Source organism: Molothrus ater, chromosome 3 (genome assembly GCF_012460135.2).
Source record: "Molothrus ater isolate BHLD 08-10-18 breed brown headed cowbird chromosome 3, BPBGC_Mater_1.1, whole genome shotgun sequence".
Classification (NCBI taxonomy): Eukaryota; Metazoa; Chordata; class Aves; order Passeriformes; family Icteridae; genus Molothrus; species Molothrus ater.
In genome coordinates this window covers 7,317,992-7,389,177 of record NC_050480.2, presented here as the reverse complement: position 1 = coordinate 7,389,177, position 71,186 = coordinate 7,317,992, and the positions used below count along the sequence as shown (strand labels likewise).

Here is a 71,186-nt window from a genome sequence, read left to right as displayed (position 1 = left end):
ACATTCTCTGAAAAATCCCTTCTCCCAGGATTTTTATCCTGAGAAGCCTCAGAGAAAAGGAAAACAATTCTTATCTCATTTGCTTCTCCTGTGTTGTGCTCATGTAGAATGTGTTTGGAGATTGTTTACCCACAGGTGATTGTTCATTAATTTCTGCTGTGGGTTGTTTTCACTCATTGGCCAATTAATGCCAAGCTGTGCTGGGGCTCTGGAGAGAGTCACAAGTTTTCATTATTATCTCTTTAGCCTTCTATAAGTATCCTTTCTCTATCCTTTAGTATAGTTTAGAACAGTATTCTTTAATATAATATGGTATCATAAAATAGTAAATTAGCCTTCTGAGAACATGGAGTCAGATGCATCATTCCTGCCTTCATCAGGCCACCCAGCAAATACAATATGTAGTTTCTTCCTTTAGTGCTCAGTGTTAAGCAAAGATCCAAAATTAGATAACTTTAGTTTACATTCAATGTTTTTTCTTTCAAACAGTTGTGGAGCAGTTTGGTAGTGGTCTCACTGAGGTCTGGAGTGAGACAAGTACTTGTAAAGAAAAAAAAAGGAGGATTTGTGGCTTAGTGCCCTGGAGTGTGTGCTGATTACTGACAGTTGTCCCTTTGACTTGTCATTTTTGTGTGAAAAACCACACTACAAAGGGCAGCTGAGGTCATGATGTAATAGCAGGCTGGAATTCAAGTATGTCCATTCCTGTTAGTAACATTTTAAATGTTACAGGTCACAGCACCAAGCCTGGCAGAGTTCAAGAAGTGTTTGGGCAACACTCTTAGGCACATGCGTGATTTTTGGGGCTGCCCTGTGATGGGCCAGGAGCTGGACTTGGACGATCCTTGTGGGTCCTTCCCAACTCAGGATATTCTATGATTCTAAATACAACAACTCTGAACTTTTGATAACTTTTTGTTAACTTGTGGGGTGTTTGTTTTTTTGTCTTTAGCCATGTGAAAGGTCTCCATTTAAACATGGTCTTGGTTTCGAAGCTGGGGCTCTCTCACCTGCTCTCTGTCCTGCTGGGCCGGTACTTCCCAGGGCTCTTTGGATTCCAGGATGAAGATGTCAGGAGGATGTTCCCCTTCTTGAAGAAATGGCTCTACAAGATCTTGTCTGAGTTTGGCTATGCTCACATACAGGCTACAAAACCAGATACTGTTGGTAAAACAAACAAAAATAACCCCATAACCTTTTTTGAGCTCGGGATACCTAAATCTCTTCACTTTAGTTGTACTTTCATAGAAACAAAATGTACTGCTTAAAATATGCAGAAAATAGGGGGGTTTTGCAGTGTATCTGCACATCCAAACTGAGCATGCTCCAAGTGCCACTGACCTCATTTTCCAGTTTTCATAAATAAAATAGATTGTTTCATATTTTTCCACTTCTGCTATCACTGGGGACTGTAATTCCATTTCGAATGCAGCTCTGCTGAGAGCAAAAGATAATTTCTTCTCAGAGAATGGATCACATTCAAGTAATGTAAACTACAAGAAGCTTTTAGCTGTCTCAGCACACAATGTAGCTTATTTATTATAGTGATAAGTAATACCTGAGAAGTAAAATCAAATTTCACTCATTGTTCTGAATTACCTGCAGACTTTAAAGGAAAAAAAAATTGTAGCTGTGAATGTTCTTTCTACATGAGCTAGTCACTCAGATGGTTTAACTGCTTTAAGTATCTGAGTATTAAGTGTTTCTATTTTAAAAACATCTTTTGTGACTGAATTGGACAACTGAGTCAAAAGTACTGGCTACCTTTTAGTTTGGTGCAGCAGCAATTCACTGATGGATTTTATTTAAAATATAGCTAAGGGAAATACTTCTTAATGGTTTTCCAAAAGCTTACCTACAGAGGCAGGTATGTTCTTAAAATGTGTAGGCAAAAGGATAATTGTATGGATTAAAAAAAAATTTTGCTTCTGTTGAGTTTTGGTTCCTAAAAATTGCCAGTCTTTTGTGCTTTAGGAAAGAGAGGGAAGCTGATATCTGAAAGATGCTTAAGCCATGCTCCTTCTCATTCAGAATTTTGGCTGATTCCTGTCCTTACCAGTCATGTGTGGTCTGTCAGAGCAGACTGGGAACCAGCAGCCAGTTCATGCTTTGGGAGCTGGAGCATTTCTGCAGTTCTCCTAAGGACAAAGAAGAGAGGATCGGGGCAGTGGCAGGTTCCTAAAAGGGGAAAAACACTCTGAATAAATTTCTGGCAGGAATGCCTACATTCCAAGTGCTCTGAGGATCAATGTCAGTTTTTCTCTATTTAAACAGATGCACTCTACTCACAGTGAGTAGCTGAGAACAGGCTTGTCATGTCCAGCACATCTGGAAAGTGCTCAACAGAACTTTTTCAAACACTTGCTATTTCACTTATCAATAGTAGTTGCTTAATAATTGAAATCCCACTGTCATGTTTAAATAGCAATTACTGGTGAAATTGTGCCAGCTGCAGTGTTAGGCACCTTCCTGGAAGGCTGGGTTGCAAGAGTGGAACTTCAAATTCCACCAAATTCCCAAATTCAACCTCAAAGCTGCTCCCAAGGAACTTGCTGTTTCTTAGGAACAGCTTTTTCTCATGTTTTACTGAGAAGCTGGGAGAGTTTACAGTCCCTGAATTTCACAGCACTAGGATGTATGATCAAAGTTCCAGGTGCAGGTGTGTTCTTTCTGTCCAAGAAAAGCAAACTATAAAATCTGTATGAAGGCTTGTTCTACATGAAGGCAGTTTGCTGTTGCTAATTCAGAAGATGGACCATTTAGCAGAGCCTTGCTGTTGCTTAATGACTTTCTAATAATCCTTAAAATGTTTTTGCTGTTAGATAATGCTGCAAATCCTCCTGGTCATGTGTAGGCATGTGGGGTTTGGCTCTGTAATGCTGTTTAATACATGACAACTTCCAGATTAATGGAAGCAAACCCTCCTTGGCACATAGAGCTTAATCTTATTAGCTTACCAGAAAAAAAGAAAAGCCAGCAGAAATCCAATACTGTTACATCAGTTCAAAAAATGTTCAGTGTGAGCTAATGTGGAGCCTGCTCATTTGCAGACACTTCCAGTTTATGATTTGGCATTAAATGGCTCCAGCTCATTGTACTATTTTATTTATTCAAGAAAGCAGCTGATGGAACAGCTTTGTAAAGTTACATCCCCTGTATTATAACAGGCAGCTTCTCTAATACTCTGAGTTCTGTAGTTGGATATCAGTTATAGGTAAATTTCCCTCCTCCTTTACAGGCTGTGGTTTGAATGACTCTCCTGTGGGACTGGCTGCATACATCTTGGAGAAGTTTTCTTCGTGGACTGATATGGAATTCCAGAATCTAGAGGATGGAGGACTAGAGAGGTGAGCCCATTCTCCCCTGCCATTTTGCATGGGGTGACTAAGCCCAGAGAGTCACAGCTGGAGAGGTTTGTCTGAAGTGGTCACCTCACACCTCAGGGAGCCTGGAGTGACCACAGCTGGTGCTGCACTCCAGCACACAGAGAGGCAAACAGGGGAGGTTGATGGATTCCCTTCCCACTTCCATCTCCTAGGAAAGAAATACACCCTGCCACTCCTGGATACTAAAAACTGATTTATGGGGATGAATCTCATTAGGACACAAAATCCAAAAGTTTAACCCACATTAGGATGCTGGCAGCTCATGATTCATTGTAATAACAATTAACTCCCTGTGGATTGGCTTTGGATTGATTGTTACAGCTTCATCTACCTACCATTTGCTAATAAAGGATTATGTTTAGTGGGCAGCAGAAACCAGAGCTGAAATCCCCTTTGAGAACTACCTGGCTGGAATGGAGAAGAGGGGGGCATGCTATGGGAAGCAAATTTGCATGGAATGTTTTCCCTGCATACAGCTAATAATTTTATATGAAACATGCACTGTTTACAGCACATGTTGGTGTGTCAGGGCTCTGTTGAGTGCTCACAGTAGCATTTCAGATTATCATTAATAAATGGCACAAGCTGCTGCATGTGCTGTTCTGCTCCCACCCTCCCAGTCTGTGGACAGGAGAGACAGCCATGCTGGAGCATAAGGTGCTTGTTGGAACCTCTTGTATTTGCTTTATATCTTGTATTTGCTTTATATCTCTTGTATCTGGGGTTCCCAGACAAAGGGAGGACATTACGAATCTGACTCCATGTTCTTAGAATGCTAATTTATTATTTTATGATACTAGAATATATTAAAGAATACTAAACTAAACTGTACTAAAGAATACTAACAGGACACAGACAGAAGGCTAGTAGAAAGATACTAAAGAAAAACTCGTGGTTCTTTCCAGAGCCTCTACACAGTTTGACCCTGATTGGTCATTAAGTCAAAACATTTCACCTGAAACCAATGAAACAATCCCCTGTTGGATAAACAATCTCCAAACACATTTCAAAGCAGCAAAACACAGGAGAAGCAAATGAGGTGATATTGTTTTCCTTTTTCTCTGAGGCTTCTCTGTTTCCCAGGAGAAGAATCCTGGGCAAAGGGATTTTCCCAGAAAATATGACTGCCACAGAATCTGCCTTCCATGCAGGAGTTAAAATGTAACTTCCCAGTTTGTGTCTGACAGCCTTTAGCATCCTTAATTGGTCACTGGCAGACAGAGAGGGAGTAATAACTTCACCTCTCCACTCTTAACCACTATTTATTTCCTGTATTTTTTTCCCCTTACAACCAAACCAAAGTCAAGTCCCTGCAAATTAGTTTTCAGTTGTAATTAAGCAATCTCTTGGGCTTGCCTTTTCAGGAAGTTCAGCCTGGATGACCTGCTCACCAATATCATGATCTACTGGGTGTCAGGCTGCATTGTCTCCTCCATGCGTTTCTACAAGGAAAACCTGCAGAAGGGGATAGGCACACAGAAACATGAAAAGTAAGTGTGCCTTCTTCCCTTTAAATATTTTGCCTTGATTTTAATTTTGTAGTTGTATGCTTTATAGATTCCTGAATGCTAAAGGAAAACACTGCTCTCTCACAGCATTCCTCTGCAAGACATGCCAGGCACTTGAGGTACTGTGCTGTGCTTACAAAACACAGTGCTTAGGCAGGAATCCTGAGCCCTCAGTGAGGAGATCTGACTGGAGACTCTGCTTGAGGGCCTCCCATTCATGGTGTAGCCATCTACTTCCTGATTTTATTTCAGTTACTAAATCAGTCTGTGACTGAGTCACACAGTCAGTTTTGTTTAGTTTAGTTGGTTGTAGTTTTAGTACTTTTTCGGACACAGTTTTCTTGTTTCTGCAAAAGGCTTAAGTCCTTCTTTTGGAAGCAACTTCAGCCTGCTGACAAACTGCATCCTTGAGAAGTCAGTGAGACTGATGTGCCTGCTGCTGCTCAGACTCTTCAGGCAGCAGCTTGGTTGCATGTACTTGTGTCAGCCTGAGTATGAGTGAAGGCTTAAACCTGTCCTGAGGTATTTGCACCCACAGCTTAGTGCCATGCTATTTATTTAGCTGTGAAATGATGCTCCCGGGAAGCTGACTCAGTTCTTGAAGCTGTTGTGGCTATGCTGTGGGCAGTATCTTGCTCTAGTTCTGCCTGCATTAGATGAGCTGTGTGAGCTCCTAAGTGCCTAGAGGACAGAGTCTCAAAGTCTTGTGTAAAGCTCTGACCTCAGCCTTCCAGTGCCTATATACCCAACACTAATTGTACCTACATTTTAAAGTCTGTCACTTCTGACCATGCAGCTTATGTGTATGGGATATTCAAACCTAGAAAATGTGGCTCTTAGAACAAGCACAGATCATTCACACCCCTCAAATGCAGTTGCTGTCCTCACACTTCCTAATGTGAAGAATGTTTTGTAGTGTGCATTTGTGCCAGTTAAAAGCAAGAGCCACTTTACAAGGTATAGTCCCACATATAGAAATGCTGCTTCTGAACTAGTCTAGATTATCAGCATTCCTCTCTTCTCCCCCCATTAAGTAACTATTCTCCTGCCTACCCTCCAGTTGTCCTGCCAGGCTTGGTATATTTGAGTGGTTATCTTCTCTGTAAATCTCTCTCCAGCTCTTATCAAATTGTGTGCTTGCTTATCAACTTGAACCCTGTGTACAGCAAGAGAAAATCTGCTGCCCACCACCTCCTAGGGCTCTCCTCTCCCTTTCCGTGCTTCTGAGCCTCATGCCTTGGATCACCTCCAAAATTGCCTTAATATCACTGTATGCAAAAATAAAAGAGAGGTTTTTCCCTCAGGAATTATAGTGTTGTCTTCAGTTTTAGGATCTGGAAGTCCAATTTTTAATACCTAACAAAAGTGTGCCCAACTGTTCAGGAACATTTCCTTGGGACTTTTGATTTGTTGCAGATTTAAGTGTTTGGAAGATGACAATGATTCTCTCTCCTCTCTCAGGCTCACAGTACAGGTACCCACTGGCATTGCTGCCTTCCCTAATGAAATCCTGCACATACCCCAGGCTTGGGCTAAGAAGAAATACACCAACATTGTCTCCTTCCACTTCATGCCTCGGGGTGGCCACTTCGCAGCTTTGGAGGAGCCTGAACTTCTTGCTAAAGATATTCTGCAGTTTGTTGACAAAGTAGAGAAAGAGCAACTCTGGAAAAAGAAAGGGGAATAACTTCCCTAAGAAACAGCAGGGTAATTACTTTTAGCTTAGCACATGTACAGGGCTTACTAAGTCTGCTGTAATCCATGTAATTAGATTTTATTGTTGACCAGATGTGAGCAAGGACAGAAAGAAAAATACAGTGTATACTGCCATGGGGACCAACAGATTTTGGGCTGGTTTTTTTTTGTTCAGCTAGGCTAAGAAAGAAGAGTGCTTGAGTATCTTCTGAAACATGTTCTGTAGTATTTTTGACTCTTGCTTTGAGGTTGAAAAATAGACCTCACAACTATCAAAGTACCTAGTATCAGTAAAATTGTTATGAAAGGCTTTTTTTTTCATGGCAGCAGTACAATTTGAGTTGCTGTGAGTATAAAGTTCCTCACATAAAGAGTAGGGAGCAGCGTGGCAGGACCTAACTTGCATGAGTGCATCAATCAATCAATCAGCATCGATGAGCTTACAGTATCTTTAAACTGCCTTCTGCTGGCTGCCTTTCTCTTCCAGCCTGGGCTGTGAAGCAGTTTCCTGGCTGTGAAGAAGCTGGACTGCCTGTGCCAGGCTCCTGGGAGATGTGAGGAGCAGCTGAAAGACACAGGTGCCTGTAGCTCAGCCCAGGAGGTGGGGCTGGGTAGGAGTAATTGCAGCCCCAGCTACCTCTGCACTGAACTTGTACTCTTGAATCATAGCCCTAGGTAGGCCCAACACACTGTGGCTTTGCACTGCTTTGGCAGGGTGTTATAAATACCTCTTGCTAAGAGATAAAAATATTATTAATTCAAAATTAAAAGAAAAGTGAATTAAATTTTTGAATAATTCCTGTGTGATTCTTTTAATTCTTTTAACATCTGAGATTTTGCTTGGTACCAGCTAGGAGAATCATCAGCTCAGAACTATCAATGCTGTACTCCATCTGTCACAGAGGTCAGATTGAAGGCAAACTGCTCAAAGAAAATTGAAGGGCTGTATGGCTTTACCAGCTCCTGTCCCCAGTGTGTGCAGCTGAGCTTCAAACAGGTCTTAAACTATGTCCAGATGACTGATTTCAGTGTGGTTTTGTTCTCCAGTCACTTCTGATGTCCTTCTCTACTTCTGAAAGCACAGGGAAATACAATCTACCAATAACACTTGCATGGATTAGTATTATTTCACAATATTAATTGAAATGGAAGCTAAGATCAGGAGCTCAGCAGATCCAGGCTCCATCCCAAAAGGCTTTAGACTCAAGCATACCACACAGTTTGTTTTTCACAGGAGGCAATGGACTCTCCTGCTGGGCACATTCAAATCCTAGTGCTGAGAGCCACCACTACCAACCCTGACAGAAATCATCAGGACAGAGGGACCAGCCTGGATCAGTTTTCTGAGCAGAGGTGAGACCTTTTCCTCTGCCTGCTGCACCTGGGTGCCAGTAGAGTAAGGCAGAGGAGCTCTCAGCTCTCCCTGCTGGATTTGATCCTCCAGCTGCTCTTCAGTTAAGACAAAATAGTAGTGAGCACCAATTCCATGCTTAATTGGAAATGCTTTTATCCTGTCAAAATTTGTCTTCACATTTGCAAAATGGTGTGTGATGCAGGCCAGTCTGTTTTGAGCACTCTGGAAGAAAGCACAGAAATAGACTCTCTGTGGAGAGGACCCTTCCCAAACTTGTTTCAGGAGCAGTATGGTGAAAGAGAGATCCTTATTCAGGAGGACTTGGCTCACCTCTGAAAAGAACAGCCTCTACAGGGACCACTGCACACCCTCCTGCACAAGGCTGTCCTGACCTGCTCTGCACACCAGGTAATTTTCTTCAGGGTTTGATAAGTTACTGTCTGAAAGAGAGACAGATCTGGACTTAAAAGGTCTAGATTTTAGGAGTTTAAAAATGATAATTAAATACCTGGTATATAGCAGAGTTTGTTCTGAATTTTGATGTCACACTTCTCAGACCTTAAGCCCACAGCTGTTACTCATCACCTGGTTACCTACAGTTAGATAAAAATGCAGTGAAATGCTATGACAAAGTGAAAAAGTAAGAAATTAGCTATACAGTAGCTGTATAGCTAATTGTGTCCTGCCCTCAGTTCCTCTTCCCTTTTCAAAATAACCTCTGGTTTTAGCAAAACACAGCCAATTCCACCACCTCTAGTGCAAGGTTTAACACTAAAGAACTGTCTGTGAGCCAGTGGTAGCATCTGCATCTCATCCTGTAGAGAGAACTCCCCCAGGAACCTGAAATCTGGATTTGACAAGTACCTTGAGTGAATCCAGATTCACTTCTGATACTCTCTGGTACTGGCAATTATTTGGTACAGATCACCAGAAATAGTTTAACAGTTTTAACATTTAATAGTTTTAACATTTCTGTTAGCAGGTAGCTGCATATCAGACTATTACAATAATAATAATAATAATAATAATAATAATAAAATAGAAGAAGAAGAAGAAGAAGAAGCAGTACAAAATGAGTCCCTGCACTGTTACAATTGTTCTTGTTTGTGTCAGCCAGCTGAGGACCTGCCATTCAGGCAGGGAATTTTCTCTAAAAAGGCTAAGTGTGATGCTCTTGGGCTGGCTGAGCTGTTTCTTGGAGATAAGGCTCTGAAAGAGTAGCTACAGCCTTCAGCATAACACAGAATATGGTGACACTTTGATGCTCAAAACATTTTGTTTTGCTCCAGGGCCACTTCTTAATGAAGCTCCAATTTCTGGTCCAAAGTTGTCCCAAAGTCTCTGCTCAAAGAAACTGCTGTCCTAAAAGCCCTGCCACATTAAATTGCTCCAAAACATGCATTTATCCCACGCTGAAAGCAGAAGCAGCTGACCTAAACCCTACTTTTTAATTATCCAGTCATAGCTCATTAAGAGTCTTGATAAGGGGTTTGGAACCATGGAGATGCCACTGAAAATAAACAACTTGTACTCTTCCTCCCCAGCTGAAGTGCTTTGAAAAGTTTCTGCTTCTGGTATGGAAAAATACAAGTAAGGTCATAATCTTCTCATACAGCTCCAGATAAACAAACTCCCACTACAACCAAATTTGACTTCTGATTTTTAAATTGCAAACCATAATGTCCTGAAAAATCCAAGTCACCATATGCAGCCTTTGGACATCTTACACAACAAGACAGGACTTCATACACATTAAACAAAAGTGTCAGGCATTACTCAGATCGTGAATGGAAAAAAAATATGAATAGAAATCACACTTTCATAAGAAAAAGGAAGTGAAACCATCATTTGATGGAAAATAGGATGTGTTAAGCCTAGCATCAGAGTTAGCTCTAGATCCATGAAGGGTACCAGTCATGACCACTGAGTCAGCTGCAATTGCTCGGGGCAGGACTGAGGTTCAAGGCAGTCAATCCAATGCACAATTCTGTTTTACAGCAAGTGCAATACATAATATGCACTAAATGAAGACACATTTTTGTCTGCAAGAGCAGTGGAAAGCTCCTCCTGGTGCTGTGGAAAGAGACAAGGAATAAATCCATATTGATTTCAGTGTAGCTTATTTTAAACCACTGAGAAATGATGCTGCTTGTTTTACTTGCTGTAATAGCACTTCAAGGAACATAAGTCACACTAAAACTGTCTTGCTCAGGATTAGTTTTCTTTCATGGAAGAAATACCCTGTGCAGTGCCAGACAGCCCTGATGGTGTTATGCCAGTGCTGCTGGAAGAATTAGCCCCATTACAATTGTCAGCTGTCTTCTGGAGAGCAGATATTTATAAACAGGTCTCTGCTGAGTGGTGACAGCTCCTTCCCCTGGCCAGGTGTGCTCCAAAGCTCAGGCTTCCAAGTCCCTTCCTGACTGGGTTGAAAGATGCTGAGGGTGATGGTGCCCTCCCTGTGTCTAATAACTGAATGTCTGAGGTTTTGAGGATATGATGAGCAATAAAAGAGATGGAAATGATGAGTTTCATCACCTTTTAAATGAAAGATAATCTTTTGCAGCAGTAGTTCAAACCACAAACTGATCAGAGGGAGTGCAGCACAGGGCAGAGGTGAGCAGAAACACCAGGGATAAACTCCCAAGCACCCAAAGAACCAAGAGCTTTTTAGCTCTTTTTCAGCCAAGCCTGCATTGTTGGGTGGTTTTGTGTACAAACACATTTGTACCCCATGAGTTCTAGGAATTCTTGTATAGGTTTCAAGGAGCTAAGGTCTAGCCCTGCATTTTTGTCTCAGTGGATGTTTGTTTATCACCCCAAGTCTTTTGTGGCTCATAAAGCTTTTTGCAGTGATCAGAAGGGAATTATTAATACTTCAGAGAAACCAGAGGCAAAGAGGGTTTAAGCAATATCTCACACAAACTGAGCAGAAGAACCCAGTGCAGAACACAGATGATGTCATTCTCCTAATTTCTCCACTCTTTAAAGATAAATAACTTCAATGATTCCTCTCAAAGGTGCTCAATTGATTTATTTCTCAATTTTTGCCCTTTTCTTCCCAGCAGATTCTGATTCCCCATCTCAAAAGGGAATTAATTTTTCCTATTTCAGGAACATTTTTGAAGTTACAGATTTAAAATATAGAAGAACAAGAAAACCCTACTTCATTCTCTAAATCTAGAATCCTATCATAAAGAATTTCAATGCCTGCAACCAAATTATGGTACTTAGCAATTCTTTAAATCACTTGGTTTTTTCCAGTTTCATCTGTGGGGAGAGCTGCTGGTTTTATTTCTCTGTCTCTGTAGATGGAGGGGAAAAATACTGATAATTTGCCTTAGGGAAAAAAAAAAAACCTATTTAGAATTCCAAATAAGTTTTGACATGGAACATCTTCACTTGAAAGAAGCAACTTAGTGCTTTACATTTCAGGAGAGCAGGCTATAAAAAAGCCAATCAGTCTGAAAATCCAAGCATAAACCAGCACCAAATGCATGAAAGATTCTCCATACAGAAGGAAGGCCAGCTGTGTACAAAAATACATATCTCTTACATTTCCTCAGCTCTCAGTCTTCCTCCTGTACTGCAACATTTTTTTTTCACTTTTAATTTCAATGAACATCTAAGAAGCACAACAGATAGGTGCCTTTCAAAACCAGCCCCTAACTTCTCTCACAAACTTTCACCCTTTTGGGAGGTTCACAACCACACAGCAGCAATGATGAGACAGCAACAAAATCTGGCTCCTGTTTTATTTAGGAGCATCTTATGGCATACCATACACTGGACTTCTAGAATTCTATCTTCAACATCACTTTTGAGAAAAGTGCTTTCATTCATTATTAACCAGCACTTAGTTAACCACTGAGTCTGGGAGCAGATACAAAAATTTCCCTCTCTCCTTCTTGGCTATTTACAGCCCTGCCTATTTCCACTTGAAGTTGTATTGGCTGCAGCTGAGATGCTCCATTCTAACCCAAAGGATGTGGGACACAGAGCAAATGCCAAGAACCAAAAAATTATAGGGAAGAACGTTCCATTATAATGGCTCAATCTTCAGTCTCTCCACTTTTAGTTGTTTCCTTTCTGTTTTTATCCTTCAGACAGCTGTCCTCAGAAAGAAAAAAAACCAACTTCTGTACTTCTGAAATATCTGGAGCAGGCACTTGCAGCTGTTACAGACAGGTGACAAGCAGAATCCTTCAAGAAGTCTTGTCTAGATGTGACAGACAAGGAATTTGTGAGACCACTTTCAGATAAGACATGTGACCCTGGCCATCATTTGGAATTAAATGTGTGCATTCCCTTACATTGTTGCAGTTTTGAGACAATAAAGGGTGTCTTTTCTTTGTAGTCAATAGACTTGGGATAAAGCTCCCTTCTCCCCAAATCTTCTGCTTCTCACCTCACTTTTGCTAAAAGCCAGGTGAAAACTCTGTGATCTGCTGCTTCTGGGATGAAGAAGCAGCAGATTTGAAGCCTTCTCTTCTTGAAGAGAAGGCTTCCAAAAGCAAAAGGCTTCCAAAACACTCATAACCAGATTATCTGTAGAACAGACACAAGAAAGCTTCAGTTGTGCTGCCAGCATGTGTGGGCAAGCAGAGCTGGGAACTGGACCTCTGTAAAAAGACAGAAAGAACATGGCCTACTGCTACACTGGAGCACTTGGAAACTTAGCCAGCACAAAGATCTGCTTTTGGCTCAGGATATGGGAAAAGCCCAGAGGAAAACAAAGCACAAACGTGTGCACCTCATGCAAATGAGAAATTGCAATGATTTGGGTGTTGAGGATGTGTTGTAAGAGGGCTGGAGGTGAGCCAGATGGGCCTGGCACACAGAATCCTGGCACAGAGCTCTGTGTATCCAAGCAAGCCAAGGCTTCTGAGCCTCAGCAAACCACGGAGCATTTTCCTCACTCTGGAAGAAATTCATCTGCCCTGAAGCCTTTGCAGAAGTGTACCCTGTGGTACAGTATCAAATGAGCTCCATCCTTCAAAGTGTCAGAGGCTGCCCTGTCAGCTGTGTCACAGAGAATCCCACCACAGCCCAAGCTCTGGGGCTTCCTCCTGTGGAGGGAGAGTGTCTGTTTGTCTGGCATTCCTCCTGTGCAGGGAGAGTGTCTGTCCAGGATTCCATCCTGTGGAGGGAGAGTGTCAGTTTGTCCAGGATTCCATCCTGTGCAGGGAGAGTGTCAGCCTGTCCAGGATTCCATCCTGTGGAGGGAGTGTCAGCCTGTCCAGGATTCCATCCTGTGCAGGGAGAGTGTCAGCCTGTCCAGGATTCCATCCTGTGCAGGGAGAGTGTCAGCCTGTCCAGGATTCCATCCTGTGCAGGGAGAGTGTCAGCCTGTCCAGGATTCCTCCTGTGGAGGGAGAGTGCCAGCCTGTCCAGGATTCCTCCTGTGGAGGGAGTGTCAGCTTGCCCGGGATTCCTGCCCCGGGAGCGCTGCTGGAATGTCGGGAAGGACTCAGCCTCAGCCTCAGCGTGGGGGAGGCGCTGCTCCAACTGAGCAATGCGAGGCGAGCAGCAGGAGCTGGATCCCAACAAATATGGGAGCTTCTGGGAGCCACAGTCAGCAACTCCAGCTGGGCCATTTGCTTAGGCTGCCTGCCAAAAGGTTTATAAAAAGAACAGTAAAGAATGTGCCATGGCTTTAAATACGAATTTCAAATACAGTGCAGCCAATATCCACATTTGTTGAGGCTTCCATCCCTCAGCTTTTCTCTAAGGCTCAGTCAGGAATGCAAGGAGTTTCTCCTGCTGATCTAATTTTATTCCCTTGCAGATATCCACCAGCAAGAAGGAATGAAACAGAGCAGGGCAGTTTCCTTATTACTTCCAGCTCTCAGAGAGGGACCCAAAAGATAATAGTGAAGCAAGCACAGCACAGCAAAGATGCTAAACCAGCCTAAAATTTGTGTGTTGCTGTACACAGCTCTTGTGATAATTTACTAATAGGTGACCCCAGCTTTTTCTCCAACTGGTGCCTGTCCTAATACCATAGACAGTTCTATGAGTTTAACTGCAACAGAACACAGTGGCAAACAGGAATGGCAGCTACACAATAAGTGAAATATGCAGGTGATTTCCCTATCAGAAAATACTACTGCAGTTTTCAAATATTTTCCAAATACTACTGCAGTTTTCACTATGAAAAATGCTGTGTTGTAAAACCTGTAGAAGAAGCTAGGAATCTCTTAGGAACCACTTTTTCCCTGTTCTGTCAGTGACAGACAGAAGAGAAGGGAAGGAGTACCCAGAAAAACTAAGCAGCTGAGAAACTGAAGTCCTAGAGTAGGGGCTGGTTTCTTTCCTTCTCTTCTTCTCAGGCTCTGTAGTCCTTCAACTAGGCACAAACCTCTGATCAACACATCCTCTGCATGGACAGGTTTTTGCAGTGCTTGGGGCTTTGTCTTTTGCATCTCTTTGGAATACTATAAAGTGGGGCTCCAGGTATGGATCTGTCTCAGGAGGAGCACTGTTTTACCACTGTGATAACAAGATAGAACCCTTGACATATGAACTGGTTCCTCAAATGCCACCAACGACTTTTTAGCAAGATGTAACTTTCCATTACCTCAGGGGTTTTCCATATTCTCTATCTGAAGCACCTTAGCATGGCTGGAGGTGGGTTTACTCAAGCTCACAGGAGAGATGGCCCTGCCTGTGCTCAACTTGTGCCAGCCACAAGGAGTGTCACCACCAAGGTTCAGCAACCTCCCAGGCACAAAAAGGAAACCAAATCATTAAAAGAGTTTTTGTCCTCAATATGACACATAGAACCTCACAGTGAGTATCAAAAGTCATCTGTTGAAAAAAGTGAGTTATATCACAGAGCATAAAACCAGCACAGCACCAGCACAGTAAACAGGTCAAGTGTGGCAGCTGAATGATTTATTTGATTCTTCAATGAGCACACACATAAGCACCCACTGCTGCTGCAGACACCTGGGTGAGATGGGGTAGTGCAGCTAGAAACAAGTCAGAACAATCACAAGCTTCTGATCTAATTAACACAACAAGCTGCCTCCTCCCTGTGACCTCACATCTGTGTGAGACACTGACAGATGAGTAAAAAATTGGAGTCTGTTGGGTTTTTTTCCTTCTTGATTTGAACACCAATCTGGAATTGCAGTGTGTGCACGAGGTACACACCACCTCATAATGCCATGATTGCTAAAAATCAAAATGCACACACACACACGCACAAACCCCTGACTAAACTGCACCACCGAAGTGAGAGTATAAAACAGTCTGACAATTGCATGCCCCCCTCTGTAGCCCAGGCTCCTCACCTGCTTTTTAAGAACCAGGAGGTGCATTTTCAGCTAACAGGATGGGTTTGTAATTAGAGGGCTCAGAGCTCCACAGGATCCTTCTTGCAGCAGGCAGGTCTCATGCTCAGCACTTGTCTGAGGGCTGTACTTGGGAAGCTGGAGGCAGTCCTGCAAGACACTGAACATCTGCACACATTTATGGCACAAAGTCTCCTTCAATCTCAAGATGTTGCTGCTTTACAGAAATGCTAGAAAAGGTCAAAGTCAGGAAATAACAGTTTAACAACAAGCAAGGAAACAGAGGGCCAAAATCTTCTCCTACCCATAGGTCACCAAGACTCATCCCCAGAGAAATCCAAAAGTATTCAAATTCCTCATGGGACATTCTGTCATCCTAAGGCTTGTGACAGTGCTCCTAAGAAGAGTTCATGACCATGCTGTGAGGCAGCCAGCAAAAGGACTGTTTCAACACACAGAGAAAAGAATAAATAAATCAAGACAGCCCGAATTTTTTCTAAACTCAGTGTTTTATTGCTCTGTGATTATTAGTTATACTTTGACACATTGCACTTCAGAATAGATTAGCACCTACTACATAATTAAAAAACTTAGTATCTTACAACTCATATAATTGGCACGATAGAGAAAACCCAGAGATCTGTCATTTTAACCCAAGACTAAAAGAGATAAAATGTTTACATCCTTTACTGTTGGCAGGTGAGCTTTCATTGTGGAAGGCCCTTAAAAATAGTGAACAGAAACGAAGAACCTAAATGCCCTCCAAAAATATATAAAAACAGTATCAGATAAATCACTCCCTTCTTTACACCAGTCTTTTTGCTTTGGTACTTTTAGTACCCAAGTGCACAGTTATTCCCTCATCTCTTTCAAGGAAAAAAAAGGCAACATGATCAAAACTATGCTGACTACTTTGGGTGAAAAGAGGAGAGACTCCCACACACCATTCTCAGCACCCACACAAACAGCATTTTCATCAAAAGTGGCATTGTCTCGGGATTTAACACATCCCAAGAGGTTTATAAATAATAAATTTGGGGGTTTTTAAAAAGGGAAGAATTATTTGAATAAATAAATGACAGCTCTAATAGCTGCATTGGCTTTGGTGACCAGTTATCTATATGCAGCATAAGTTATCTTCATAAGGCAAGTGGTGAGCTAGCAGAAGTGAAGTCCCTGAGGATCAGCATCTCCACGTTCAACTTATTTGTTTCACAACGTGTGTAGACAGCCTGGAAAACAATCAGTCCCAAGGCATCTGCTTTTTAATCTCCCAGCACAGCTGCAGACTACACAATGAATTATTTCTGTACCTTTTCTGCAGGCAGGAATACATAAATAACGCCGAATACTTAGGAGGAGGAGGAGGAGGCAGGGAATTAGTTCTGCTAAACCTGGGCCAAGTGCTCCACCTTGTGTTCGTGCTCACAACACAGCTCAGAGCGAAGCTCCCGATGCCTGCTCCACCCCTGCAGGTCCTGCGGTGTAGTTTCTGATTCCCTCTGCCTGGGAAGAGGTGTTGTCCATGGTGCCGTAGGACTGCTGCTCCGTGGGGGCCAGCACCGTCCTTTCGGTGGGGTGGGGACGCAGAACCTGGGGCACGTACATCTGAAATCACAAGTGAGGGCTTTTAGTGGTCTCTCAAAGCACAGGGCTTTGAGATGGGACAACTGGAGGCAGTCCTGCAAGACACTGAACATGTGCACACATTTATGGCACAAAATCTCCCTCAATCTCAAGGTGTTGCTGCTTTACAGACGTGCTAGAAAAGGTCAAAGTCAGGAAATAACAGTTTAACGACAAGCAAGGAAACAGAGGACCAAAATCTTCTCCTGCCCAGAAGAATTTCCCCCTTGTCACTCTTCTCTTCATCCTTTTCCCATTCTTCACCTCAACACCTCAGGCCTTTTGCACCCTGCTGGAGGCTTCCTGGTGCAATACTCCCCTGCACCTCTTGACTGTGGCACCAGGGCCTTTCCTCCTACCTCAGTCCTATGTCCTTCTCAGTGACATGGCAAGCAAGACCTGCTACATGTCACAACATTCAGAATCACAGCAGTGGCAACTGACTGCATTTGGCAGCTGTCCAGATGTGAGGCTCTGTCTGGAGCAGGGCACAGAACACAGCACACAGAGCTGCTGGAAGCACTGTGTCTCAGCTGCTCCTAAAACCAAAGGTACTTCTGGAACACCACCTGGGAGCACCATCTCTGGTCTCACATGCACGTGGCAAATCCCACAATCCATGTAGATAACGTGCTCCACAAGCTCTTTGGTAAGCAGGGTGAGAAATTAGGTTTTTCTAGGAAAAGTAAGGGAATATTAATAACTCTTAGGTTCTTACTGAAGATGTTGGGACTGTTGGTACATCTGTGTCTTTTCCTCTTTCACCTTGTGTGTCTTCAATCTGTAACCATCAATAGGTGGGGAAAGAGAGAGAGACAACATCAAACTGGTGAGTGAAAACAATACACACAGATCATGAGCATCCAAAACCTGCACAGACAGATCTCAGTGCAGTTCTGGCACTCTCTCCACCCATCCTTCTACACAGACTCATAGAAAGGTTTGACTTAGAAGGGACCTTAAAGATCATCAAGCTCCAAGCCCCTGCCATGGGCAGGGACACCTTCCACTAGACCAGGTTGCTCCAAGTTCCATCCACCCTGGCCTTGAACACTTTCAGGGATGGGCACCCACAATATCCCTGAGCAACCTGTGCTAGTTCTTCAGCAACATCACAGCAAAGAATTTCTTACTATACCTAATCTAAACCTACTGTCAGTTTAAAGCCATTCCCCCTTGTCCTCTCACTACATGTTCTTGTAAAAAGTTTCCCTCCACCTTTTTTTGTAGGCTGCCTGGAAGGGAAGCCTTTTTTTGGAAGGTTGCAATTAGGTCAGCTCAGGCTGAACACCCCCAGTTCTCCCAGCCTGGCCTCATAGCAGAGGTGCTCCATCCCTCTGATCATCTTGGTTGTATTCTCTGGATTTGCTCCAATAGGTCCCTGTCCTTCCTTGTGCTGGAACCCCAGAGCTGGATGCAGCCCTGCAGAGGGGCAGAATCCCCTCCCTCAACCTGCTGGCCACACTGCTGGGGATGCAGCCCAGGATACTTTTTCCATACTGCTCTTTCCTCTCAAATTCAGTTCCTGCAGACACAGAGACTTTCCACTCTGCCAAGCAGCCCACCTGTACTACAGGCTCTCAGCAGGAAGGAAGGGAAAACCCACCAGGAACAGCTGGTGCTCCATCAAGCACACAGGTAGGTGCTGAAAGGACAGGTATCCATCACTTACCCTATAATTCAGTGGACTCAGGTACTTGAAACAGCCAAAACAAGTGTAAGCCAAGCAAATAACAATGGTGATGTTGACAACCAGCAAGGTAAACATTGTTGTAGGTGCTTTAAAACCTAGAAAAATATCCAAAGAATACAATAAAGAAAACACATAGCAGAAAAATCCAACAAAACCAAAAGAAGCCTTTATTTATCCTCCTCATTTTCAGAAGCTTCATGGATTTTTTTTCTTAGAGGAATGGGCAGCCCACTGCCAGCTACAAACAAGAGAATGTCATTATACACTAAGTTCTCCCACTTTTCCTAGGGGCCAAGAAATGTTGCTGTAATACCTAAATGATAGACAAGACTCAGAGTAATTCTTCTCCTCCCTCATTCATCCATTCTGGACCCACTTCTTAAGTATTTTCATTAATGATCTGTGAAATAGAATATTAATTGCATAGATTAATTATGATGATGGCACCAAATTGGATGTTTTGCCATCAGCTCAAAGGGATGGAGGTGGGGCAAGAGAAGAATCAAAGTGGTCTTGGTACATAAAACCATCCCACTTGCTTTAAAAGATCAAAACAAAGAAAAACAGCAGCAAGATAAAACTTGTAGATAAAACTTGTATGTAGAAAACAGGAAATAAGTACAATTTGGAAGGAAAAATAAATGTAGATATGAGGGATAACAATAGCACTGCAGCATACAACTGCTGGAAAGCAGTCAATAGTGGGATGGTATCAAAGAACATGGGAAGAGAGGAAAATGAAAAAAAACCACAAGTGGCACCTATACCAAATAATTCAGTGGTGGATAGCCTTGTCTACTATAAAATATGAGCAGAACTGGAAGAATCCAAGGGAAAAGATCAAGAGAAAGAACAGTAAATATGAACTAGGCTGATAGGTAACTTTTAATTCAGAGAAAGTGCAATAAACTATAGGAAAGGACATGGGTGCCTAGCATGGAGAAAGTATTAAAGATTACAGTGACTTCTTATTTTCCAGATCCACTAGGGAAATATTCTAATGAAATTAATCTCATTTTGCAGTAAAGATGACTTGAATAGAATATTAATAAAAAGTAAACATAACTGCAAGCCCTAACTGTTTCCAAGCTTCTTCAGACAAAAGAGGCAACACTAACTCTCAGACATTTTTGTGGTAACCCCAGCATATGCAGTGGCATAGAACAGACAAGTTTTCCACTTTAGCAGGTTATAGAAGCCCTGCACAGGTCTGTTCACAAGGGGAAAACCACCACACACATGCAAAAAACAGAACCAAAAAAGCCCTACAAACACATCATTGTTCAAACCAAAAAAAGGAAGTGAAAAAACCTCCCTAGGGGTATTGTGGAATGTCCTTCAGGGGAGGTTGTTTTTATAAGCACAGGTTACATGAGTGTTTATCAGGTGGTGAGGGTGTGTCTACACCAAAGGCAATGTATGGTGCAAACCACAAGGCAAGCAGCAGAGATTAAGGAAGGAAAAGTCTCCCACATCAGTTTTCCCTGCACCGTGTCCTCAGAACTCCTGCCTGCCAATGGCTCTGGAGAACATGGGATTCAAGTGACTGTGCCAGGAGATGGGGCTTGAACTGCAGAAATGACCTCACCTCCTCTGTGGTGAGAGGCCCAGTGGTGTAGGATGGGTGGATGAGGGTGGATGAGGATGGATGGATGGATGGATGGATGGATGGATGGATGGATGGATGGATGGATGGATGGATGGATGGTATAAAAGCTGAGAAAGAATAGAGGCACTGAGAAGGAAAAACTGAGTACAGCCTCTCACCTTCTGTGTGCAGTCAGGTGGTTTTTGATCCTGGCTGAGAGCTGGGGGAGAGGTTTTTCCAGCATTACATTAATATATGAGGAGTGAGAAACCAGAGTATTGTCATTGGACTCTGCAACCAGACAAACACCCATACCAAGCCAACCACACAAGTCAATGACCAAGCAAACAAGCTTTACACCATAAACTGATCTATTTTGCAGATAAGGAAGCAGAGCTCTCTTATCCTTCCTTCTTTTTGGCACAAGAAGCAGCAGTGAAATCAATGGCAATGAAATCAAAGTATCTAATTTCTACCTCTCAGACTGCCCTGTGCACTGACAAACCACTGAACAACATCCTGTAAACAGGATCCTCCACATTGACCAAGCCAAACATGGTAATCCAGCCTGTGTTTTCCATTATTAAGGTCCCTGACAAATGATGGTTTTACCATGCAGAACTAGAAAACATTATAATAAAGATTTAATTTTTACTTCACCAGGATTTCCTTCCTAACAATTAAAGAGGTGCATCAGATGCTGAGTGCTTGGAGTTGATTTTTCTAAAGCATGCTCTAGAAATTCTCCTGGTAATTTAGAAGACCAGATTTATTGGTCTTCCTGGTTGCAAAAGCAGCTCTCAAAACAAGGGAAAAAACAAGCTCTCAAACATACAAGTAATGCAGGAACATCTATCAAATCCAAGGACAGCCTGAAGCAATAGTTCCAAGTGCCTCTTGCATGCACAGGGAGCTTTACCTCTCCCTAAAGTTGAATGACAGCCTGCCAACAACACCTTTCTGACTTCTGGTCAGAAACTGCTGCTCAGAAATGCTAAAAAACACAATGCAGATGTAAGCATCTGTCATGAGTCAGCTATCAGGAGCTTCCTTCTAAAGAAGGGGAACCCAAGCCTTCCAGCATCACTGACATTCCCATTCCATGCCAAATGCTTTCTCCTGTATCATGGATAAAAACCCATAAGATGTTGCCCACCTTTTTCTGACATCAAAGCTGCTGGTACAGCACAGCCAATACAATCAATGCCAAGTGTTTGCAAAACACAGAATGTCTGTATTTTAAAGATAAATTACATACAAAACATGTGGTTTTAAACCCTCATGTGGGGAAGAGAGTCACCATCTCACTGCAGTCTTCCATGTAAAATTTGATGGATGATGTAGAACACACAAGGACTAGCATTAGCCAACATTTTAGCATTTTTTCCTAAGAGATGGCTGTACAAGCAAGGCAGCAGCCAATTCAGCCAGGCAAATTAAACTTATGCCCAGGCTGCACAAATGCAGGTAGTGAAGCCAGTGATCATCTCACTATAAAGAGCTAATTCTGAGTAGATTTTTGTTCTATGTAATGATTTTTACTGTCTGTCACATCACAGCCCAACTGGGCAATTCCAGGTGTACTGATTTAAGGACTACATGAGCTCTTGTGAAATGAAGGAACACAGAGTCTCATGCTAACAGTTTAATATATCAGCCATCTCCATCAAAGGCTCTTGTGCAAATCTTGTGTAGTTCACAGAAAACCATCATGACTCCCCCTTTAGGGAAGGAAATAGAAAAGTCCACAAAGCTTATGAAAGCTTTATGAGAGCTCACATCTAATTCAGGGATGCTGGCAAGATAGCTGGGAGCAGCTTCCAGATGGAAACAGGTCATACTCACCTGTCATAGACATATTTTCAGAAAAAGGATCTTTTCTTCTGAGAAGCTGGGAAGCTTCAGCTTCTCCATGTTTTGCTGCTTTGGAATGTGATTTGGAGAATTGTTTACCCAGCATGTGAATTGTTTTTACTTGATGACCAATGACAGCCAGCTGTGAGCAGTCACAAGATTTTATTATTCATTCCTTTCTTTTCTAGCCTTCTGATGTCTCCTTTCTCTTTCTTTAGTATAGTTTTAGTATATCATTTTCTTTTAATATAATATATATCATAAAATAATAAATCAGCCTTCTGAAACACGGAGTCAAGATTCTCATCTCTTCCCTCATCCTGGGGACCCTCCAACACCACCACACTTACCCAGCCTCACAAATGAGTAAAAATAGAGCCAGAAAAGGCAGAGGATGGGAGCTGCCAGGGCCTGATTGACAGCTGCAAAGTGCATCTTCTTCTCCAGCTTGGCAGGGAGATAGGCATAGTAGAGGTTGTGACGGTCCACCATGTGCTTCAGGAGGATGTAGATCAAACCTGGCAGGGGAAACAGCAGAGCCAAGCAGAGGCTGTTGGAGGTTTGATAAAAAGCAGCAGCTCTGTGAAGGGATCTGCACTAACCAAGGGAGTGGATGCAGCCCAGACACGAGAGGGCTACAACTGTAAGACAGCACCTGCTCCTAAAGCTTAGCAGCTGAGCTTGTTGCATCTCCATCCCTCCCCTCTCCACACACTTCTCTGTCTCTGTGGTGCCTCTTGTGCTCCCAGGGAGAGCCCAGAGCTCCTTCCAGGTGCTGGCACATGAGGCCAAGCCAGTAGGGAAGACTTCCCAGCTCCCCTTGCACTGTTGCTGGTAAGGAAGGCATGACAGTGGCTTAACACCTCCCTCTCAGCCTTCACCACATTGATGACTGGATTTCAAGTCAGCTACTCCTTATCCAAACAAACAGCCAGCAACTGCTGTGGCAGCTATGAATTGCAACAGCTCTGGGATGCAGTGGCACATTCAGATATTTACAACTGCAGACAAAACAGAATGTAAGTAAATATCAATTACATTGTTACAGAAAAATTGGCCACATTCTCCCAATAATAAGGTTGTTGATTAAACCAGTTCTGAACAATATCTAATTTAGATAATTATCTTGTATCTAGCTCTGTAAAGTTTCAGATTAGAAAATGAAAATACCAACTATATAAAATTATTTAGTACTACTTATGTCTGATCTAAACCCCTAACTACCAAAGCCAGTACACTCAAAATTGAGAAATAAAATAAACATCTAATAGATATCAAATGTATTTTCAACCTCTAAAGGCAGTACAAGAGCTAAGTAATTCATCATCTTTTTCACTGTTCTTCCACAAGAAAGGAAGGAAACTCAGATCCAAGTCCTAAGGATTATCAGCATTTGAATGGGAATAAGAATGCAGAGCTGAGCCTTCCCACATGCCCCATCTCACTCCCACAGTGCCCACTTGAAAACTTACCAAAAGGGACAATGATGGGACATGTGATGCTGTAGGCCATGATGACAGTGAACACACACAGCATCCAGGCATACATTGCTCCAAATTCATATTCAAATGCCTGTTGCTAGGAACAAAAACAAAACACCCAAAACTCTCAGTCATCCATCAATGTGTCAGGAGTTAAGAATAGATTCCCTAAAGCAACAATTCACCTTATCTTATTCATTCTGAGAGATCAGTTATTTCCCTAAGAGGCAGAAATGATATAATTAGAGGAAGTATTTTGTGGTTTTATTACCTGGACATACAGAAAAGATGCTGTTTCTTTCTTAACCTTAAAGTAATTTCTCAGAGAATCTGTATCTACAAGAAGCAGCTCCTTAAAATCACAAGGCAGAAAATAATTGTGCCAGACTCAGAACCTTCACCTCACTGTGGTAGCTACATTCAGGCTTAAGTTCCCATTGTAACACCTGGAATTTTAAGCCAAAAGATGACACTTCACCTGGAAGTGAAAGTCCACCTCTTAAAATGGAATATTGGCAAAAAGATATATTTTGCTAGGTGAATGTTCAGTTTAAAGCAAGTTGTACACACCTGATGGCTGACAGAAGAAACTAACTCTAGACAGTTTTAAACAAAAAAAAACCCCTGAAGTTCAGACTATAAGATAAAATCAGAACTATTCTATAAAATCTAAATCATAAAACTCTGACTTAGAGCTATGAAGAGATTGATACCTGAAACTCAGAGCTTGGATTTTGATTTTTGACCATCTCTGACTGGAATAAATCCCTCCCTGCTATCTGTGCTGTGAATGAAGGGAATATGAACCTGCCGTGGACAAGCGAAACAAAGGCTAAAAACAAAAAAAAAAGTCAGGAGATGATAGTTAATGGTATGAAGGATGGGTGCTGCCACTGTTTCTGACAAGGATCAGCCATTGAAATGCCTCCTGCTCAGGTGGGCTCCAGTACCTGTTTGATGTTTTTCCTCTCTGCTGTGGACTTGGCCATGATCATGCGTATGGTGTAGAGGATGAGCCCCGGCAGGCGCAGCAGCTCCATCCCATTGCCCACGAAGGCTGAGGCAATCACATAGTTCACAAAGAAGGCTCCCTGGTCAGGCAGGAAAACACATCTGCCAGGAAAGACACCAGACACTGGCTGGGAGGAAGGCAAGCAAACCCTGGAGGTGTACAGTCTATTCCTATTGCCTTTGGAAATCTCTTCTGGTAAGAATAAGCACTATGTAGGTTAGGAAGTGGCCAGCAGAACTTCTGATAACCTTGCTGTAAAAGAGCACTGCACAATGCACACTACACACTACAAACACACTACAAATGCAGCCAGGGTAGTATGCAAGAGCCTGGCTGAGGTGCAGTCCAGATGAGGAATAAACTGCTCACAAAAAGATGCAGCAGCCTGATGGGTGGCTGAGAGCAGACAAGAGCATCCTCTGATGTCTGCAACAGCAACCTGACACAAGATGAGATAAGACTGCAATAGAATAATCATCTCTCCTAACTTAGTAACTCCTAATTGTCTTCCTGTTACCAATTTTGAAATTGCATTTGGAAATCTATGCCCTAATAATTGCATTCTATTCTTTCCCTCCAGGCACAGGAACTTAAAATAACCAATATCTGCAAATTTGCAATGTAATGTGTGTAAAAACACTTATTTTTCAGAAAGAGAACTGGAACTGCTGCAGCTCTTTGGTCTCACTGTAATCCTTGAGAAGATCCCCTGTCAATGATATGCAACAATCCTCATCCAATTCCAATATCTTATCATCCTTTCTGTGAAGAAATTCTTTCTAATGTCCAATCTTATTGTCTCCTCCCCTTATTCAGAAGCTCAACATCATCCCAAAGTAGCAACCCTGAGCAAATTTTAATAAACACTGACCAAGGACATTAAACAGCAAAAAAAAAAACCCCAAAACTTAAGTCCTAAGTATTTCTTTACAAAGGAATAGCAAAGAGAGAATATTATTTAGCTGATACTTACTCCAGCCTTACTGCAGAATCAGAGGATTCTCTGTCAAACAGCCAGCGGAAAAAAAAATCCAGACTGAAAGAAAGATGGTGAATGTAATTCAGTCTCCCACACCTTAGTACTGTTTAAAAATGCTTCTCTTTTTAAGCAGCTTGAGTCAAGATAGTATAGAAAGAATTTAGTATAGCACAGAAAGAATTTAAGCAAGTAATCTAAACACTACTTCAGCTTTATCACAGTTAATGATAGCCAGAAATAAGAAAAAAAGGTACAAAATTAAACAGAACAAAAATATCTGCCTCATATTAAAGTTTTATTATTAATTTTTAGCAATTATTATGCAGATAGAATAAATACATGTCATCCAGGGAAACAGTCAAAAACTGTTAAGGTGGGAAAAAAAGGACAACTGAAGTATAAGACACAGTCAGAAAACTTGATTCTCAGCTATAATGGTGAGTATGGGAAACTTTTAATTAGCCATTGATCTTACAAGGTCTTAAATCTCTTTGTTAAAAGAAAAGCCAGGCTTTGGAAACTTTTAAGGACTCTGAGGATCCCAGATGTAAGATGAATATTGAAACCTAATGTGCAATGATAACATAACCACACACACTGAAGGGAGTGGGGATACATTGACTATACCACACAACTAGAAAACACAAGCAAGATGTCTCATTCTAAAAGTACTCAGCCATTATCTCATTAAACTATGATTCTTTACCTGGTCAGACCAAGGGAAGGCAGAATCAATACCATGAAGATCAAAAAAATGTAGACTTTATGCATCATTATTCTGTTCTCTGCAGATCTATCAACATAAAAAGGCACTGAGTGAGAAACTCATACAAAAAGCTGCCACATATGAAGGATCCTTCCTGGACAATGCCAGCATTTGTCAGACTCCCAGCTTCCCCTACCATATCACATTGCTACCAGATAAAAACCAAACATCTCTGAGATATTCACCAATATGGACCAAGCAGAATTTCAGTACCTTCTTGGGCAACAAAAATCTTGCTGAACATTAATCCAGCAAGAATTTTTTTGTATAAAGGAGTGTTGCAAGTGTTTTTTTTTTTACTTTGTATAAAGACAAACAATGACTATGATGTACGACAAGCACAGCTCATCTCTCACCCAAAGACAATCTTTCCAATCTTTCAACAGCTTGGAAACAAACAGCTCTTCAAGTGCCAAGCCAGCAGGGATTAAGCAGTCCAGAAAAAGGCACCACTGCCAAGAAACCAGACACTTAGACAAGCTCCCTGTCAGGTGTCAAGTCTTGGGGAACAGCATGACACTACAAATGCTAAACCCCCAGTACAGCAGCAGGAACATGGATCCAGTGACAGCCTGTTGCCAGAAAAGGGGAGCTCTGTGAACACTTCAGACTCCTAGAGGTGGTATCTGATAGGGCTTTAAAACCACAGGGGTTTTATTATAGGAACACTTGGGCACTGTGAGACCTGTCAGTGTAACTGCACTGAGGCTTGAAATCAGACCTGTGATCTCTATGATCTCTAGTGACTTCAGAAAATTATTTTAACTGATGGAGAAGGGCTCAAAGTTCATGTGTGCAGCACAGCTACCAAAACAAAGATGATGAAAAGCATACAGCTGTGACAAATAAACAATAGACTCTAGAAATGGTGTCTTAGAAAAGCATTGCATAAAAATTTAAAAGCAAAACCATCAGATTTACCTTAGAACATAAAAACAAACAATGACTGCAAGCTTTATGGGTAAAGACTGAGTGAAGTTGAGATTGAAGTGCCATGCTTTTATCTGTGTGTAGGTAAACAGGCCATCAATTCTGGTACTCCAAACCAAGTTGTGCTGAGTTCTCCAAGTCAGCAGCTCATTAGTGGGCTTGACATCTCTGGGGTGCCCCAGCTCAGTGTGAAAACCTTGCATCGACACATCTGCTGGGCCTTTGGCCCTATAAATCTTCTCAGATCACCACTGATATCCAACAGATCTGAGCTGTGAACCAGGAGTTACATCCAGACCATTTTGTCATGCCAAACAACAAAAAGATGCATGCCCTTTTTATAAGTTGTCAGCCTGGAGGGGATCCAGACCACATGGCCAATCTTCCCAGAGAGCAAGTTAATGATGGGATTAGAGGCACTTCCCATGCTCCTGTTGAAGCTACACCTCCTGAGCCTGCTCTTACATTTTTTTATTTCTGATTAAACACAAAGAGGAGTGAGGTGGGGAGCAGGGGAAAGCATAAGCAAATCGTGTGGTCATATTAGATTTGCTGTGTGGGTTACAAATTACTCAAATGCTGAAGTATGGTTATAACACTAGAAAGAGACAGGAACAGGAAAGGTCTTGCTAGGAGAGCTCTGCAGATTTGAGGGCTCTGGGAAAGATCAGCACTTCATTTATCTCAGTGGTTCAGCTGATGAGGTAAAAACAGAGGAAAAAATTGCTTACTTTGTCCAGTGGGACTCCAGCAAAGTTGAGTAATAGACAATTGTTGGTAACAAAGCTGAGAAGGACCAGAGCAAGAGAGTTGGGAAAAACTGACTGATGACAGGATTCTAGAGGGGGAGGAAACAAGATTTAGTATTAAAAACACTTTAATGCAGTCATGGTAGAACAGAGATGCTAATATTTTGCTTTTTGTAAATTATAACAGGATGAAGTGAAAAAAATATATTCAGATAATCTTAAATTGAGTAATGAGTGCTTAGCACTGGCATGCAAGACAAAAACCCAAGATTGAGTGAGATTTGGAATTAAATTCCATGAGAGTGCAGTCTCACAAGTAGTTTTTGTGTAGTTTACACTAGCTTGGGGAAATATTTAAAAAGAACAAATTGCTTTAGCTGCAGTCAAACTAGGATCAGATATATATGTCATCTTGCTTTGAATCCTATATGCAAAATTTTTAAAAAAATTACTTCAGAGTTAAAAATCTGAATTTCCTCCTCTTATCATAAAAATCAAAATACAAGTTGGATTTGAAATTCCATTTTTTGATTACAACATTTAGAATTATTTAAGTTTGGACTGCAAATTTTTACCACAAATACATAAACATGCTATAATAATATAAAACCTCAGATAAAACTTACTTCAGACTATTTTCCAGGAACAAAAGAAGGCTAAAGACCTGATTCTGGACTTATGGTTTTAATCAGCAGCTACATAAAACAGTCCTGAGAATTTCAACTGAAGCTGTAAGGTAGGAATTTCAACTGAAGGTAAAACAATGAAACCCTATCAATTTACCAACATTTTGGTCTGATCCACAGCTATATCCAAACATGTGGTAATACTCACATTAAGGTAGTGAATAGGTTTAGTGACATTGAACTTGTCCATGGTTGAGATGATTATGGAAGGAGTAGTAAGAAAAAACAGCACAATAAAAAGTAGCAGATTAATGCAAGCCCATCTAAACCACCATTTCAATCCACGCACTGAAAGATTTTTCCTGGAGAAAGAAGTAAAAATAAAAAAAGGCATTAAAACAAGCAGCAAGCATTTGCTGTTAAAAAAAGATATCTGTCTATCTGTCAAATAACAGGTGGCACTGCTTTTTCTAAACTGAGCCTTCAAAGTTATATAACAAAGCACTACACAAGTTCCAGTTGCTATTAGAAATAAAGAGAACTGTGCAACCTCTCTTGAATGATACTATAAATTATGCTTGCAGAAGAACATGTCTAATCTTTCATTACACAAACACAATATCTCATCTAGTTAAGGTTTGGGATGAAACACTTCCATTGTTCAATAATACAGAAGTACTAAAAAGAAATGGAACAAGAAGAGACAGAGACAGAGAACACAGAGAATTTCTTCAAGAATACCTATCAGAGGCAGAATCTACCAAAAAATTGTGATTTGAAAGAAAATTTCAAATAATACATATCAGAGGCAGAATCTACCAAAAAAACTGTGATTTGAAATAAAATTCAAATTTGCAAACACTGCATCCCTTCCTGCCATATTAAAACAGCAGCTGTAGATTTTAAACAAGTAAATTTCTTAAATGTTATTTGAGGCAGTTGCCAAAAGGACTGGAATGATTTGAGCACCAGGCAAAGCCAAATATTCAGAACAAAAAAACAGGGATACAGAAGTTCAGTAACATCTCTGATTATGACAAGTCTTCTTGGCACATCCCTGGGTCCCTCTTCTTCAAGGTGAGGGGAAGAAAAGGAAAAGAACAGGAAGAAGACAGACCAGAGTTTACAGAGTGGACCAAGTTACACTCATCACATAGCAACTCAAAAATATACACATATTCTGAGGATACTCAGCACTAAAACCAAGTTGCTTCACTCAGATCTTAACTGTAGACATGCACTAGCCTCAAAAAAAGGAAATACTGAGGGACAGATATAAACAGGATTGGACTTTTTTAAAATTTTGGGGTGGAAAAACTCTAGCCCATTACCCCAGTAATGCCCACAGACCCCAAGGTCAATGAAGAACATGAGTAACTAAAATAAAGAGGCAGATCAGCCACATTCCAGCACCACAAAGTTTTAGTTTAGGGTTAAAAAAACCCACACTCATCCCTGTTTGTCCTGTGCCCATTCTAATTCCACATTATCACCAACAAATGGGTGTAAGAGAGGAATCTTACCAACAAATATTCTCAGGATAAGGAGCATATGTAACCTCCCAGTTGGATACACACAGTTCCCTGCTGTAGGGTGATGGCTGGGGTTCTCCTTTACACTTAATGCTCTGACATTTACAGGCATTGAAGTCCTTAAGGATGCTGTAAGGAAGAAGAGGAAGATTTTTCCATTTTTTTCCACCTGAAAATGCTAAATATGTAATGAGAAAGTCTGGGAATAGTGATAAAGGATTTTGGGTTTTTTGTTTATTTTAATAACCTGTGATCAAGATAGAGCTTAAACAACACTGTAATATATTATTCATTAATGACCATTATTTAAACAGTTGATACCACAGGCCTGAGATCTGTTTTGTTAGAAATAAAAAGCAGTCTTGGTTTAAAATGTTTACTGCTTCTACCAACATGAACAACAGCAAGGAGTCATTGAAAAAAAAAAAATCAAAGTCTGAGAGCATTGGAACAAAATAAAGGACAAACAGTTTCCTAAACACATCTTTACATAATACAGCTGTCTTCAAGTCAAAGTAGACTAATGAAATGAGACTGCAGACAAATCTTTTACACTAGTATCAAAACCAGCCCCAATTTTGCCTTGAGTACCAATTCTCAGAAGAATTTTTAGCATGCCAGTATCCTCACAATTCAAAATATTAGCCTCTTTCACCCACTTCTAAAATAATCACAGTGCTTAATTCTATCTTCCAATATTATGAGTTGACTGACACTCAAAATTTCAAGAAAAAATTTAAACATGCCCAGAATAAATGCTATCAAAGATCTTTCAAAGGACAGCAGTAGAAGGGTGAGGAACACATTCAGAAACTATTTTTTACAGTAGCATAGAAACAACATATAATATACTTAGATGGGGTGATTCCAAAATCTATGAATATGCTTTTTTCTCAGTTGTGGTCTTAACATAAAGAAGACAGAGAACCACACACAAGAACACCAAACTAACAAACACAACCCTCACCCCCCCAGACCTTTTCCTTACCAGAATTCAAGCAGTGATGTCAGATTGCCAGCATCTTGCAGCAGCAAGTATTTAAGACAGTTGATTATTCTTTGATAGGTTATTTTTAAAAATACATATAGAGCAAGTTTTAGCCATCATTAAAAAGCTTCTGCAACCACCTGAGCCCCCAGAACCTCACTTCTGGTGTCCTGTTTCTCTCATCCTATTTCAGGGCTCTGCAGAGCAGAGCATCCTAAGGGCACCAAGTAACTTTCTAATTTGATGGGAGCCTCAGCTTCACACATAATTCAATCTAATTTCCTAGGGAATAGAGTCCACCACATTAATCCCAAGCTAAACAAACTAAAATGTTTCCAGGTCTTGATGACTGAACTCAGAGAAGCCTGCAGTGCAACTCAGAACACTTGTTCAAAGAGGGACTAGCCCATCAAAATTGTACACAACACATCAGTAGCTAGAGAAGGAACTTCAGTGCTTATTTCTTCTTTCATTTTCACACCTCCAAATGTTATTTCATTACAAATTCAATAGAGGAGGCAGATTTCATCACACAATCACTACTCAATGAAAGAGTAGCAAGCAAAACTTTCTCCAAAATAGCAAATTCTTGCAAGAAATTCTACTTCCTGGACTTCCTTGAAAAATGGCCTCAAAAACTGTTTCTCTAACATGACTTGAAGGCCAAAAGAATGCAGACAATTGAAACTACAGAGGCTAAGAACAGAAAAAGGCATGATGTGTTATGCTGCAATACAAATCTTATTCTGCTTCCTTTACCCATTTTGTCTTAGCAAAAGATGTTTAAAAAATGCCAACAGAACATGAGAGGCTGCACACATTTTTCTCTGCAAATAACTGAATAAAAGCACAAAACAACTTCTGCTATTAGGTCTAAACATATATCTATAACAACAGGTAAGAGATATAGAGAATATGTGTATCTCTCACCTGTGGCCAGGTCCCTCACTGAGCCTACCCTGCTGAGATGACTTAACTGGCTGTGTAATTTGTACCCACTCTGATAGTTTGGTAATTGGACCATTTGCACAGTAAGAAATGGAGTTGTCAGTAACTCATATTCAAGAACCAATTAGTCTGGTCTCCTAAAAACCAACCCAGATGGACTGGATCCCACACAAGAGAAAGGCTCTTTATCCCATTAAATGTCCCAAGCCTTTTAGTCCCTTAGGTAATTTCTTCATTCAAAGCATAGAGGCTAAAACACATTTATGGAAAAACTTACCAGAAAGCAAAGCAGAGCAAATCCAGAATGGTGAAAAAGAAGAAAGGAAGAACCAACATAAGCAAACAAGGGACATAAACAAGAGATCAGTTGTACTATTTTAGTAAAAAGAGAGCAAACAAGACAATGGACAAAACTTACTAGGTTGCCATGGATTTCTCTTGAAATGTTACAAAGGCCATTCCCAGTGGGTTATTATGAACAGCTTGTTCCTCTTTTGAATATTCTTCCTCAAGTTCATTCCTAACTTTGGTATAATAATCTACAGCATCCTCCTGTGGGGAAATTGATGGCTGTTAGGTGCAATGTACCAGATGGCCAATATCCTCATTAACACACAGCTTACACAAACCATGGACACCCTTCCTCATGCCACTCCCACAAATTACAAATCATGCCACAAGGAGGGACAACAGGAAGATTTTCTTCTACTTCAGTTTGTGCACTAAGATTATATTTCAAAAGTTTCAGGGAATTCCTTTTCTATGCAGTACAAGAACATGGCAGATAAGCTATGAATGAATAAAGAATTTTCTGAAGGTCAATGAAACATGACACAAACCCTATTTTCTACTCCTCTAATAACCCACTTAGCTATAACTAGAGAAGAACAGAATCTCTTACCCTTTCACATCCTCTCATTTCACAGCAGCAGAACTGACCACATGGCTTAGGGTTGATTTGGACCCTCTTGCCATACTTCTGATGCAGGTGTTCATAGTAAATCAGGCTTTTTTCTGCCTGTTTTCTGCACAAAAAAATACATCCAGAACATTTTGCAAGAAAACAGTATCAACATCAACCTTAAAAAGATTATAATCCCTGAGAGGAAAAAATTATGCCAGGGACTGATAGCAAATTAATCAGTCACCAAAGATATTTACATGCAGTTTATTTTGGTTATTTATATAATTTATTTGCAAGTCTGTATAATCATTATACAGCCTACATGTAGTGAAGTTCTAGGACTACTCACTACTTGTAGTGAGGGTCCAGGAAAAAAAACAACCCAATTTTATTCTGAGAGCCCAGAGACAACACTTGTCTCTCCTGTGATCAGCACCTCTGGCCAAAGAAGCAGGGTTAACAGTTATTAATTCAATAGTTCAGTTCTTCACTTTGCACTGCCTGTCTGTAAATAATTAAGTACAAACATACATAAATAATCAGCAAGTTAAAACTTAATTTAGGCAACACACAACATATCACACCAACAAGAGATGGGCTGAGCCCCATAAACCCCTTCAAAACACAGCTGAATCTAACTGAAGGCCAGAACTTGAAGAGCAGAATCCACCTTTAGGATACACCAGGTTAGTACTGCTGGTGCATGTTGATCAAGGACTAGCAAAACATTCAAAGAATTATGCTAAATTTGTGTAGGTTACAAAAACAAGTACCTTTTTTTGAAAAGGTTAATAAGCCTGGCTACATCATAACACAGCTGGACCTCCAGCACAGTGCAGGTTGGGTAGGCATCCCTGAAAGGAAGCAGCACATGAGAACAGTAAGAACAGAAAGTACAGTGAAGAAACTGTTTCAAGAGCAGCACTGGTATCTAACTGACATCTCATCACTCATTTAATTTCTGAATGAGGTGTCAGAGAGCAGAGACTTCCACAGACAGCCTGTTGGAAGTTACTCAATATGAGATGCACAGCTTTATTCCAAGTAAAAGTTGTGTGGGGACATGACCTGGAAAGTGTAGATACACAGACACTTGCTTAAATTCTGATTTAAGATCAGTTAACTAACTTGATTGAAATATAATCTTTTCTGAATTTTAAACAGTGCAAAATCAAAAAAAAAAATCTGCTTGGGCAGGGAAAACTACCAGGGCAATTCTACATCTCCTATTCCTAAACAAAGATGGAAAGAGACTTTTTACAAGGGCATGTAGTGACAGCATAAGGGAGAATGACTTCAAACAAAAAGAAAATAGGTTTAGATCAGATATTAGGAGGAACTTCTTCACTGTGAGGGCAGTGAGGCCCTGGAACAGGTTGCTCAGAGAAGTTGTGGATGCCTCATACCTGGAAGTGTTCAGGGTCATGTTGGATGGGGCTCTGAGCAACCTGGTCTAGTGGAAGGTGTCCCTGCCCATGGCAGGAAATGGAACTTCATGATTTTTAAGGTCCCTTCCAAGCCAAACCATTCCATGACTCCAATGTTACCACTTACGTGAAATGGTTTTGCACAACCTCTTCACTCGCATTTTTTGGAAGACCAGTTATGAACAATGTGCACTTAACCTGGGAGAGAAAATGTAATTACATTTTTGCATACAATCAAAATGACATTTTGATAAAATACATTGCAAAAGAGAAAACAAGAATATAAAGAAGGCCAAGACACAGCACAATTAGCTGTGTACTAGAGCAGGAAAAAAGGTAGGTAATTCTGATTTTGGTGGGAGCTCATCTATCTAAGACAGCACCTTCTGCACTGGTAATAGGTTACAGCAAAATTTCACAAATCCCACCCCAACCCCCTTCTCTCCATTTGTTTTCACAATTCACTCAGTAGAGCATTGCTTTCAGTCAATTCCTCCACTTTTATGTCACATTCTAGCATGCAGGAGGCACCTTAGCAATTTGCTTTTTTAGCATTATCCATTGGCAAATACACTTTTTTCACTCCAATACAGACACTTACTATGTTTTCTTCTTTATATGTGACATACTTCATGTGATGTCTCATGAAGACAACAGTCAGAATCAGGTATACAACAGCAAAAACTGTGTGCAGCCAAAGAAGATTATTGCTGTCAGAGAAAACAGAAATATGAGAAACAGGAAGAACCAATGATCCAGCTGATAGAAGCAGCCATCAGAATGACAATCAGATCAAAACCTCTCACTGAACACAAAACAAGGCAAAAAGGCAGCTACTGCTGGTCAGTCACACCTATGCAGGTGCCTTGGACAGTCTACAGGATTATTTGCTTCTCATAAAATTCTATGGGTCATGGAGCTAAAAAGAAAACAGATGCTCTATGGCATGGACATATTTAGGCAGTGTTTGGCTTTTACTTTCTCATTCAGATGACATATATGACATATGATGCTATTTGCCAAAATGTTTGCTATCTACTTTATTATTTACTGTGCTGAGTGCATAATTAAACTCTCCTTGAACACAATCCTTACTCAAATTGAAAACAGCCTCATATAGAGAGTAAATTCTGCTCTTCTGATAGCTCCTTCTTCAAAGCTTACAGAAGTTCTGTTTTGTGAACAGCTCTTCAGTTTTGTGAAGAGCATTAATAATTGCAATTAAACCAAAATACAGGAACTTATTTTACAGATTAAAAAAAATCCAACAAAGTAAAAAAATCCCCATTAGTTACTTGGTTTCATAACATGGTTAAACAAAACAGAAATTCTACTGGACATAGTGCCAGGGATGGATGTGGATTGATCAAGAATAAATCAGAAGATTTGTGCAGTTTTGTACTGCAACTATTTTACAGACTTTTAAAAACACATTGAAGTAATTTTAATTGTAATCTCAGATGGGAGAGATATGCACACACATAAATCTAATGTAAGGGAATTTAAATCATCCCAGCTGCAGATTCCAGTAAAGCTATCAGCTTTACATTCCTTCTGAAGCATGGTTTCCTTTAATGGGGAAATTTCTGAAAAGAATATCACTGGGTGTGCAGTCATTAGCCAAGAGAAACATGTGGTGTAAAAATGAGAGATGAGAGACCAGAAGCCACTCTCAGGATTTCTTATCAGCACTGCAAGTGCACAGCCTGAAGCAGAGCATATCCCAGTTTCAGCTGACAGATAGGGATTAAGTTATTCCAACCCTATAAGCCATGCTGCAAGTATCAATTCTTGTGTTTAGACACCATGGAGGAAACAGACATCAGCACAGAGGGACTCTGCAAGACTCACCTGGTTTGTAAATTTACTATAGTTGTTCTTCCAAAACTATAGGGATCTTTATCTAAGAAGAACAAGAACAAGTAGGAAAATTAAGTGGTGCAACACTTATTGTCAGAAAGTCATCTTTTATTCTATTTTTTAAAGAAGCTGATATATTTCTTTTTACTGCTGAGCAAGTTTGTTGATAAAAGTATTTAGAATCATAATCAATGCTGGTTTACTCTGCCTGTGTTTTAAAGTTGGAAAAGACACCCCTAGATTATACCACATTCAAGTCATCAAGAAAAACAGTAGAGTATTTTGAAAATCTATACACTGGATCTTTGAAGCAGTTCTCTTTCTCCCTCCAATCTCCCTTCATGTCCATTTACAATATTGCTTAGGGATTGAACATATTTCCTTCACGTTTTTCTTTCATCTTAACTGACTTCTTATCTCAGGCTTTTAAGCTGCATTAATTCAGTGCTGACAAAACAGTGCTGACAACCTTGGTAAGGTCAAAAATGGGTTTACATGACATTATTTCAATAGACTGCCAAGTATTAAAAAAATTATAATGCAAGTGAGAGAAAATTGAGCAAATGATCACAAAGTAAAAGGAGTTTAGTGTATCTAGAAAGCTAAACAATCCTTCCAGCCCAGACTGTTAAACCACATTGCAAGTTAAGTCATCACAACTGAAAATGCACAAATCAGCTTACAGTGGAAGAGGAGGAAGAAGGGGAGAGATATTAAAGTTTGGTTTCTGCTGTATTTCCTAGACTCACAAAGGTTAATGCAGAAAAACAGAAGCTATATTGTCCTGCTTTAATAAAGCTCATTTTAATATAACAAAAGAATAGCCAAGAAAGAGCTCATAAAAGGGAGGTCAGAGATGGAAGTGCCAAAGGTAAACAATACAAAAAGGAAAAGGTACAATGTAACCTATTACAGACAACAGCTATGTCACAAGGCTCTTAAAAACCATGAACAACACTTTAAACATGATCTTGAGGAGACTGATGCAAAGCCAGGTATGAAATGGGATTCTAAGGGCTCATAATCAAAAATAGAAGAATGTATAAACTGGGTTTAACAGAGATCTCACTCAAAGAACTCAGGTTTCCCATCAGCAAACTGAATGGCAGACTAGAGGACATTGGAGGTGCCACACTGGAAGACATAATGAGGACTAGACTGCAAGAAATATGAAATGAAATTTATCTAGTCAGCACTGACAAAGTCTCTGCAAGATTTGTCTAATTTTGAGACAAAAACCAAGACATAAAGGAACAATGGCAGACAGTGTAGCTGGATTAAAACAAAAATTCAAGGCATGGCTGACGATTTTATGATCAGCCAAATGGAAAACATTTCTCATTAGAGACCAAATTAACTGGTTTGTTTAAGAGAAAGAGGAAAAAGCAGATAAAAAAATGTTTATCATCCTCAAGCAGCTACAAGGATTTTGCAAAGAGGAAAAGAATAATCTGTTACCTCCAGTGACAGATAAAAAAATTGATTTTAAATTAATTGAAGGAAAAGAGGTTCAGACTGGATACTAGAAAAAGATTTCTCAGCTGTGAAGATGTATTCCTTTGACAATCACCACCAATAAAAACCATAATGATCAAGCCCAGTTAAGAGGGCATGGGTAAAGTTAATCCTGACTTGAACCTTTTTAAGTCTTGTCATGTAAGTCTTATCTGCAGTCTTGTTTCTGACAAGTGTTTAAAAAGAGTCCCCTACAATCACACAAATTTCACATCAGACTGAGGGGGTGTGTTGTGCTTGTGTGGCCAGGTTTAGGTAACAGGGGAGCAACAGGGGTGGATTCTGTGAGAAGCTGCCAGAAGCTTCCCCCATGTCCAAAAGAGCCAATTCCAGCCAGCTCCAGGACAGACCCACTGCTGGCTGAGGCCAAGCCAATTAGGAATGATAGTAACACCTCCATGATAAAATGAAAAATGTTCCTGTGCAGATCTAACTGCAGGCAGAGAGCAGAGTGAGAATATGTGAGAGGAACAACTCTGCAGACACCGAGGTCAGTGCAGAAGGAAGGGCAGGAGGTGCTCCAGGCACCAGAGCTGAGGTTTCTCTGCAGCCCATGGTGCAGAACCATGGGGATGCAGAGATCCACCTGCAGCCCATGGAGAAGACCCACACTGGAGAAGGTGGATGCCTGAGGGGAGGCTGCAATCCTGTGGGAGGCCTGTGCTGGAGGAGGGTCCTGACAGACACCTGTGGACCCATGGAGAGAGGAGCCCATGCTGGAGCAGCTTTCCTGGTGGGACTTGTGACCCTGTGGGGTACTCATGCTGTGCATGAAGGACTGCACCCTGTAGAAGAGAGACTTATGGGGCAGCAGTTTGTGAAGATGGCATCCAGCCAGAGTCCACCCACTAGAATGGTTAAAACACAACCTTATAAACTTAACCAAAATCAAAAATCCTAAAGAGTTTTTGCTATTATAAAAAGAACTGTTCTAAGAACACAAAAGAATAAATTCTTACCAAGCAGATCACCTGAGAGATTGACAGGCAGTATTACACACACAGACAAAATGCTGATAGCAATCAGCAGGCAGATGATGTGACGCTGGAAGGCGAGGTAGTGGATGGCATCTTCCCCACACCTCTCGTGAATCTCATCATCACTGCATCAGCCAGAAAAGCACATGGTCAGATTAAGGAATCTTCTTGGGAGGGTTTATGAACACACATTAGATCCTCAGGCTACTCAGTGACATCCCCATTCCCATCAATCCCTACTGGCTTTCAAAATGGCTGTGTTCTTTCACATGTAAATTCAGGTTCCAAAAGTGCGCTTTTCTTGTGCAATGCCACCATACAAAACTTAACACTAGGGAATTTAAGGTTGAAACAATAATTTGAAAAGCAAATATGAATCCAAATTCTTTTGGACTAGAAGAGGACAAAGTCTTTTGCTGTGACCTCCTGCTTTATGCCAGTCACAAGCCTAGCTCTCCAAATTTAAGATTAGTGGCAGTATCCAGTCATCCCCATAAAGGCCCCCTGGGAGGCAAATTACAACAGAACCACCTCACTCTTACAACACTCAGCTAACAGGAGATAGAAAAGGTTTTGGAATGAACTCTCATCATCTCTCCACTGTCAGCAGATAAGATCACTAGAATAGGAGAACTTAAAAAAGGAATGAACTGAGCTAGCAAAAATGGAGAAGGACAGGCTTAACCCCCACCCCTTTCATATTTCAATGTATCCAAACTAGAAATTGATTTTTGAAGTCATGATCTACTAAGCCCCAAGAGACATAAAGAACACACATCACATGTCTAACATTCAGTTTCTGGGAAGCACTGGGATGGACTTTCCCTGGTTAGTCAATTCCAGCCCCAACCAAACCACCAGTTCTCCACAGAAACCCCTGCAGGGAAATCCCACTGCCTGCCTGGGGCCCTGCTGGCTTCAAACAGGGGAACACCCACGAGGTATTCTTTGGAGAGTAAAATCCTAGAGTGTAATTATTAGCTCTGAATCCATATAAATGCTATAGATTCACTCAGATTCACACACTGTCCCAAGACTGGGAAGTCCCTGGGCTTCTAGCAGGACAACTGTATCCTGAAAAAGTATTCCCATAAGTTGACCTTGTTTTCACATCCTTTTTTCAACCAACCAGAGGCACCCATATCAGTGCTTGTATTAAAACTCTATCTACTCAAATGGGAAAATAACCCCCAAAACTTTGGAATGAAAACCACCTTTCTAAATTAAAAAAGATCAAAGCAAACCACAGCTCACTATTTGTGTTTCATATACTTACTGCATCCGAAAAGCAGCTGTAATCCAAGAACAAAACCCCTATAAATAAAATAAAATTTTAAAAAAGAAGTTTTTAGAAGCTGACATACAAAAAATAGAGTCTAATCTATCCAATTAAGTCTTTCTATTAAGACAATATCTTAGCTAAAAAGCTGGTAGCTTGTTGCTCTGAAATACGAGGGACTAACACAAGTTAATCAGTTAAATGCTTGTTAAAAACACTGCTGTGATTACATTCCAGGGAAGGCTTCTTATATAGGTTTACAAATCCCCCAATGAAACTGGATAGCAGAATTCACATCTCACTGAGCATCCCACAATGGTTCAAAAAAACCCCTTCTCTCTCAAAAGGGCTCCTCTTTCAAGTGAACATTATCCAACTAAATAGACACATGCTACTCCACAGCTAAAGTTGCTTGATGGTTTGAAAAAGATGGAATAAAGTACACAAATAGCAGAGCAATCCTGATCAACCACGAGTATGCTTTTGATGCTCATACAAATAATTAATTGCAATTAAGTTGATGCATGTATATATAAAATGTTGAAAACTTTGGATGCCACCACTGGACAACTCTTGCATGGTTCATTCTGAAGTTGCAACACAAAATTATAGGGGTGTACCAATTCAACAACTTCAGAAAGACCATGGAGGGAGCCAGTTATTGGCCAAAATATTACCCTCCACTTCAAACCATTTTGATTATTGAGAGTGCATAACATTATTATTAGCCTCACACTTGCATCCAGTTTCCTCAACACTGTGAGGAAAACAATGTACTGTGAAGAACAACTAGGTATTATTTGCAATGTGAACTCAATGTAACTTTTTGAACTGTCGTCCCAGTACAAATTATCTATCAGTCTTTTTTTTTACTCTCCCCTCCCCCTTTGAAACACTAACATATAGTCCCTCTCTAAATTAAAAAAAACCAAAACAACAAATCAGACTTAGAAACAATGACACAAGATACTGGTTTTATGATGTGGCAATAGTTGGTCAGGAAACAGAGATTATGCATGGTTCTATAAAAGCACAATGTTAACTATAAAAGTTAACAATGCATTATTAATTTTTGCATGGAGATGAACTTCCAGTTTAATGATGGTTCATTGAACTAGATGGAATGGCAGATTCCAGCAGATTCCATTCAGAAAGCATTATCAGAACTCTAGAATATTTACCTTATCATATTCAAGATCTTCAGGCACTGATGATGATGTTGACAACCGGTTATATCTTGATTCACTAAAACACATGAAATGATGCATTTAAGTATCTTTAACAACAGATGGTGGAGTTTTACAGAATTATTTCAACTTTAACAATTCTGACTAAGGGATGTAGTACAAGCACACTCTTTCACTTATGAAAGCTGTGGTTTTCACCCCGTAGCACGTGCCTAATTATAGTAACTTGTGTATGTCCCCTGTTGAACAGAGAGGACACACGAGCTCCTGACATGAGAGCACAGCTGAGCTTGAAAGAAAATAACATTTTATCAGGATATTAAAGACACAGTGATGTAACAGAATGCAACACAGGTTTGGGAGCCTAGCCAGGATTAGATTTGCAAACTAGCTTCCTGTTTGGATATTCCTCACTAGAAGACATGACTTCTTTCCCCTCCATTTTTCTTCCTTTGTGGTACAGCCACTGCTCACAACTTCTCTTGGCAACTAAATCCCTGCAAAGGCACCTCCTCGCACAAACAGTCCTGTAGCAAGGCTAGAAACATTTAGAAACTCTGTAGCCCTCAAAAGCAGCAGAGTGCCTGTTTTCAGTTGGTTGCTAAAAAGAAATGTTGCAATGGTAATTACAGGAGGACACCTGTTAGATTCCTGGGTGTTCCTGGGTGTCTCTGTAATTTTGGCCAGCAGGCTCAGCTCACAGCCCAGCAGGACAAAAACAGAGGCTCCTGGGTGTCTGACTGCTCCAGCCTGCTGGTCCCATGTTTCCACAGCACCTTCATGACTGCTGCCTCAGCCAGCTGGATTAAAGTCTTCTCAGTTATTGCCCATTCTATTTTGCATCATCTATCTTTCACAACTGCCCATAGATTACACCTAAAACCAGGGTTTGAGCTCTTTCCAGTTGCTCAGTTGTGAATTTACCACCATTTGATTGCACCAGGAAGAGGCTTGCTGTTAAAGTTTCCCCACTTCACACACAGAGAGTTTGGATTTTAAACATCCCAACATATCATCCTACATTAAAAAAAAAAATCAAATGCTCATTTGAAATATTACCACAAATCAGTGAAGAATTTCAGAAACCTGCAAAAGTCAGTGTTTCTTTTTGAACTCTTGGGAGATTTTGTGGCACGGGCTGTGCAGGGAGCTCTGGGAATACACTGGGCCTGAGCCAAGATAAACAGAATGGTTAATATCCCTCTGTAAAGAGGCACACTGCAAACAGCAGTGTGCAGCATGTCAGCAGACAAGCAGCCTCTTTCCTTCCCTCCACTTCCTTAACTCACAGCTGTAGGATGAAACCCATGGCAATGGAAACACAGAACTTATGGCTGAAACCACGGACAGTGACTCTCTGAGGGGGATGTATTCACACAAAGCAGTGTGAGGGCATTTTTAACAAACATGTGCAAGTGATTACAAGCATATTTAATTGATATAAATGCACCTAATATAAGCCACACTCACTGTACTTTCCTCCCTAAATGATTCAACAAGTCAGTCTGATTACATATCTTTTTTACCTTTCAACTTCTGACACCAGAGCAACACGACCATAGTCCCAGAACCTCTTTCTTATAATGGAAAACAGTAATATTAAAATCTAGAAAATAAAAAAGGAGATATTTAAAATATTTATTTTCCCATTTCAAAATAATCATTCTTAGGTGTGTAAGAACTGACCAAAAATGCTGTCCTAGCTCCTAAATCAATTATCATATGCCAGCCAACTCAGTGGTGGCCATGCTACAGACCAACCTGTCTGGGACCAAAGCTACCTATCTCTGATCTCTGCAATGTATTTTTTCTGCCCCCTGTATTTTCCTTTTTTGAAAGAGACAGAGAAAACAAGAAAAAAAGCTCCATCACTGAGTATTTCATAGCTTCATTTCTTTTTTTTTTTTCTTTTAAACAAGTTCCTCTACAAAAAGCAATGAAGTGACAGGGCCTGTTTTCTATGCATATGCAACATACTCCCTCAATTTCTGGTTCCTCCTCCATCCCATGGAATTCCTTATTCTGAACAACCTGTTTGGCTGGAAAGTGGTGTGAGTGATATAATTTACTGGGATCAAATACTGACTGGCCAGCCAGGATACACAGCCAGTCCAGATTATCTCTGTGTCAAGATTACACAGCTCATTTCCACATTTCACAATTAAAGCAACCTTCTCATGAGAGCCTTCCTCCTAACAGGGAGGATTCATTTAGATCTTCCTGCTTCACCTGGTCATTAAACTTGGTGCAGGCAGGAAAGTTCTCTAGATTCTTCATAACTCTGGTTGAAATTGGCTGTAGTATCCTATAGTTATTAGGCAGGACTGCCAGATAAAAATGGGAAGAGAATGAAAAATATAAACCTCACTTCCTTTGGAAACCAACCTAGAAATAACAGATCAGAAACCCATCAACAGGCAGTTACTAAAAGGATATGCAGTAAAAATGTCATGAAAATAAGAATACAGGAGCTGATAGATAATTTTCAGTACTTGATACTTGAAGAAAAGAGGAGTTTTCTGCACTGCATCCAACTCTCTACCTAACCCTGCTTGAGTGCAGAGTTCAACAGCAAGGAACTCAAAAGCAGACTCAGTGTCTTAAAATTGATCCACAGCTTTAAAAAAAGGCAAACACTTCAAGTGAATCTTATTAAATGCTGTGCCATTGGTGACACTGAGCTGTAAATGTACATCCTCAGAAAATGGATTTATGGTAGCATACACCGAATCAACAGCAAAGAATGGCACTAAATAACTCTGAGGAATATCCTCTACATTCCTACAGAAGGAGCAGCTCAGAGCACAGCTACTTTAAGTTTCTTTACAGCAGATTTCTAGAGCTCAGAAACTGTTATCCTTTTTGTCTATTTTACTACCATGGACCCTTTCCTCAGGCCAGTTTGCAGGTCTGCAGCCCTTTTTCTGGTGGCTGAAGGCCACCTAGACCAAGCTTACAAAAATAACCACAAGTTTTATTGCAGTTTCAGGCCTGTCCTGGAGCAACTAATCATAGTCCATCTTTTCTCAGGAAATCTAATTTTAAAAAGCTGTTTTTTCAAAAGGCAATACAGTGTGGAAAAATTTCCCAACTGAGTTAGTAATGGTGTCCCCTTCCTGAAAATGTACCCAGTACTTAAACCCAAATGTTCTTGCAGTTAAGGTAAAACATGAAAAATTGAGCTGCAAGCACAAAATTCACTGTCCCCACAAACAGATCCTGTAAAACTGCACTCTCCCTACATCTACACATCCAACATGCAGTGGCACCACCATCCCATCTGTATGCAAACATTTACCAACACTTGAAAAGCACTTTGATGTTCCCAGGATGGCCTCAACTCATTTCTTATTCTGAACATTCTCAGAAACCAAATTCCAACCCGATAAATAAGAGGATTCAGAGAACAATCTCACTTTTGAGAAGGTCAGAAGTACTTTCAATAAAAGAAATAGAAAACTGGGCTTACAAAAAAGAAGGTGACATCAAGCAGCAGGACAGTTGGGATTCCACCAAAGGTCACTCCTTGGAGCACTGTGCTGCCCTGGGCAGTGCTGTAGCAGTAAGTCTCATTTGTTCTGTTGAAAGGATCACTCCTATTCCCAAAGATGCCTAGATGAGAATGTCCAAAACCCAGAAAATAGAAAGGGTTCATTTTTTCTATCCCTTTAAAAGATAAAAAGGAAAAAAAAAAGAAAAGAAAAAGTGAAACAAACTTGTGAAAAGCCTGGTTGGTACTTGTGAGATATACTAATATCATAAGTATAAAAAGTGGAGGAAGATGCAACCAGAAAACTACTTTGGGAAAGAAGGTGCCTTTGGCAATCTCTTCCTTTCATATGTGAAATGTCTTGCAATAACTGGCAGGTTCAGCTACCAGCAGTGCCTAGACAAGAATTCCAGACATCTAGTGAATCACATTCTCTTACAGAGATCTGAGGAAAACTGCAGAAGATGCCTCACAAAAAAACCCCTTCCCTGTCATTTAATCCATAACATCTAGCTACATATTCCAGCCTGGACTGTGATTCTAGGGATCACACAGGGTATTACATATTCCAATAACAGCAGTTTGAAAATTTTGTTCCTAGTTGATGAGCACGTGTGAATGCAGCAGCTTGTGAACTTTGTATTTAAATGTCAAAGCCTTGAGATCATTAACAAATTCACCTAATTCCACAGAAAAGAACCACTACACAAATACACATGTTCCTTTCTGTTCTTGGAATATTGGGCGATTTTCCTTTTGCAAAATAATTCTACTGAAAGGCCAGCACAGCTGGCCAGTTATTGTATGTCACAAACAAGGAAGAACAAAGAGTATTTCTCAGAGAACAGACATCTGCCTCATTTTAGTCAACTGACCTGATCAGATAACGTAGTACCATACAAGAATGCACGAGATTTGGCTATTGATACAAAGTTCTTTTTATCAGTGCAGGCAATTGCTCGTTTATTTTGGGTCTTTCCACTTCAAACATTTCCTTTCTTGGATCTTATTTACTTGCTGATTCCCAGGTACTGCTTCATGCAGAACACACTTCTGACTGATAAATTCACAGAGAAACCACTCCTCAAAAAAAAACCTCAATCCTTCAAAAGCAAATATTCTAGGTCCTCATCACACAGGTCCAGGGACATTACTTTCGGGATGTTTTGCCTCTAACAGGAATGCACGTGTCTCTGACGAGATGCTGAAAACGAAACAACAAAAAATACTAATAACTAAATATTCTCCTTTTAAACAGCGGGAAAACAGCATGGAGAGCACTCCTCCCAAAACAGCATTTGCTAAGTGTTGGGCAGCGCCACATGGTGAGGAAGAAACTTTGTCTCAGCTGATGTGTTTCATCATGGGGAGAAAAAAAAAAAAAAAAAAAAAAAAAAAAAAAAAAGAGAGAGAAAGAAAAAAACCCCAACAACGCCCATAAAAGTTGTGCCGTGACTCTATCCTTGCTTCCTACGGACTGAAACTTAGCGCTGCCGGAAAAGAGAAGCGTTTTTGAGGAGCCTTGGGGAATCTTCAGCACAAACCCGCACGCTAAACTCCAAGCAACACACTGGAGTTTATCAGACGCTGCTTCCAACCCTCGAAAGCTGCTCTTTTTAAACAAGCCGGCTGCCAGGCAGATAAAGAGCAGGGGAAGAGCTCCCACGGGTGGGGCTGCGCCGCAGGAGCCCGGGGAGCCCCGGGCGGGCTCCGGCAACGGGAACCGGGTCCCGTGTGGCCCCGGGAGCCCCCGGCGCTCCCGGCTCCGGCAGGGACGTGGAGCCGCGGCGGGCGGCACCGGCTTCCTCAGGAGCACGTTGGGAAGCGCCAGGCTCGCCCCGGGAGGCGGGAGCGAATCCCTCCGATCCAGAGTAGGGTACTCTGAGCCAGAGGAGGCGCAGGCTGCCCGCGGGGAGGGGGCTCAGAGCCCCGCCGGGAGGGTTCGCCGCTCCCGGCGCTGCCCGCCCCGACCCCGCTGAGGGGGGATCCCGCTGAGGAGGGGCCGCACTCACCTCGCCCACTCCCCTCCCCGCACGGCGCCGCTCCCTCCCTCCCTCCCTTACCTGCGCCGGGGCGGCCTCTCCTACCCCCGCCCTTCCCTTCTCTGCCTTTCCCTTCCCTGCCCTCCCGCCCCGTCACCTCACGGGCGGTCCCGAAATCCCCGACGCGGCCCTGGAGTTACGAGCGCCGGCAACAAGTCCCGGCGTCTGCGCGTGCGCGCGCGGTCCGCCGTCCGCTCTCCCCCCAGAGGCCGCTCCGGCGGGACTGTACCACCCCGGCCGGGACAGGGCCGCTCCGGCCGGGACAGTGCCACCCCTGCCGGGATAGTGCCATCCCTGCCGGGACAGTGCCGCTCCGGGCGGGACAGTGCCACCCCTGCCGGGACAGTGCCACCCCTGCCGGGACAGTGCCACCCCTGCCGGGATAGTGCCACCCCTGCCGGGACAGGGCCGCTCCGGGCGGGACAGTGCCACCCCTGCCGGGATAGTGCCACCCTTGCCCGGACAGTGCCGCTCCGGCCGGGACAGTACCACCCCAGCCGGGACAGTGCCACTCCGGCCGGGACAGTGCCACCCTTGCCCGGACAGTGCCGCTCCGGGCGGGACAGTGCCACCCCTGCCGGGACAGTGCCACCCCTGCCGGGACAGTGCCACCCTTGCCCGGACAGTGCCGCTCCGGCCGGGACACTGCCATCCTTGCCGGGACAATGCCACCCCTGCCGGGATAGTGCCACCGCTGCCGGGACAGTGCGGTCCCTGCGCCTCCCTGAGGGAGCGGACCCTCAGATAAGCGAGGGAAAGCTGCTGCTATTGTCCAGCCTGCAGTGAAGGCTCCGGGGAGGCCTTCTAGCGCCTACCGGTGTCTAAAAGCAGAAGCGAACAGAGAGTTTTAGAGCACGGGAAATAAAACAGTCCCCAAGACATGTGAGATAGGATTTCCAGAGAGACTTCACGATTTCAGGTCTGGTAAAGTGGGCAAGCACGCAGGTGGAAGTGGAGCAGGCCATACACTGAGATCATAGAATCATGGAATGGAGTGGTTTGGGAGGGACCTGAAATATCATCGATTTTCAATCATTATCATCCATTTCCAACCCCCCACCGTGGGCAGGGACACCTTCCACCAGACCAGGTTGCTCAGAGCTCCATCCAACCTGATCTTGAACACTTCCAGGAATGGGACATCCACAGCTCCTCTGGGCAACCTCTTCACCCTCAGAGTAAAGAATTTTTTCCTGTTACCTAATCTAAACCTACCCTCTTTCATTTGAACCCATTCCCCCTTGTCCTATCACTACATGCCCTTGTAAAAGTTCCTCTATGCCCATGTAGAAATGGGCATAGAGCTCTCCTGGAGCCCCCTTCAGGTACTGGAAGGTGCTCTAAGGTCTCCCAGGAGCTTTTCTCCAGGCTGAACAATCCCAGCTCTCTCAGCCTGTCTTTGTAGGAGAGGTGCTCCAGCCCTTTCAGCATCTTCATGGTCTCCTCTGGACTCACTCTGACAGGCCCACATCTTTTTTATACTGGCGGCCCCAGAACCAGACTCAGCATTCAGGGTGGGGTATCACAAGGGCAGAGTAGGGAGGGGAGAATCACCCTCACTTACCTGCTGGCCAAACCTCTTTCGACAGGTAGCTCTGAAATAAATGAATAAATAATGGTAGTAGCATGAACGTTCCATGAAATATGCATAGCCCCTTGTGTCCACACACAACTCATATGCTGTGAATTGGAAAAAACCCCAAGACCTTGGGAGTTTAGGTTGATGAGTCTATGACAGAGCTGGGATAAGACCAATTCCCAGATATCCACAAGGACATCCTATCCCTTTAAGGGGTTCATTGCTTCCAGACAACAGGCCAGAAACACTGTACAGCATCTCCCTGCCTTCCACCTCTTCTCTACACTTTATTGTAGTGTTCCCTCCACAGCCATTTGATACCCAGCATTGCCAACCATCCTCATCCTCCTGTGCCTTCATCCTTTGCTCCTGACTGGCAGGACTGACCTCAGTGAGCAGCAGGCATATGAGGAAGAAGAAGATTATGGTAATGATGAAAATGTGACTGTTCAGAGGGAACCAGGGACCACTTGCCTTCAAAGGTTTGCAGTCTCATGGATGAAGCAGCAGTGATGTCTTAGAACAGCAGCCCACTCTAAAACCAAGCAAAAATAATCAGGGCATTGCAAAGTTTAGTCTGATGTTACATTGATCAAAACCTTGGTTATCTGCTGACTTTTATGTTTAAAAGGGATTAATGTCCCAGCTGCCAAGAAGCCACTATCTACTCCATCTGACAGTCCTGATCCTGCCTCTCCATCTTTAACTCCTTGTATTCCCATGTGTTCAGACGCCATGGATGACTTAGGGCCCTGCATGCATGGCTGCTGTCCTGCTCCCTGCCACTTTATTCACCCACAGTTGTTTTACTCTGCCAAATCCTCGCTTCCCTTTTCAGGAGTGCCTGCTCAGTGGACAGCAGCATCTGGCTGTACGTGTGCTATCTGCTTTCTCCCACTTCATCCCACAAAAAGGACAAAGTCCTGGTCATCTGCAGTCACTGAGAGACATTTCAAGACACAATTTCATCACTTACCTAGCAGATGCATTGTAGATAATCTGTGATTTTTAAATTGGCTGTAATAATTATGCTAGTTAGAAAATAGCATTAAAGTTCTCAGCTCAGAGTGGTTCAGATTCACTGCTGGAATAAAGAAATCCCACTATTGTTGAACAATGTTAGTTTTACCTTTAAGCACTCTCTCTCCTCTCTAGGGCTGTGTTGGTGGGAAAGTTGTTTGGCATGAGTGTTGTAGAGTTATGTCCATCCTGTCTTTTCTGGAACAACTCTTCCTGTGGACAACTTATTTCAAAACAGGATTTCACAGTGGAATAATTGTAATTACTTTCTTTTAAATTAAGTAGATCTACCATGTAGGTGAAGCCTCAGTGTATGCTTGCAGCTTTTCCACTTCTAGGACCAAAATCTGCTTGGGTGGTTTTCTCACTGATTTCCTAAGCTGTTCATACTCTTGATTCTTGCCAGGTTTTTCAAAATTAGGAAGGCCTTACTCTGGTTAGATTATCTTACTCTGTAGTGTAAAATAGGTAATTTTCAGTGATCTCAACATTGTAGTCTTGACATTCTTCAGTGTGATGACTTTTGCCTAGCTGCAAAATAATTTTTCCCTCTCTCTCTCTCACAAGAATAACATTAAGCTTTTGTCATTTGTTTTTGTTCTTCCTCTGTCTAGACAGGCTCTTTAGCTAAGTGGTGTGATTTTGTTTATCTCTAATTTCAACAGCAGAGTCACATTTCCCTCCTCCCTACCTCTTGTAAATAGGGTTTTGTTTACCACTGTCTGTTCTTTTGGTGACAAAAGCCACATACTGTCATTAGTTCACAAACGTTTAATTATGTTGCTAGAGCAGATGGAAAACCACCCTCAGGACCTAGGGAGCAGGTCAAGAGACTCTGAAATCCTTCCATCTTTCTTTTATTTTGCATCCTCCATATCCACTTCAACAGCTATTTAGCACCAGGTTGAACAAGTGTGCAGGGTATTTACACTTCCACGTGTGACTCTTCCCTTACTTTATTAAATGACCTTATGGCTGGAGAGCTCCCTTGTCACTTTAGTTTGATTTATCACAGCAGGATGTCCCTTGATGGGTGAATTCCCAAGAGGACTTCAAGGGTCTCTGGAGGTGAGTAGCAGGTGGCCTGAGCTTTGCCATGCATGGCAACTCTCGCCGTGGTTTCTTCTCTCTGAAGAAGCTCATCAGCCCAGCTTGCTGGTCCCTACTTATCTGCCTATTCAAATATACCTTAATGGATTTAATTCAGGCTTCCAGCCTGGCAGCTCTTTGCTAGCTTTTAATCTTTGCCTTCATCTGGCAACCTGTTTATGAGCCTCAGTGCACCACAGGACACGGTGTGGGCATTGTGGGATTTTCCTTTGAAAGGTCTGAGCATTAAAATGTTTATAATATAGACAAACAAGTAGAAAAATCTAGACAAATACACGGATTTAAATGTCCTAATACAAATCAGCAAGCAGCAAGTCATGATTTAAATTGACAATTTACCCTTCTTTTCTCTTTATTCTTTTTAATTGTTTTTGGCATGTTGCTTCCCATTCATAGGTAATATGTGACTTTCAAGGTAGAAATTGTCTTGCATTCAAGTTGGAATGTATTTTTATTAATCAATACAACAGATTATTATACAACATATTTAACCAAATATATCTAGTGATATATGATAGAAATTTGCTTTTCTTTTCTTTTACATTTTATGTCAGATAGGAAATGGTGAATGTAGCCTTGGTATTGATGCTTGAGCATGATTCATTTTTCTTGTCATCTTCATCAAGTTATACTTGGGTGAAAACTGGAATTTTCTTAAAACACACAGGAAACTGCAGTCTGAAATAGCAATGCTGAAAAGTACAGGAGGAAAAAGTAGGCTTATTGCCACACACTTTGCATAAACTTGATTTATGAAGTGGTGAATCCATGAGCTTCCTCATCATACCTCTGGGCAGGGTGAGGTTTTAAACCTTGGTTTCTTTGGAGTAGTTGCAGGTGTGGAGAAATCCTTGCTGATATTGTTAGGTCTATTGTTAGCCTGTCACAATGCAACCACTGTTGGTGTGACACACCTTGGTACAAAACTAGGGCAGGGTGGCCTGCAACATGGGTGACTTCATTGTTTCCTGAATTTACACATTATCTTAATGCTTATCCATGCATTAACTCCATGTGGATGGAACCTGAAGGGACTTAATTCATAGGTGGCACAGCACTAACTATAATTAGGGCAGCTGCCTGAGAGGGAGAGGGAGATGGAGAAACCATCTGGCACAATCTGGTCTGTCCCACTGAAAAGGAGATCACCTGGCCATGTGAGCCATTGGATTCATCAGGCACCAGGTGTGCTTGTTACCAGTATGAAATATCAAACCACTCTGAGCTTGTAAATTTTTCCCATTCCCAGGTACAGCACACATTAGTTTTCCTGAACAACTCCAGTGTCCTCAAGAGCCTCTGTACTCCACAAGTGTCCTCACTGCACACAGTGACTCCCGTTGCAACAGTACTGAGACAAGCTCTGGACAGATTTTAGCATCCTTGCCTCTGGTTCTGCTTTTCCTGGAGCACAGAGATGAGTAGTTGTCTGTGCAGGAGCCACAAAATGCTCTAGGAGTTCTTGCAGTCTAAACCATTGGTGAGTCAATTCAGCTGGGTTTGCAGCAGCCTTGGATTGAGAGTAAACTTTTGTGAAACAAGCTCTGAAACCCTGGTATTAATCCAAATAGGTCAGAAGAGGAACACTAGATTTTCTCTTTTTATTCTTTCTTTCCAAACACCACTCAGTTTGACAGCTTTGAAGAAACTACTCATGGTTGATCTGCTGTATCCACACTCTCTATCTGTAGAGAGTCCAGTGAGATTCCCAGCTTTTAAACATAAGAACCATGTTCCAGGGCCTTGGCAGAACACTTCCTGGTTTACTGGCTTGATTTCCCTTAAAATGTCAGCATCAAACATGCTGCTTGATAAATTTATAGATTAAAATAATCTTTATAAATTTATAGATTAAATAGTTTTTTAAAGGACTTCTATAATGAGCAGTCTTTTTTTTTTTTTCTGTTAGGCAAGAATTCCCTCTTCCCACTTCTGGATTTACAGATGAAAAGAATTCAGTGTCCAAACTGTGAGGATTTCAAAGAGCTGGCAAGGTCTGAGTTACAATTTCCACAGCAGCAGCAGCAACTTGGCTCCTTTGCAGACAGGGGGCCACTAATGACAGCAGGATGATCCTGGTGAGCCCAAGCAGGGGGTCAGGTGCCAGGGATGCAAGGGGCAAGTGGCTGGGGTGACTTGGTGTCAGGATGCAAAGTGGCTTAAGCAGGAAGATGTGAAGAGCTCTGGCCATGGCAAACAGCCACAACCAAGGGCAGCGAGGCTTTTCCAGCAAGGAAGCTCCTGAATCCAGGGGAGCATGGCTTTGGTAGAGTGTGACTGGAAGTGGTGGGGAGCAGCAGCATCCAGCCAGTTCCAAGTGCATGACTGCTGCCTGAGGATCCTCACTGTGTGCTTTCTGCACCTCCACTTTAGGGAAGCAGAGTTGCCTAAATCTGTCCATTCCTTAGTGTGTGATTTCCTGTTGGACATATTATCACCATACTTTCTGATTTTTCCATTCTTGTCCCTTCCTGTCCACTCTTTCCTACCTCTTTATGTAGTATTTTATTTCTTCCCCCTATTCATCCTTTCTCATATTTCCTTTCCTGTGATTCTTTTACTCTCTCTAAATCACTTTCTTTTCTTTCTGCTTCATCTTTCTCCTTTCAAATGTATGCAAGGGATATAAAGGTATTTCCTCACATCTCTTCCAGCTGGACTTGGCATGTTTGACATTGCCTCATGAGTGGGAGTGTGGCCTAAGATGTATGAAAAGGGAAAGTAATGCAGTCCCTGCAAGCTGAGCAGCTTAGAAACACAGGTGATCTATGGATCAATGGAGAACTTTCTTCCCTGTAACAGATGGCTTGTTTTACTAAGATACTTTAAGTACAGTAATTAATAGAGTCTATAGCTGATGAGAGTTTTGTTGGTAGAAGCTGTGGTGCCTTTGAAAATCAGCTTATTTATTTTGGTGTCTAAATATGGACTTGAAAATTTTGGCCAAGGCAATTTTCTCAAGGTCTTAATCCTGACTCAGGGACAGAACTGGGAAAAGAACCCAGATGTTTTCAGCTCTCCTTTCCTACTGTTTCAGTAAAACACTTGTTTATATTTAGATTTACTGGAGTAGATATTTATATATTCAGGTTATGTATCAGTTAATGATAGAGTGAGTGGTCAGAATTAATCTGGGAGAAGTTAAGAGAAGGTTCTGTAAAGTGGCATGGTTTCTGGAATGAGATGACCTCCAGGATGGAAGAAAGGATCAGTGTTACAAGGGATCACCCAGGCAAACTATTCCTGCCTTCACAACATGGTGCACTTTCCTTTCACTCCCTGTCTGGGTCAGTTCCTGGGGCTGTACAGCACAGCTCAGAGAGCAGGTGCTGCATGCAGACCCCTGGCATGAACAGAACTGAGGTTTAGGGCCCCAAATTGCCAACTGACCTGGGCAACAGTGAGCCAGGGTGATTGGGATTCATTTGGAACCATAGTCCCTGTGAAGATGAAAAGAGTTTCATACATCAATGTAAGAACTTGAACTTATTATTCAAATGATCATAGTGAGAGCATTGCTCAGTGGACACGAAAATGTGTTAAGGGACCAGTTCCCATCCACTCAGGAAACAAGACAACTGTGTTCTGTTACTGCTGTTGTTTCTAGATCAGTTTCAAGGCAACCCAAGCAACAGTATATTTTCATGTCCTATTATGAATCACAGCACTTTCTCATTTAGGACAGCAAGTGTTCAACAGTTTACCAGCCTGGGAACACGGTGGAGTCCAGAGGTAAGCTTTCTTACCACAAGGGACTGAAAACAAATCAAACAATGAAGCTTTCAAAGAGTTTTAAGAGCCAATTTTCCAAGTCTGCTTCACATAATGATTTTCAGATTCCTCCCATTGGATTTGCAGAAATTGAACTTCCTTGAGAACATTGTTTTCCTGTAGTCTGCCTTAGAAGTTTTCCAACAGATCTGGTCAAAATGATCAAGCATTTCAAATTAATTCTCAGGTCATCTATATCTCTGCTTAAATTGCAGTAATTATTTCTAGTTTTGCTGTCACAAGGTAAAATATTCCTTGCTCTGTTTTATAATCAAAGCAGAGAAAAGGGACTAAGCACCCAAGTTTTGCTCAATGAGAAATAGACTCTAAATTCCTTCTTGTACCTTTGAAAAATCTTCTCCACATGTATGATTTGTCAAAAGATGCTGAATTCTGCACTGGCAACTGCTAAAGCTAAGAGCCATGCTGCATAGATAAAATAAATTTTAGTCACCATATCTTTAGTTATTCAGCCTGGAAAGCTGACAGATGCCAGCTTCAAATGCATGGCATTTCCTCCAGAATCACATGTCAAAGCCAAAATTAAGGTTCAGAAATGCATTGGTTGCCCTGTGGAAATGTTGGCCATTCCTGGATAAATGGTTTTGAATAAGCAAATGGTAAGGTAAGAAAAGGAAAAAAAAAGAAAAAACTCAAACAACTGAAGCTTGTGTTTCACGCTTTAAGTGACCTGACCAAGTGTGGCTAAATTCCCTTTTAAAATCAAATGAACATGATGCATCTCCCATGGTGCTGCAGTATGAATGCTAAAAGGATTAAAACTGGTCAGGTCACAGAGCTTTATTTTTTACTCTTTTAAGGGCCATGTTATATCCGAGGCCTTATATGCCTTCTTTACATAGATATGAGTGCATGGCAGGAAATTACATAATTTCCTGTGCCATGAAGTAAAATACCTTTAACTGTTCTGTTTTGGAGTCAAATACACAAAAACCCAGTCATTTTTTTCAGTTCTTTTCTTGTGAATTCTTTTAAATTAAATAGTAATAATATTCAAAAATATTAGAAATCAATACCATGACAATATAAATATTTAAGTGAAAACAGCTGTGTAGTAACTTCTTGACTAGGAGCAGTCTATCCACACACCCTTCTTTTTGAACATTGTAGCATTATTTGAAAACAAAAAAAATTAGGGGGCTATTTTGGTATTTGTTACTGTGCAATTCTCAAAGGTGTAACAAACTACTCAATCTAGACAGAAGGGGAATGGAATGAAGAGGATGAATAATAAATCACCACTAACAGTAACCAGCTCAACAGATTTTTAAAAATGAGTTAATGATTTGAAATTTTATTAACAGATCTAAAATCTTTTAAAATGCATTTCAAATAATCTACAAGCCTTTAAGACCATTCTCTGAACATTCTCTGCATCAGCACTATGAAGACTCTGAATAAAAGCTTCCTGCAAAAATTCAATGCCATGCTTACAGCCTCTTTCTGTTTCAAAAGAATGAACATCAAGCATCAGGATGAGGGAGTATAGTCTGATCCAGATCATCATTTTCAAGATGGTTTTGTACCTCTCGAAACTTCCTGCTTCCAGCCATGTTCTCTCTGTATGAGCCCAGCTCACCCAAAACCCAGACAAGCAGGCCTGGAGCTGTTGCTGGGCCCATTCAGAAGTCTACCTCACCATCCTTTTGATCACAGCCCCAGTGTGCTCTTAACATCAGGGACAAAAGCCATGTGCAGGTAATTATTTTTGAAACTGAATACATCAATCAGTACAATCTAGGTCCCATGGTGTAAAACCCACCGACATGCAATAGCCCCAGAGTCACTTCAGCAGCAGATGTTACAGATGGAAAACAACCAGGTGAGTAGTAGTTCAGCTCATTTCCTGTTGTTGCAGGTATCTTTTTGCCAATCAGCAGATTTGTTTAGGCACTGCCCAAGCTAATTTTGAATAGCTCAGTGAGGACTAGCAGAAGCCTTTGGGCAGCTGCTCCTCCCTCTGTCTGATGTACCAGATCAGAGAAGTCTAAACTGTCAATTCTGTCTTGTCATCTGTGTGTGTGTGTTATCACTTAATTTTGCCTTCTACAACATTTCATTGGGTTTTGTAATTTTCTGTGCAAGTAACAGGCATTTTTAGAGTTTTTTTGCGCTCCACTAACAAATTACTGTTTTGCACAACAGCTCAGAAGTTGCTTTTTAGGTCTCACTCATCTAGTCCTTTCATCTTTAGTTTTGGCCTGCAGAAAAAAAATATTTTCCAGCAAAGTCAGTAATGCAAATTATTCAACTTGCATTAACACATACTTCATAATCTTTCTGTCTTTACAACTTCTCCTGGCAATAGAAATAAATTACAGCTGCTAGAATATATTGTTATTCTTCTCTATCTGAGTTGGGGAAAAGTGATTCATTTTCTCTCTTTCTTAGCAAAAGAGGACACTCTGTTCAGTGAAGCAAAACTTATTAGAGCTAAAATTAACTGGAGGAAATACAATCCATGATTAAGCCAGGTTACTTAGTGCCACAGATGCAGTATGAAGAGTATTCCAACAGTATTAGCATGACAGGAAAATGGGGACATCACAGGTTTTGGAATGCCAATTGCCACACAAACTTGGCACAGAATCAGTAAAGGCTATGGGACACTGAATGTGCACAATAAGGCAGAAGAAACTTTAAAAAAAAAAGCTGATAAACTTCTACACTATAAATACAGTGGCAAGGGAAAAGCAGCATTTTAACTAGGCTGATAAATGGGCTCTGATTAGAAATTAAGTGATGCTCCTACAGAATTCAATCATTTCTCAGTAATTAGGGCATTCCTTAATGAAGTGGACTGTGGTGTAAAGCAAGCAATTCAGGGCTGTATGCTTATTTATCTGATTCAACTGCATTAACTAAATGTCAGTGTTTTTGCCAGCAGCCTATGCTGCAGCCATCAGAGCCGTGACGAGTCCTGCTTCCCCAGCTAACAAACAAGGAACAGACTGGGGCAGTGGGGAGGAGACTGCTGAAGGCATAGAAAATGCTGTATTTAAACAGTTGTGTTTGCTTTTCTGTTAAAAAAAAAAAAAATCTTGAAGATTTCCTTTCTGCCAGAACACAGGCACTTTGCAAACACTGCCGGCACAAACCCCTGCGAGCCAGCCAGCTGACATCAGCTGACCGAGGACATGGGGGGACTTGGACATTTTATCCATTCCTCCTCCTCAGACAGACTGCCTTTTGTCCTGGCCATCTGACCAAAACAAGCTCATGAGTAAAAGCAGAAGCTGCCTATGGAAGATGTGCTTATGTCAGTGCAATCAGGGATACACAGCACCAGGAGGGAAGGACCCAACAGGATGTGATGTCTCAGATATTTCCTTTGGAGATGGCCAGTTCAGTCTGGCCTGTACTGCTGATGAGGAAAAACAGTCTCATGTCCTCGCCTAGATTAAAGGAGGATAATTTCTCTATAGCTCAAGCAGGTGATAGTTTGGAGCACAAAAGTTGCTACTGCAACTGGCTCCTTGGCAGGAGAGTAAACACTAAGGACTGAGGCTGAGGTTGCAGCATCTTTGGAATGAGATCTGTGCACTCAGAGCAACCACAATTCATCTCAGACATGGGACAGGAAGTTCTATTTCCCAGAGTCAGGTTAGCCAGAGCTCACAACACTGATCCAAAGTCCCTTTTATGACTTTGCAGCCACTGCAAGGAGAAGGGAATGCATGAGAGGCAGGTAAGTCAGGTAATACCTGATTGAGCACAAAGCCTTTTGGCACAAAAATAACAAGACAACAAATCCCAGCCATCAGAAAGATCGACACAGCTGCATTGAGTGGCTCTGCTGTTTTCAGTCTAGCCCTGGGAGACACCCAGATGTCTTGTGTTATCAGGCCTTACCTTCTGGAAAATTTTCCATGCCAGATACTTGCAGAGCAAGCTTAGGCCACAGGGAGCAAACTCCAGGGAGCTGTACTGGCCCACAGAAGTTGCCTTTCACATCACTCAAGCAAGGGCTGTTTTAATATGGGCCCAGCTGTAATACAAAAGGGTTATGTCCATGGCAATTGAAATCTGCAAAAGTTTAATATTCAGACCCTCAATACTTCAAATACATTTCAAACATTCTTGTTTCCCAGGATAATAGCTACATAATTAGGGCAGGCCTTTCACACTTTCTCTTTGATCCCACTGGATTTATTTACCAAAAGTCATTGCACGGATGTGCCCAGCAAATGTCTTACAGAAGTGCTTGCAACAAAATTAAAAGCTTAAATATAGAGATTCTCTCTCCACTAAGTACTGGCTTTTATTAGAACTGGGAGTTGCTCATACTTCACCCCTTGCAGCCTCTTTGAATCCTCTGTTTGACATTTCAAAAGTGCCATGCAGGCTCTAATACACATTACACAGAAAGAGCTATTATAAAATTCCTGACTTTTTCTTGTTTGCACGACAAAGGGGGAATGGCAAATCCTCCAATTGGACCAGATAATCACTCTCCTGTGAAAAGCCTCCAATATACATCCTCTGTTTTCTTCTTAGCTGAGCTTCAAGTGTGTTTGGTCAATAATTTTATTTTGGGTGTGAAGCCCATAAATCACCTTCCAATACACATTGGACAGTGGAGAGTCCTGGTGGATTTGGCATCAGCCGCAGGGGAAATCACATCCTGATACAGGAAAGTTGGGTGCTGCTGGAGCAATCAGACATTTTCGTTTCATGTTGTCATGGTCTTTTGAAGAACACTCACTGCAGAGTAGGACCACTCTCTGGGGCGAAGACTAATTGAATGGATAAATAATTATGGGATTGTGTCTTCTGACACAAGAGAGAGACCATTACAAATCCTTGGACTGCAGTTTTATCCAGGTGACCGTATAAACCTAACAAATTCCCTGCTGGAACTGAGCTGGCCAACATTTAGAGAGCCCATGTGCAGAAAGCTTTGTCAGCCATCTGAACATTGCCCAGGTGGTTTCCAGGCCTCTGACACAGCCCATTGTGTGACCAGCTCTCTTGCCCCAGCCTCTAGGAATCACTAATGTGCCATTTGGCTGGAGAGACAGTCCCGAGGGAGGAGCTGGGTATATGGAGCTTTCCTAGAGGGATGAGGGAAATCACAAAGATTTCAGGAAAAACCTTCCCTTTTATTCACAGGAGTGTTTGACATGAGCTGAACTTGAAGCAGACAAATGAAGTGGATATTTTTCACTGCTGTTTGTGTCTTGGGAATGGATGTATTTTGAAGTAATATACAAATGCATGTCTAAAATTCATCTCTGGAGAAAGATGCTACACAAAGTGCAGGATTAAAGAATGCACTGCCTTGGGCCATGCACAGGCTGTTACTTTGTAGTCTGTTCCATTTTCCTCTTAAAACTCAATTTAGCTAAATAAGGTGCCCTTTTAACATCTAACAGAGGCTTTATCATGCTTAAGAAGACAAGTTTCTTAAAAGGTTGTAAAGACAAAGTGAGCAGTAACAGAAGTGTTGAGTGGGGCTCTTTCAGACGGCTTTATTGCCTTCCCCCGAGTACAAAACAGGCTGCCTCCCTCAGCTGACACTTGTTTTAATGAGGGATGAGCCACAAAGGGGTGATTTTGTACAAGTTCATTACATCCATCCTCCAGCCAGACTGTCCTCAGGGCACACCATTCAGCCTGGGCACTGGGTGAAACTGGACCAATTTAGAATCATTTACAGAGGCATATAAAATCCAAAGGGCCTTTGATGCTGAAGACATTTGTCTGTAGGCTCAGGTATGTGGCTGCTGGAGAGGATGAGAGTCTGCCCCAGGTGCCATGCTCCTTCATGCTTTTATCAATCACATTTTATTTCTCCAATTCTATTCTCATCGGATTGGTGCCAAAAATAGATTTCCACACCTTATGCCAGCAAAGGCTGGGGAAGAAAAGAGTTTCCAGTTTAAATGTTACAAGGTAAACATCCAACCTCCTCACCCCAGCCTTCAGATCAGCTTCACTCTCCAGAGCCAGTGCTCTATTGTGGCTGTTAACAGCATTCAAAATACTGATATTCTTCATCCATGCTGGGGAACAGTGCAGTGGTTTCTCATGTTCACTGAGAAGTGATTTGCCTTTACATAAAGCCCACTTCTTCTAGGCATGAGTATTATGAAACCCCCAGGAATCCATAAAGAGTGATGGGGAGTTTTTCTAACATGTCACACCGGTATATCTTCCACCTTCTGTGATTCAGAAGCAGCATAAAACCCATAAATCATTCAACTGCTGTGACTCACTGCCCTGATTCATACACTTGATACAAATATTCAGAGATCAAAGTGGAACCTAACCCCCCCCCACCCCAAAGATTAAAATGATTTTTCAATGCTTGCCATAAAAATGGACTTCCAGCTGAAGCTAAAGCTTCTCCTGGTTGTTATTGGCAAGTTCTCTGCAGTAAAGATTGATGCTGCCTCTAGGAATCATATGGTGTAGCACATAAAGCAATGCATTCTGCAGTTGTGCTTTCTCCCCAGCAGGGCTGAGCAGGGGACACCCATTGCTCAGGGGGCTTCTGGGCAAATATTTACAGGGAATTAAAAAAGAAAAAAGGAAATTTCTTCCCCGTGATGGAATCTAGGAGCCCCCTAAACCCTCCTGTATTAACTTTGCGGTGGATGAAGGTGTTAAACTGGCATGTGTCTACCAACAGGGGAGTGATCCTTTTAAGTCCTTCGCTTCATCCCCACTTGTGAAATTTGTTGTGCCAGTGGGACGAGGCTGGCTATAAAACCCCAGCACCGGGGACCTCCACCCAGCTCGGGCAGGCTGCCAGCACATCTCTGCCGAGAGCAGCCCCGGGGAGATCCCCCCCTTCATCTCTGCCGGGCAGGGAGCTGCTTCTCTGGGGGAGGAGGATGGACCTGAGGTGTGCCTGGATGCTCTGCGTGCTCTGCCTCGTCCTCACCGCCCGAGCCTTTACCCAGCAACGCTTCAAGGAGGCGGTGCTGAAGCAGCTGGGGCTGTCCGAGGTCCCTAAACTTCATTCGAGAGACTTGGCGGATGTGGTTATCCCAGAGCACGTCAAGAACAAGTACATGTCCATGCTGAAGCGGCAGAGGGTGAAGCGCCGAGCCCTGCCGAGCCTGGCTGGCATCCTCAGGGGCATCCCGGGACACACAGGTAAGGTTTCTGCTGCTGGCAGCATCCCAAGCATCCCAAGCATCCTGCTGCTGCCAGGGGAATCTGCCAGGGCTGGCAGCAGCATGGGCAGAGGCAAACACCCGAGGGGAAAGGGGAATGAGGGTCGGGTTTGGCTCCAGAGCTCAGCTGGGCAGAGGAGGAGCGTGCGACAGCATCGAAAAGATTAACACAGCACCCTTTGCACCTGGAGAGGGAGTCCCGCAGTCCTTCCAAAGGACAGGATGCTGCTGGAGCTTGATAGAAGCCTTGGTACCCTGGGAACAGTCTGGGCAGGCAGGGGGGAGTAAAAAAGTGCAAGCCAAGGGTTTGGTGGAAATCTACAGCAAGTCCTCTAATAGGAATCACACCTCTTGGAGAATGTTTCACTCCTGCTCATTTCTTTTTTGTTTAGGTTTTTTTTTTTTCAGGAAAAATTACCAAGGAGGAAAAATAGCCATACAGATACAATAATGGCTGTACAAGGGCACTTAGAGCTTATTGTGCTTTCAAAAGACATACACAGCACCCAGGGCAGCAAATGAAAATACTTTTTCATTCCAAGTGGTGCAGTTTCCTGCTTTCATGCCTAGCACTGGCACAGAGGTGCACACTTTTTGAGGTCTGCTCAATTTGGGGTCATGTTATGCCAGAGATTTAGTTCTTCCAAGCTGCCGAGGCTCAGACATAGGAGAATAATTAGGGCATTTGCAAGACATTGATTCAAGTATGCATTAGAAAAGGTGTGTTTAGTGGCTGTCTCTGCGACTGGGAGCATGGAAGGAGTGTTTGCGATGATAATTGTGCATGAAATGTGGCAGTTTTCCCAGCAGGGTGACAGTGACAGGCCATCCTTCTTGTCCCCAACTGCACAGGTATGACAGGGGAAGTCCTCCACTCCGACACAACCACGCGCCAGAAGCTGATGTTCGACATGGAGGGCAGAATACCCAAAAACAGCGAAGTCACGATGGCTGAGCTGAAACTCTTCAAAAAGCCTGTGGACAGAGCCAGCCTGCCTGCCAGGCAGTCCCACAGGCCTGTCTCCAACGCCAGAGTCAGCGTGTACTGGGTGCAGCAGCAGCACGATGGCACCAACAGCACCTCCCTGATAGATTCCAGGTGAGAAAGGGGCCTCTGCTGGAGTTACAGAGTTTGGGTCCTCTGGGGTGCATTTGGGCATCGTGTGGTTGTGCCTCAGCTCAGTCTGATGGGGTCTACATCTGTACAACCGTGTTACATGGCCTCTAAACCCACAATGAGCTTTTAAGAGCAGATATCATGCTGAGATGGCAATATATGATGATTCTTTGAAATAATCTATGAAATGATGTCATTTGCTGCTACATCTTTCTCTCTAAAATCCCCCACCTAGTTCAATTCTGTGCCACTAATTCAAGTGGGTTACTGGCTGCTGGTCTTCTTTCCACTGGCCATTTTATTAGCTGGCTTAAACAAGTAAATGATTCAAAAATCATCTGACTCTGTAGTGGTGAGCTCTGTGGAAGTTTTGCAACCCTTGAAGGCAGACTAGACTGGACTGGAAACTTATGGCCCTAGTGCAGCTCAGACAGGAGCAGGTGGGAGCCTGGTGTTTACCAAGTGTTGTCACCAATACTGAGGCTGCACATGACCCTGCACCACCTAAATTTTTGTATGAGCATGTAGAGAGGGTTTGTTTTTTTTCCTGACCCTTCAGTGTCTGTTAGATCTGCATTTGTCTTTTTGAGGTGACAATTAACTGCTGTGGGTGCTTGCCCAGAGCAAAAATGATCGTGTACTTAAGGCATGTGACAACCTACAGGAAGTGAATTATCCTGCTGCAATAACAGCGCTGCGAGCCGGGGATTTATCTCATGGGCTTTTCTAATGCCAAGCCCTTGTCATGCAGGCTGGTTCCTATTCGTGAGTCGGGCTGGAAGAGCTTTGATGTGACCCAGGCCGTGCATTACTGGCTGCGAAGCAAGGGGCGGGAGCCGATGCTCCTGGAGGTGCGGATCGAAGGGGAGAGGCTGGGCAGCCACGCCTCGGAAATGGCCAAAGCCGTGCGCTTCACCTCGCAGGACCCCAGGGACAAAGCCCTGGGCAAGCCCGAGCTGGTGCTCTACACCCTCAACTTGGATGACTATGGGTATGTAGGAAACCTAAAGCTGTACTGCCTGTGAAAAACGCCAATCACTTGGTTTTAAAATTTTAAAAGTTTAATAGCAATAAAAGGGTTATAAAAAATAGTAATACAATTAGAGTAATAATAATTTGGACAAATTGAATTAGGACAATATGAGACTAAATACAAAGAATTACGGACATCTGGGTACCTCTTTCTGGGCAGCAGGAGCCTGAAAAAGGACCCACGTTAACAGAGGATTAACCCTTAAAAGCAGCAGCCTGTTGCATATTCATACACTTCATCCATGATGCATAAATTCCATTCAAACACAGGATTCTGTCTGGTCAGTGTCAACTTCTTCCTCTGAATCCTGACAGCGCCTTCGAGGCGAGAAGAAGTTGGTTTCTTCTGATAAGAGGGCAATCAATTCTTCTTCTCTGAAAGATTGAGGTGTCCTGTGGTTGCTATCTTGCTGCAAGTCCTTTCTTTAAAAAAAAAGTACCTTACATAGCATTGTTTCTATTTTAACATTTTTATAACGTAAAAGTATATTTAAAAAACTACTTAAGAGAATTAATACAGCATTACTTTCTAACACAACACATACAATATTCATTTTAATATTTGCGAAAAGCAAATCCTAAAATACGCATTTTTTTCACACTGCCTCTGGTGTAATTTTGTCCTTGAATTACTGGGGGGTGGGGGAGAGGGCAAACCCCAAATTACTGGGGCGGAGAGGAGGGTAGGCAGCTCTTACCCTTACCAGTGTCCACCAGCTGTGAATGGAGTAGTTAGAAAGCTGCTGCTGAATCTCACCTCTCCTCTTCCCATATCTGCTGTCTGAATACTCAAACCAACCCTGAGCAGGTTCCATGTCTCAGAGCCCACCTATGCTGTCAGCAGCAAGGATGATTTCTCCCACTCCCCAGTTTCCAGTTGCAGCACCCATTCCTGTTTCTTCTTTGGTATCCAGGAGCTCCGGGGACTGCAGGGAGGAGGCGGTGCTGGGGAAATCCACCTGCTGCCGGCAGAAGCACTACATCAGCCTGCGGGATCTGCCCTGGGTGCTGGAGCCGGCGGGCTTCCAGGCGTTCCGCTGCTCCGGGAGCTGCCTGCAGCCGCCGCGCCGCCCCGGCTCCGGGCAGCGCTCCTGCGCCGTGGCCGCCAGCTCGGCGCTGCCCATCATCTACCTCGTCAAGAGGGGCAACCACACCGAGGTCGAGGCGGCCGAGTTCCCCAACATGATCGTGGAGAGGTGCAGCTGTGTCGCGGACGGTGTGGCGCTGGTGTGAGGAGTGACGGGGTGGCTTGGGGTGTCATCCGTTCCCTGCAGCCACGCCGAGAGCCACCCCGGCCCCGAGCCGCTGATGGAGGTCCTGGAGGGTTCCTGCCTGCACTGGGGCCCTGGTGCCGTGCAGAGAGAGTGCACTTGTCAGTGTAGATGGGCTCAGAGGAGTGTGCATTTCACACATGTGAGGGATGCCTGAGGAGCCTAGTGCTTCTCAGGACCTCCTGGGTGCCAGCTAAACTTCACTGAATTTATTTCAGTCCCCACCCTGGAGTACTGCAAACAGGTCCAGGCAAAAGAACAAAATTCCATTCCTTCACCATCACCAGGTGAAGAACAAATTCGTGGGCTCAGCTTTTCATTCTTAGGCTGCTGGGTTTGGTCCTTGTCTGCCCAAGCTGTGTTTTTGGTGAGCTGGGGAGCAGAAGCACTTACATGTATATAAACTGTACACACACATGCACACATGTACAGAGTGTATGAATAAATGTGTGTACTGTCTACATACTGGATAGCTACATATTGATTACTTACATATATCTATATGTACATAAAATATTGCCTAGAGCTCAAAGGAGCATATTTATGTGCATATGTATTGCATGTACATATACATACCTACATGTACATAAAATATTATCTGAAACTCAAAGGCTTATATTTTTGGTCCCTGTACCACGGGCTTCACACAGTTTTAGCCAGAATTTAGAGTCCTGGAATCAACAGGAACATTAGGACTTGCTTGTGTGAGTAACAGTTTGTTTTTCTGATTCTGTATTACAGTTATTTCAATTTAGGGATATTTTTCAAGTTGTGTGTGCTTTCAAAATCAAGGAAACAATAAAATACAAGTATTAAAGTCACCATGTGTGCGCTAATATTTATTCTTAGATCTAAAAAGGAGGGGAAAAGGTCTATCATGTTTCTGTGAGTATCCAGTGCCCAGCTCCTATAAACATGCACACAGGAACAGCTCTTCTCAGCTACCTGTGTGATTTTGTCTGCTCCCCCAGGGGCTGGGCTGAATCGGCAGGCAGAGCAGAGCAGAGCCTACACTGCCAGCGCTTCATCCTGAGCTGCTGCGCAGTTTAAGCCAACACTTTCCTAAAGAGAAAACCCTGAATCTTTTCTGCCAGCAGGAGGTGATGCTCTCCTCGGGAGCCGCAGCGGTGACAGAACCTGCAGGGCTCAGCTGGAGCTGCAGTGCGGGGAGGGATGAGCTGCGTCCCACCCCCTTCCTGCCCGTGAGAAGCATTTTAACCCTGACCCTTCCTCTTGGACATACCCTGGAGAAACGCTATGATCATTATGGTTTAATCCCTTTATGAACTGTTCTGAGCAGCTGGCCACGGTGTCACCCATGCTAATTATTTCCACCTCTGTGTCAGACTCCTCCTCGGTTCATAACCCACTGAGATGGCTCTGGGGATGAAGCATTTGCTGCTGACCATCTCTGTTGGATGTTGGGGTGTGGTCCCTGAGGCTCTGGTTGAACCTGCTGCTGGTGCAAGGACTCTGAAATGCGCTTGTCTGGCTAGACAGGGCGACCATGGATGAGGGGAAAAGAGGGACCTGTTTGACTCTGCAGTGGCTATGTGTAATCCATCAGGAAATGTGAGTGTTCCTGCTGCTCTGCAGGACTCCAGCTCTGAGGTCACCCAGGCATCTCTGCCATCACCTCATGGGCAGGCTGGCACCTCTCACTTGTGTAAACATCTGTGGCAAAAGAGCTTTAAGGGGAGGAACAAGGGCAAAAGCACAGACTCACCGTTCACCAGCGCTGGGCTACAGCACCATGAGGCACTGGAGTCAGAACTGGAAGAGCCAAGAACGATCTCTGGCATTCCCTTCTCATGACTATGTATCTACCTAATGGCATCGGCATTCAGCCCCAGGTCCTCTCCACCCAGCTGGGGCAGGGCGCAGCCTGAAGGGCAGGAGCTCGGCCATCACCAGGAGGAGCAGAGCCGATGCTCCAGCCACACAAAGGGTTTGAGCTGGGGAACAAAGTGTTTGAGCTGGTTGCTGTCTGAGAACGAAGAGCATTAACCCTGGCTTCCCTCCAACCTCCAGCACTTGGACTCCGGCCATCATTCATCCTCCATCCCGGGGGAAATTCCGTGCAGTGCAGTTTGGGCAGGCTGTTGAGGGAAATGGGGAGCAGAGCATCCCAGGAGCAGCGGCGTGGGCGAGGCTCCTCCCTCCCCCAGGATCCTGCGCTGTGTCCGGCGCCCCTTGCTTTGAGTCTGGCTGCCTTTGCTGGGTGTCCTGCGGACAGGAGGGACACAGAAGCGAGCGGTGGGTCTGTGAGCATGTCTGTGACACCTGGAGGGCGGGGAAGGGGAGGTGGTGGCCAAGGAGACCTGGTCTTACTGTGGGGAGTGTTAAAAATAGGTTAGAAACTGTTGTAAAATAGTTGCTAAATTGTTAAGCATGTACTGTTAGATTGGTTGTTGTGTGAAAAATGTGTATTTTATATTGGCTTTTCGCAAATATTAAAATGAGTATTATATGTGTTATGTTAGAAAGTTATGCTGTGTTAATTTTCTTAAGTAGTGTGTTAAATATAGTTTTAGGTTATAACATAATGTCAAAGTAGAAACTATGCTATGTAAGATACTTTTTTAAAAAAGGACTTGCACAGAGATAGCAGCCACAGGACACCTAAATCTTTCAGAAAAAAAGAATTTATTGCCCTCTTATCGAGTTCTTCCTGCCTCGCTCAGGCCTGAAGATGCAGTCAGGATTCAGAGGAAGAAGCTGACAGAATCCTGTGTTTGAACGGAAATTATACATCCTGTATGAGGTGTATGAATATGCAACAGGCTGTTGCTTTTAAGGGTTAATCCTCTGTTAACGTGGGTCCTTTTTTGGGCTTATTTTGCCCAGAAAGAGGTACCCAGACTGTCCATAACTCTTGTGATTAGTGTTTTTCATAGTGATTATTTTGTAAAAGGGGTTAAAAGGGTAGTTGTAAGAAACAGGGTACTCAACGTACCATAACACACCTCAGTAAAGTGCACCACCCCCTTAGTGAAACCAGCCAGCCTGGACAGAACTGTAATGGGCCAATCAAGCGCCTTAAACCTTCATGCAAACGAAGGATCCAAAAAGAAACCAATCCAAAGGGACAAAAAATAGGATAAAAAGGGGCTTCTGACCCACTGAATTGTGCTGCTCCATCTGGGACATTGGGAACATCGCTGCTGAGCAGCCCCAGCGCCGGCGCTGCAGCATCCTCGATGGCAGCGCTCCAGCTCAGCCCTCGGCCCCTTGCTTTAGGCCTTTCTTTTTCTTATAATAAATGCTGAAATCACTTTAGTACTGGCAGCCTGCTCTCGTTTTTACCAGGGAGAGCTGTGGGTATTGCAGGGGTGCATATCCTTGAGAGATAGAGCCCTGCCTGCCCTGCTGCCTGCATGGACACTTGGATTTACCGCTGGGGCAGCTGCACGGATGTCACAGCATCTCTGCTGGGGCTGGTTTAGAACTTACACTGGGATTGAACCTCCTCACTTTTGGGGAGACAGGACACAGAGGAAAATGAGAGCAGGCTCCTGGTATTAAAGTGATTTCAGCATTTATTATAAGAAAAAGAAAGGCCTAAAGCAAGGGGGCTGAGGGCCAAGTAGGAGCGCTCCCAACCAGGATGCTGCAGCACCGGCACTGGGGCTGCTCAGCAGCAATGTTCTCGATGTCCTGATGGAGTGGCATAATTCAGTGGGTCAGAAGCCCCTTTTTATCCTATTTTTTGTCCCTTTGGATTGGTTTCTTTTTGGATCCTTCATTTGCATGAAGGTTTAAGGCGCTATGGTACGTATTGAGTACCGTATTTCTTACAACTACCCTTTTAACCCCCTTTACAAAATAATAACCAAACTAACAGTACATGCTTAATGATGTAACAACTATTTTACAACAGTTTCTAACCTATTTTTAACAACACTACTCCTCTAAACTCCAGATGGCTTTGCCATGAAAATGTTGCAGACTTGGAGGCTGGGCTGATGTGGAGAAGGCTCCAGAGACTTCTACATTGCAAACTCCTGGGTAGAACGCTGTGGATGAAATATTGCCACACCTGGGACTTTTCCAGACATCAGCCCGTGCTACAGGTAATTGTCTCCCAGCCTGTCATCCTCAATCCAGGCTGCATTTGCTGTGACACCTTCTGTGTGCTTCTTGCATGGGTACAACTTGTAATGCACACGAAGGCTGCCAAGCTGTCATGTTCTCCTCTCCATCTGAGCAGCAGCACAGTCTCTGAGGAGAGGCAGAACATCTCACACACCTGGCAGCAGCGTGCTTCAGCACTGCCATTGATGCTGTGCTGTAATACAACAAAAAGGAAGGGCAGTGCAGGGGAGTAATGAGCCCCATATAGCCAGAAATTATTTTAAAAAATTGAAAGGTTTTTTAAGGCAAAGCCAGTGTTAAACCATCAGGCATCCTTTGTGAAAAATGCCAATCACTTGGTTTTAAAATTTTAAAAGTTTAATAGTAGTAAAATGGTTATAAAAATAGTAATATAATTACAGTAATAAATATTTGGACAGTTAGGATTGGGACAATACGAGACAATAGAGACAAAGAGTTACAGACAGTCTGGGTACCTCTTTCTGGGCAGCAGGAGCCCGAAAAAGGACACCCGTTAACAGAGGATTAACCCTTAAAAGCAACAGCCTGTTGCATATTCATACACCTCATACATGATGCATAAACTCAGTTCAAACACAGGATTCTGGTCTGGTCAGTGTCAGCTTCTTCCTCTGAATCCTGACTGAATCTTCAGGCCTGAGCGAGGTGGGAAGAACTCGATAAGAGATCAATAAATTCTCTTTCTCTGAAAGATTGAGGTGTCCTGTGGCTGCTATCTCAGTGGCAGTACCTCATTCCTCTCTTTTAAAAAAGTATCTTACATAGCATAGTTTCTATTTTAACATTATGTTATAACCCTGAAACTATATTTAACACACTACTTAAGAAAATTAACACAGCATAACTTTCTAACACAACACATACAATATTCATTTTAATATTTGCAAAAAGCCAATCATAAAATAGGCATTTTTCACACTCCTGCACTGCTGAAAGCACAGAGCACCCAGGTGCTGCTCAGGGAACAGGAGGTGTGTGCTCTTCACCTGGAGGACTTCAAGAGCCCTGTCAGTCCCACTCCAGGTTAGGATCTTGTGTGAGTGTTCGTGTGGCAGCTAAGTCTTACCAGAAGCACGAGCTTATCATGAGTGCCTGCTCTGGGTGGCCCTCGTGGCAGTGCTCACAGGGTGACCTTAAGGGCCTGCAGTGGTTAATGGAGCTGGACATGGGGTCTGGAGCTGGTCCTGTCAGTCTCAGGAAAGCTTTCCTTTAGAGAGAGGCTTGGCCATGCCAGCAGCACTTTCCCTCTCCGTTATCTCTACCCATTATCTCTATTCCAGGAGAGAGAACAAAAGTTTCAAGCCACGTTAAATGCCACCGCTGGCTGGACTACATTGCTCTGTGTGATCTTTCCATGGTTCCATTTAAATCAAAGCTGCTTTCCCATTTCCTTTCAAAATCTGTGAGAAGTTGCAGCTTTTCCCAGCTGGTGAGGCCTTATTTCCTCTCTCTCTCTCTTGTTTTTTCCCTTTTGCACTTCACAGACTCCTACCAAGGGTGTCTGACACTTTGCCTTTCAGGGCAGCCTCCTAATTGCCTGTGTAAGCAGCAAGGGGTGCCCAATCCACATCCCAGCCAAGGTGATAATCAGGGAGCTCCTCTGGCTTTGGCTGGCAGCAGCTGGAGTCTGGGAAAGGGGAACCGAGGGCAAACAGGGCTGGGGAGGTGATGGGAGTGGCAGGGAGTACGGCAGAGATCCTGCAGGGCTTTGATGTTTTTAGAGGATTTGGGCCCCTCTGTCCGCTCATGGAGCAGGTGTAGGAGAACAGCATGAGCAAGCAGCACATTTCAGAATAAAACAGAATAAAGAGCTCATCAGGACTGCTGCCTCTGGCCTCTGGACATGCTCAGGCACTCCAGAACTGCTGGGGTGTCTTGGTTTCCTGTGGTAAAACCAGCAGGTGCAGAATGGCCAAGAAAGAGCTTTTAAGCTTGGCAGGAGATAACAGGTTACCTGGAGATGTTGGGCACTGGAAAGTGGTGTAAACCACCCACAGCTCTCAGTATTCTATTTTTGATAGTTGTTGAATCAGGGTGGGGTTTTGTTTGTTTGTTTGTTTATTTGGGTCTTTTTCCAAGCTATTTATTCATTTTGTTTTAAAGCTTGTCTAAAGTTTATTTATGGGTTTTCTGCTTACATTTTCCCCTCTGATTTTAGCTATTAAAAAAATCTGCCTCTTTGGAAGCCTAGGATGCCTGTACTCCCTTTGAAGGTCTGTTTTCTGTTCTGCTGAAAATGAATGCAATCAGTTCATGATCATTACTTCCCAGGTGATTGCCAACTTCCAGCCCAGGGGTCAGTGGCCCTGTCACCCCTGGGAGGTGCCAGGT

The 71,186-nt window shown here is 42.7% G+C and overlaps 3 protein-coding genes across 7 annotated transcripts in view; 2 read left to right on the top strand and 1 right to left on the bottom strand.

Moving 5' to 3' along the window:
• The window catches only part of EPHX1 (epoxide hydrolase 1), a 12,425-nt gene extending 5,829 nt beyond the window's left edge, over positions 1 to 6,596 (top strand). For 3 of the 5 annotated variants that reach the window (XM_036380459.2, XM_036380461.2, XM_036380458.2), the window contains 4 exons: positions 953 to 1,167; positions 3,239 to 3,347; positions 4,751 to 4,876; positions 6,356 to 6,596. In XM_036380459.2, coding sequence (XP_036236352.1) covers positions 953 to 1,167; positions 3,239 to 3,347; positions 4,751 to 4,876; positions 6,356 to 6,581 — 676 coding nt within the window. In that variant the 3' untranslated portion in view covers positions 6,582 to 6,596. Of the gene's footprint in view, positions 1 to 952; positions 1,168 to 1,563; positions 1,566 to 3,238; positions 3,348 to 4,750; positions 4,877 to 6,355 lie in introns of all 5 variants that reach the window. The other 2 variants (XM_036380460.1, XM_036380462.1) reach the window with 2 other exon arrangements.
• Positions 6,597 to 15,664: 9,068 nt separating this feature from the next.
• TMEM63A (transmembrane protein 63A) lies at positions 15,665 to 46,832 on the bottom strand. Its single transcript, XM_036381132.2, has 24 exons — positions 46,792 to 46,832; positions 45,528 to 45,856; positions 44,632 to 44,828; positions 42,689 to 42,768; positions 41,157 to 41,220; positions 39,973 to 40,010; positions 38,679 to 38,821; positions 36,196 to 36,247; positions 34,946 to 35,054; positions 34,472 to 34,542; positions 33,691 to 33,771; positions 32,915 to 33,038; positions 32,432 to 32,565; positions 30,069 to 30,206; positions 28,754 to 28,907; positions 27,902 to 28,008; positions 26,181 to 26,267; positions 25,469 to 25,531; positions 24,434 to 24,596; positions 23,475 to 23,580; positions 22,353 to 22,520; positions 18,540 to 18,655; positions 17,586 to 17,648; positions 15,665 to 16,849 (listed from the first exon to the last, which is right to left on the bottom strand). Exons 3-24 carry the CDS (start codon positions 44,815 to 44,817, stop codon positions 16,679 to 16,681), a joined length of 2,418 nt encoding a protein of 805 aa, XP_036237025.1. The 5' UTR covers positions 44,818 to 44,828; positions 45,528 to 45,856; positions 46,792 to 46,832; the 3' UTR covers positions 15,665 to 16,678.
• A 14,223-nt stretch (positions 46,833 to 61,055) lies between these two features.
• LOC118685483 (left-right determination factor 2-like) lies at positions 61,056 to 64,701 on the top strand. The gene is made up of 4 exons (XM_036381032.1): positions 61,056 to 61,299; positions 62,181 to 62,418; positions 63,188 to 63,427; positions 64,383 to 64,701. Exons 1-4 carry the CDS (start codon positions 61,056 to 61,058, stop codon positions 64,699 to 64,701), a joined length of 1,041 nt encoding a protein of 346 aa, XP_036236925.1.
• Positions 64,702 to 71,186: the final 6,485 nt, after the last annotated feature.

Bases quoted from the DNA above. Each gene is read 5' to 3' on its own strand.
- LOC118685483 (XM_036381032.1), top strand. From the start codon at position 61,056: ATGCTCTGCGTGCTCTGCCTCGTCCTCACCGCCCGAGCCTTTACCCAG. The intron at 61,300-62,180 runs GTAAGGTTTCTG...CAGGTATGACAG, and splicing joins GGGCATCCCGGGACACACAG to GGGAAGTCCTCCACTCCGAC. The intron at 63,428-64,382 runs GTATGTAGGAAA...TTTGGTATCCAG, and splicing joins CTCAACTTGGATGACTATGG to GAGCTCCGGGGACTGCAGGG.
- TMEM63A (XM_036381132.2), bottom strand. From the start codon at position 44,817: ATGAACCCTTTCTATTTTCTGGGTTTTGGACATTCTCATCTAGGCATC. The intron at 30,207-32,431 runs GTAAGTTTTGTC...TCTTCCTTACAG, and splicing joins GAGAAATCCATGGCAACCTA to CATCCTTAAGGACTTCAATG. The intron at 23,581-24,433 runs GTACTGGAGCCC...TTTTGTTCCTAG, and splicing joins AGAGGAAAAACATCAAACAG to CAACAGGCATTTGAATATGA.